This window comes from Pleuronectes platessa, chromosome 4 (assembly GCF_947347685.1).
Source record: "Pleuronectes platessa chromosome 4, fPlePla1.1, whole genome shotgun sequence".
NCBI classification, from domain to species: Eukaryota; Metazoa; Chordata; class Actinopteri; order Pleuronectiformes; family Pleuronectidae; genus Pleuronectes; species Pleuronectes platessa.
In genome coordinates, this window is record NC_070629.1 from 21,204,455 (window position 1) to 21,270,241 (window position 65,787).

The 65,787-nt window shown below is 42.4% G+C and overlaps 4 protein-coding genes across 8 annotated transcripts in view; 1 reads left to right on the plus strand and 3 right to left on the minus strand.

Moving 5' to 3' along the window:
- Positions 1 to 31,792: 31,792 nt before the first annotated feature.
- On the minus strand, positions 31,793 to 37,170 carry plk2b (polo-like kinase 2b (Drosophila)). Of its 2 annotated transcripts, none has more exons than XM_053420433.1 (14): positions 36,944 to 37,170; positions 36,736 to 36,843; positions 36,503 to 36,619; positions 36,118 to 36,247; positions 35,722 to 35,905; positions 35,357 to 35,555; positions 35,072 to 35,219; positions 34,838 to 34,932; positions 34,437 to 34,569; positions 34,174 to 34,254; positions 33,665 to 33,821; positions 33,253 to 33,382; positions 32,973 to 33,083; positions 31,793 to 32,820 (listed from the first exon to the last, which is right to left on the minus strand). In XM_053420433.1, exons 1-14 carry the CDS (start codon positions 37,127 to 37,129, stop codon positions 32,629 to 32,631), a joined length of 1,971 nt encoding a protein of 656 aa, XP_053276408.1. In that variant the 5' UTR covers positions 37,130 to 37,170; the 3' UTR covers positions 31,793 to 32,628. The 2 variants fall into 2 exon arrangements, with proteins under 2 accessions (XP_053276408.1, XP_053276407.1); XM_053420432.1 differs by having other exon boundaries at positions 33,665 to 33,824.
- A 1,673-nt stretch (positions 37,171 to 38,843) lies between these two features.
- Positions 38,844 to 40,600, minus strand: si:dkey-190g11.3 (uncharacterized protein LOC567059 homolog). The gene is given in 7 exon segments (XM_053421070.1): positions 38,844 to 39,029; positions 39,156 to 39,206; positions 39,289 to 39,330; positions 39,332 to 39,449; positions 39,519 to 39,604; positions 40,438 to 40,458; positions 40,460 to 40,600. Coding segments are annotated over 7 exon segments (645 nt in total).
- A 1,750-nt stretch (positions 40,601 to 42,350) lies between these two features.
- rab3c (RAB3C, member RAS oncogene family) lies at positions 42,351 to 58,193 on the plus strand. 2 transcript variants are annotated; one of them, XM_053420255.1, is made up of 5 exons: positions 42,351 to 42,516; positions 44,491 to 44,715; positions 50,441 to 50,559; positions 54,882 to 55,006; positions 55,445 to 58,193. In XM_053420255.1, exons 1-5 carry the CDS (start codon positions 42,499 to 42,501, stop codon positions 55,633 to 55,635), a joined length of 678 nt encoding a protein of 225 aa, XP_053276230.1. In that variant the 5' UTR covers positions 42,351 to 42,498; the 3' UTR covers positions 55,636 to 58,193. The 2 variants fall into 2 exon arrangements, with proteins under 2 accessions (XP_053276230.1, XP_053276231.1); XM_053420256.1 differs by lacking the exon at positions 42,351 to 42,516 and adding an exon at positions 42,849 to 43,002.
- A 3,487-nt stretch (positions 58,194 to 61,680) lies between these two features.
- The window catches only part of pde4d (phosphodiesterase 4D, cAMP-specific), a 96,577-nt gene continuing 92,470 nt past the window's right edge, over positions 61,681 to 65,787 (minus strand). For all 3 annotated transcript variants that reach the window (XM_053420257.1, XM_053420258.1, XM_053420259.1), the window contains exons 12-15: positions 65,399 to 65,553; positions 65,116 to 65,238; positions 64,177 to 64,359; positions 61,681 to 64,087 (exon numbers count right to left, since the gene is read on the minus strand). In XM_053420257.1, coding sequence (XP_053276232.1) covers positions 63,554 to 64,087; positions 64,177 to 64,359; positions 65,116 to 65,238; positions 65,399 to 65,553 — 995 coding nt within the window. In that variant the 3' untranslated portion in view covers positions 61,681 to 63,553. The remainder of the gene's footprint in view (positions 64,088 to 64,176; positions 64,360 to 65,115; positions 65,239 to 65,398; positions 65,554 to 65,787) is intronic.

Consider the following 65,787-nt stretch of genomic DNA (forward strand, 5'->3'; position numbering starts at 1 on the left):
GTTACGTACACTAAGTCCTAATCACATTGCAGCAGAAAGGGGTTTATATAAACCCTATGGGTGTGCGCCAATGTGCAGTTTTCTGTGTGCGTGGATGCTGTAATGATTTCTGTGTGTGAAAGGCCGTGGGAAGAGAACCGGAACCTCAGAATTATTAAAAGCAAATTACCTCTGAGACAAAGCAGTGTCTCTGTATTGTTCCCGACTAATGTTATGCAACGCAGCCTGAATTTTATGCTGTTTCACCATAGAGCAGGGACCAGGAGATATAATCTGTACATGGGTGCAATTTCATACACCCATGCAAAGATTAAATCTCTTGTTTGTTGACAGACACAAGAACATACAAACTTATGGTATTGCAGACAATCCACGTTAAACATATTTCAGTTTCCATGAGGAGAGTGTGGGGGTTCTTTCCTGGATGAGCCTTGTAGATGCAATAACAGCAGTTGAGCACGGGGGGCACCATCCACCCACACAGGCCAGCTAAATCTGTGGACTGGATTGTGACTCACTGAGAAAAGAAGCAATGGCTCTCTGACTCAGGGGGGGAAGAGGAGGTGGAGTGTGAAATCTTGTTTGGCTCAGGCAGAGAGAGGAGAAGTTGCTCGAGAGCGAGCAAGCTCAGTGAATCATTATTGGAATTCCTTGAACCCACAGGGTGGTGAAGCCTCCCCCTTACCAGGTCCAGAGGAAGCCTATCCGGCAAAGTGAACAGGTTAGAAGCCAGGAGAACTTCCTGCAGCACGGGAACATTCACCCGTACAGAGGGACATTGGGAAATCCGGATTTCAGAAAAGGTGTGCACCAAAATGGGGCAACTCTCGTCAAGCAGGACCACAATCCGTAATAAATTGCCCTAAGGTGAAACAAATTTGAATTTGGTTGAAGAACATCAGTGGCCTTCAAAAAAACATGGTAGCTTTCACAAGAAAAAAATTCTACAAACCCACATTTTCACAATTTTTTAGCAGCTATGACAACATTTCTGGCATATTTGAGATGTTACCTCAGATTCTCTACAGGCTTACGTTAATTCTTCACACTTGTGTGGGAATGTCCCTGTGAATGTGTCTTGGCTTGCACAGCCTTCATATGTGTGAACACATAGTTCTCACATACCTTTATATGTTAGTGTCGCAAGCCAGAATTTGTAAAAAAAAAAAAAGAAGGTTTTATATCATTGCCAGCTTCCGCTAAACATGACAGCAGCGGATGTCGGAAGAGGAGTGAAGAAGTCTGTTAATGGCAAGGACTGTGTGAATGGATTATTCAACAGGGACATGCAGCAGGAAGTAGCAGCACACACGTAAAAGGAGTAGAATTAACCTAATGGTCGTAAGAAAGAAGAATGAAATCATCAGTATTGGCGAATAGGGCCGTATGAACTGCTTCTTGTTTGTGACGAAAGCACCTACCCACTTCTAATTTTTGAATGAGTGTCAGGTGTTACAGGTGTACCAGTGGCCAGTATTGCATTGCATTGCAGAAATGGAGGGAGAGTTCCCTTTGTGTTCAATGAAGATTGTGTCACTCTATTGGCGCGGACACAGTGACATTCTTAAGGCTGCAGAATGTTGAGCCGCCTGTTTGGTCTGAACAGGTGGTGCAGCCTCCTCTGATTCACAAGTTCGTCCGAGGTAGCTGCCCTGCTGGTGCGGTAAATACAAAATAAAATAAAATTGAATTGTATTTTCCACAGAATGTACATTATAAAACCACAAGATTTTCATCTTCGAATAACCTACAAAATGAAAATGCGAGTCAAGCACAGCTTTTGTTGAAGCTTATGCTAGAATAGAACTTTAAATGTATATTTGATATTGTCATTGCTAGGACACTGTTCTCAATCCCAACCATAGACTGTACATGGAGATGAACAGCTCCCAAAAATGAGAATTCCCATATGCCAATCATAATTCCCATGTCCTCCATGATGGTGGATGAGACATGGGCCACACTAAAGATCCAATTCAAAATAGATTTCTCTCAATGGTGGTTTGAAGTAGTTTTTGTCACATTGATGTTTGTCCAAGTGCAAATTTTCTGGTCAGTTGACGAAATAAAAAATGGGCTGAAATGTCGTGATTGACAGCTCAGACAGACTAGCGAAAGGTCTAGCACGTGTATTGGTGGGATCATGCTACCAGGCCTCCATCCCCTGGTTGCTAAACCATTAATCAAGATACACTCGCTCAAGGAATATGATGGATATTTTTGCGACATTTCTGGATAATGAGAGCAAATGGAAACGCGTCACCCACCTTCATATACAGACTACGATTCCAGCATCGGCTGATGACTTAATGTCTGATCCGTATCTATGTTATTGTTCATTTATATTTCCTCTGCATGACATGGTTACCATTCAGGAGGAATCCTGTAGAAGGGATATAAAAAATATGAGTAACACTGATCAACCAGCTACAGTGTTTTCTGTTGTGTAAGGGAATTTGCTATTCCGGGCATCAAACACACAATCCAAACACAAAAAAGATAAGATATCAGTATAATCTTGGAGCACAGAGGCCGGGTCAGGATGTTGTTAGCCCAATCTAAAATCAACAGCTAGCCAGTGTTAACGTGAAAAATCCCCCTAAAGCTCCACAGCTGTTATTTGCAGGCAGTATCTTGTACATTAACAAGCAGTGGTAGAAAATAACACACTCTTGTTGAAGGAACATTTAGTCTTTTGCATAACGCTGCATATCATGACCAAGAGCAGTAAAGACCAATGACTGCCACATGTCTCTGGGTTTATTTCCACATAGCGAGCCTGTCAGGTTTGTAAAACCCAACTATGAACCTCACCCTTTACTTCAGAAAGTCCCTATAACTCCTGGATGACATGTTAGATCAGAGAAACTGAAAATATAGTCTTGTTATGTTTTTTTCAAAACAGAAACCAAAGAGGCTGACAGTCTCTAAAGGCGGGCAAAAGAACAAAGGAGGACTAAAACCCAAACAAGAAGCAAGCCAACTGAACAGAGTACAGGTGAATCCAGTAAATGGAACAAACTGACACAGAGGACTGGGAATTCAGAGACTTAAAGGGATAGTTCATACTGTATATAGGGATGGAAGAGATACACAGGTGAAACACAGGTACAGCAAATAATATAGGAGACACTTCACAATTCACAATTTCAAAATAAAGCCTGCGAAGGAGGACTAAAAGTCCCAACACAAAGAAACTGCAAGTCCAAGACACAAATCAAAAATGTCCAGCTAACAGAGGGCGCAAATCTCACATTTAAATGATTTATATTCAGAGTTTAAGGGCCTGAGCCTTTGCCAGCAAACATTAGATGGAGGACTAGCCTGCATCGTGGATAGTTTGAGAATCAAAGGGCATTTAATTTTTCCTGTATACATCTCTTACCACACATTAAGATGGTGACCCACATTTATTTCTCTTGATTTTCTTCATGCAGCAATTCCCTCAGTTCTGATAAATGCTTTGAATTTATGTGCATGCATCATTCACGGTTTTCCTCACCACCCAAAAGTGTCCAGAGGTGAAGTGGTAACAAAACAAACGTGTTGATGGTGTACGTCACTATTCAGTTCTAAGTTTTCTGTCAACCAACACAGTGGGTTTTCTCTCCTGCTTACAAGCCACAGTCTGAGGTAGACGTCATCTAGTGTGTCATTGTTTAACGGTGTTGTAGCGTTAAGCCTGGAAAACAATGGATGAGGTAAGGATTAGAGGCTGAAATCGCCTTTCTTCCATGGATGTTTTGACACAGAGGAAGGGGGCTGGTACCAGACAAAAAAGAGTATAGATGGAGGAAAGGAAGAGGAGGAAGGGGCGGACCTTTCAGACCCTGGTTCCCACTGACTGTGTGCAGCTGGAGGAGCTAAACAATAATGTGAAACAAACAGTGAAAGGAATAAACAGGACCACACCCCAAGGAAAGTCCCCTGAGATACCTGTAGGGTAATATGACAGCCTGTGTTTAAGCACAACTATCACTTGAGCCTGTCATGACATCATAAATCATAAACTTCAAAGTGTGTTATTATTAAAGAGCTGAGTTCACAGTGCAGCCTGGAGACCATTTTTAGTAACGAAAGAGGAAAGATGTGCATTTTTAGCCATGAGGCACAGATCTGGGTCATGTCAGTCATTCAGTTGATCTTATACTAACACGCTCCGGAGAGAAATAACTATCCAAATAAGCCATCAAAATAAGAATAGTAAAAATGCATAATCATCCTTCCAGTCATGCATTTCAGTGTCTGAAATATATTGCCGATGAAAAACACAGGCATGTTTCGGGTCCTCTGCGTGTCACTCAAGCAGCAGATCTACTTCGCATTACTTTGGCACATGTGGATTTTTTTGTGAGCGCTACAAAGAAAGAGAGAGAGGACCCACCAGTGACTTGTCCTTGTCGGCTGGCGCACGGCGGCAGGTGAGCTCATTCACTGTAGCCAGATTTGAAGGATGTGGATATAAGAGGCTTTTTCAACCCCAAAAAATAGTTAAGGTAATCAGTGGAAGCGAGGCTGCTGCTGTAGCACTAAATGAGTCAGGACGTGAGAATAAGCTCAGGGTGATGAAAATGTTAGGAGCACCTGGCCAGTGTAGCTCTCAAACATCAAACATACCTGTATAGGAAAACAAGTATGGCTCATCTTTACATATAACCATCATAAATAAATAAGTAACAAATTCAAAGTAACACCAGTGTATGCTAGAAGAAACCAGCGATGTTGACTGACACAATGGATAGAGAAGGGGGGACTTGAGGTCATCCGCTAATGGGACAGTTGCTGGTTCGATCCCCTGCACCTCCAGAATTTCAAAAGTGTCGTTGGGCAAGATACTGAACCCCAAAACACTCCTGACCGCTGTGCTGATGGTGATTGAACGATGTCAATTTGAGAGTTTGATTAGTCTGAAAAACATGATATAAATACAATCCACTAACCATCTACTTGACAGAGCAACAAGGAAGTGATGATGCTATAAAATGTTATGGAAGACAGATGTTATCAGAACACATAATCCCCTGATTACATTGTAGCGGTGGGGAAATATCTAGCTGCATCTGCGTATCGGCCTGTAGCTGGTGCAGTAGTGTTGCTATGTTGTGGGACTTTCAGCTCATTTAGAATAATGAGCACTTGATAATTATAAAGATAGAAATTTTGTATAATAGTCAATTAGCTGATAAAGTCTACATCTATCTAATTGTTCTATAAATCTTTGTCTGACTCTCTATGTGGCTGAAGAACTGTTCATCTTATCGGCTTCTCTCTAAGCTTGTATATAGGTAAGAGCCCAAGGAGCTGCATTGTTGAATTTGGTGATTTGGATTTCAATATTGATAAAAAATTTGATTTAATTACATTTGGTTGGACATTATAGCAATCCTTTCATGTGAGGAGCGAGGACAAGAGAACAGCAATAGAGAGCAGAGGCGATGAGACAGAGAGATGAAAGAGCGACTGTAGAGGTGAAGAAGAGGAGGGGTAGACATTCGTCACTGTTCAAAAGGAGCCCTTTGTCACAAAATAGATGCAGGAACCATTAAAACTGCAGAGACAGTCAATTTTCTAAATTGAGCGAGGCCTCTGGTAACATACAATCTAGCAAATGACAGTTTCATCAGCATGGGGGCTGTTTGTGTTTCTCAGTTTTCTCCACTGAAAACAATAATAACGTTGAATGGGAGCTCAGATCGCGCTCATTCTGTCTATTTTGGTTTCATGTAGTGAAAGCCGGCCTACACACCTGACTGGAACCTTTTTGGCAGAGCGCAGTGTCTCGACTCATATAATAATAAACTTTCTCTGAAAGATGAGACTGGGCTGAAGCCCTGGTCTGAAAGAAAAAACACCTTGGCTTGTCAGAAATCCAGGCAGCTGGAGTGGCGCTTATTAATAGCAATTGTTCTCGTTATTATCTGTCAATATCCAGCGGAGCTTCCGGTGTGCTGTGAGTCATCAGGCATAACGGTCGTGGAGCGGGAGAGAGAGAGAGAGAGAAAGAGAGGGAGAGAGAGAGAGAGAGAGAGAGGGGAGGGGGGAGGTGTTATTATTTTAATGATATCACAACCTGCTTCTATTCTACATAGACTATAATACAAATTAATAAGCCAGTTTAAAGGCAATTGACCTCTTTCCAATTGTCAGTGAAGGAGTTTGTCTTTCTGCTTCTTTCTTCAGTGAGTCATGTTCAACGTCACAGACATGAAGGAAGCTAAAGAGCTTTGTTCACATTTGGTCTTGTCTGTGTTGCATTTTGCACGATAAGACGAAAAGAATCACTGTTACACATTGTTCCCAAAACGATAAGCACACAAACATTCATGGTTATTTAAGTGCCAACCCCCAATATTTCAATGCATCTCATAACATCAAAAAGTACAGCAGCAGCATCTAGACTGCCATAGTAAAGAAGAGGCGTCCCTTTTCCATCACTGCCGATCGGAGCTGGAGCCGATAGAAACTGCAGCATCTACTACAGAGTCATTTGGCCCATTGTAGAAAAAAGCCAGATGTTGGTGGATTGTCTGACCAGGGAAAAAGGGGCTTAATTTGCATATTGAAACCATCAACATCTGCTGATATAATACAAAATATTGTCAGACATCTCCACAACCATACACAGAACCTCTGGCAAGAGGTTTGGATGTCATCTCTGTTTGTTACGCAAAATCGACAGGACCACAAAACGTGGTTGTTTGGGTCAGGAAAGAACCCATTACATTTTGGTGCAGATCCAGATCAGGGGGCAGATCCTTGATTGTTTATGAACATCTGTAAAAAATGCTTGATAGGGTGTTTTTCAACATTTCTGTGGATTTTTAAGATAATGTTCAGTTAATCTTGATGAAAACATTCAGACATAGTTGTGCGGATGGTATCGACAATTCTTTGCAATTTTTTAATATGAAGCTGAGGAAATAATAATACGATCTTAGCTATAAGGATTGTTTCAATATAAGCAAAGACTGTTGTGCTTAGGCAGAGGTATGCTCTCTTCTATTAATTCTACTTCTAACCGTGCTATTGCATTCTCTTTGATAAATGACAGAGTCAATATTTGAGTAAATATTTGTCCCTAGCAGTGCCTGGTGTAGCCTTCATTATCCAGACCTGCTCCCCACAGCGTGTTTACCCACGCACTAGAAAGAAAGAGCCGCCTCTGTTCCTTTAACCCATCATCTGGCTCGCACCTCTGTTTACTGAACTACATGTGTCCTCATTAAAACGTGAAGTGCAGCTGGCGAGTCAACACACAGGGGCTTGTTGTCCTGAACCCTGTGGTTAGTGGAGGAAAGTTCATCCCGTCAGAAAGCCCCTGGTTCAGTCAAGGACCGCTGATGGATAACCAGCCAGCAGTTTGATAGTGAAAAGCACATGAAGTACTTCATGTAGGAAGTTAAAGGTTCAGTGTGTAGATGGGTGAAGTTGCTGCAGCTGGATACCCCTCACCTCAGCCTCCCCTTCCAGACATGAAAGAGAACCTGTGGCAGCCTTCAGTTGTCATAAAAACTCAAAAGGTTTAGTTTGTCCTGGTTGAGCTACTGTAAAAAACATGGAGGTATTTAAATATAATAAATGGGCCTTTGTAGGGTAAAGAAAACAACAATGTGCACATTTGAGATGAAACATACTGGTGAAAACATTACAAGGATTATTTTATATTAAATTTCTGCATCATACTAAATCGTACACATTAAAAACTGGGTAACTCTATCTTTATCGTTGCGGCAGATCCTGCGTAAAGTCAGTTTGGTTGTTTTGTTATGAAAGAAAAGATCATTTGATTCTACGAATGAAAACAGATGCATCGTCAAACGGCCTCTGTCCGTCTGCTGTTACTATGCAGGATGTGTGCTCGACAGACAGGTGTGGCGAGGACAGAAGCAACAAAGACGGAGGAGAGAGAGAGCGAGAGAAGACAGGAAGACGGAGTGTGTGACCTTCCGTAGACAAACTACGGTTGGAAAGAGCAGCACAATCTTTTCAGGCTCTCTTTAGTCGGAGAGGATTCTGGGAAGCGTAACTGGTTGTAATTACATGTTATTTGATCTGGATGAGAGCACAGTGCCGTGAGCAAGGGCACAGGGTGAGGGGAGGGGGGGACTGGCACTGCTGTGTTTGCACGTATGCAAATGTTGAAAAACACAAACAAATTCTGCAGTAAAATTCTGGCTGAAACCCTAATCTCCTCTGGGATTAGAGAAAAGTTGCTATTGAATCTATGCATCAATCAGTCAATTATGATTTAAAATATGATTGTATTCTCTATAAACGTCCTAAAAGATGAATGTAGTGTCAGATATGCAGTACATGTCCTCCTGAAACGTAGTGGAGTGAAAGTGCCATACAGTACCTGAAGCCTGTGTGGAAATACAGCACTTGAGTAAATGCACTCTCCACCTCGGTTTGTGAGTGTATATTTCTGTGTGTAGGCGCAAGAGAAAAAAAAAGAACGGGAGAAGGACACACTGTGAATGTGTGTGAGCGCATGTTCACACATGAGTACGTGTGTTTGCGTGTGTCAACTGGATGTGTTAAGTATCGACCACATGGGACAAAGGCGTCTGGTGTTGCTTGGTGGCTGGACATGATGAATCTGGACAAAATGTCTATGTCCGTTGGTGTGTTTTGTGTGTGCTTCTGAGTTTGTTTGTGTGCAGCTGTGGGGACAGAGTGGGGGCGACAGTGGGAGCAGACAATAACTGCTGAACTTTACCCCCCCGGGCACCAGTCGACATATTTGCTCCAACATGTTAACACTGGCAACCACAAAGTGTTCATTTCTCTGTGCCAGTTAAAGGAACTGGGTCGCTTTTCCACCTAAACAAATTGGCATGTTACCACTTGTATTTGTTTTTTATATTTCTCCCATAATAAATACATGAATATCCAACGACTGGCAGGCAGCAGCTTATGATAATGAAATAAATAGTCATATCTTCATCTTTATAATGTTGATGATGATCATTCTCTAGACATTTCCATGTTACCATTAGATAGATAGATAGATAGATTACTTTATTCATCCCCGAAGGGAAATTAAGTCGTCATAGCAGCAGGTATATTTGAATACAATAAAATACAATACAATACAATAGAATAAAATAAAAAATATTGAGGTAGAAAGAATAAAAAAACAGGAACACAAGATAAATAGGTAGATAAGGTGCAGTGGCAAGATGATGGTAATAGTACTGATGATATGATGGTAATGTTATTGTTAGACAGTATATACAAATAGTACAGTATATATAGTATATAACATAACATAATAATAAACTACATTAAATAATTGTCATCACGATAATCAGTCACCACGATAATCAATCATTATAATCATCATTGTCTTCTCCGTTCCATTAGCAGAATATAACTTGATGTCAAGAATGTATTTCATTTCATTTCATTTTTCATGTTAGAATGTTGCAGCACCAGCAGCCTTGACTTTAATAGCATGCGAAGCTGGAGTTGACAGAGGTGACGACAAGAATAAAGGGATCCTCGATACGTCATCGGTCGGTGTGTGTCACCATGGCTACAGCGACAGGAAGCCAAGTCACTTCAGAGTCTCGGAGATCTGTAAACACGCTGAAGCCTTCTCTTTGCTTCTAATTGATTTGATTAAAACGCTGCAGTAGAAGAGCAAATGTTGACCTTGTATTGGGAACATTTGTTCTTTTCTTCCTGATGTATTTCTCTCTTTACTTTGAAATCTGGGGACTGTGTTGCTGCGCAGAAATCTTTAAAGTGCTACTTCAGGCCCTCAGAGTCCAACAGCAGGAATTTACAGCAGCCGCACCAGAAGAGATGCATTACAGAGATTCCAGTTTCTCCACTGATGATAGCCATAAATAACCAAAAGCCATAAGCCCTCTCTTAGCACGGATTACTGAACAGGACGACCAGACACAGGTCCGGCGGTCTACAAACAGAAGTCATGGGGCCCCACAACCAGACTTCTGTTTGAAGTGACGGTTATTAATACTCCTTGTTCGCATTTTTCGCTTCCTTAAAATGTTGTGGACTATAAGCTGATATGATGCACAATCTGATTTTTGTTGTCATATTTATCGTTCTTTGATCTTTACAGCTACAGTGACCATTGTGTCCCATTGTATCCTCTGATGCTCATGTTCACCAAACAGTCATTTTGCTTGATTTGTCGTCGTGCATTGCGTTGTTTTATCACGATTTAAAAGCGAACAGCGATACAACAGGGACGTCAGCCTAAAACAGTGATGAATAACTAAGAGATGAAACCCTGGTGGTTCAAGGGGATCACTGGTTACTGTCCATTTGAATTTCAAAGCTTAGCCCAGACTCTGGGAAAGACAGCAACAAACGGATCAAGAGGAAGAGCGAATCTTTGCGGTTGCGTAACGTCGGCCGCAGGCAACGTGACCCGGGGCCCACTGATCTTCACAAGAGGTGCAACACGACTCAGACAGGGGCCAGAATACAGGGATGAGCGGAGGACAAATCACAGATACTTTAATGGAAAGTGAAGGACAGTGTTTTGTAATAGGGCATAAAATGTCAGGGCAGCCAGAGAGTGAAACTCAAAAAACATACAGCATACATATTCCTGTGAAAACTCTCTGCATGGGAATGGAAGCACTGTTTAAAAAACCTTGAGCCACAGAAAGTACCTGCTTTGGTATTCGGGCAATGCAGCTCAACTACTTCATTCTTTGTCCTGAGAATGAATGGCATGCTAATGGTCCACAAGTACCATGTGGTGTGAGCAGTGAGCATGATGTCATCTCTGCTCCTTTATATGCAACCATCCTCACTACTTGGACTATTTGAAATGACCTCAACAATCCACTACTTTGTTTAGATATTAAATTCTGAACTTGAATTGTGTTCAGCGGTTGTTCAAAGGGAGACGGAAAATATTCAGCATACTGCACTTATCTCTTTTCTCTGTCTCTTCTTGGACTTTTATCGAATTGTGTATTTTTTGTATATTTTTCTTCTTGTATATCGAATAACAATATCTTTTCATGTGGCGTGGCGGCCTTCACAGAATTACATATATCTTGTCCAGATATTTTAAAGTTGGTATTTCTTATCAAATAAAGATGTTGAAGTTCAAACTAACCTCGTTTTCCCACCTGAAAGTATGGATGGCTCATGTCTATGTCACATTGTTTCCCTTTTTCCCAGTTAGTTTCAGTTCCACACTTAAAACTTTTGTATGGTCGTCATCCCCTACCTGGCTAGTGTCTACTTGATTTGTTCAATTAGCTAAATTTATTTGGATAAGGTGCCCAGAGAAAAAGTAGTCTGTATGTTTGAATGAAGAAAACGAATGGTTCCTTTAGTTAATTTAATTGCCACTGTAATATCGTTACGACCGTTTTTACGACCAGCAAAATGAAAATCCAGTCATCAAAACATTATATCGCCAGAGGTGAAGTTAACAAGAAACGCTGTGCTACGCAAATTCTGCACCAGCCAAGAAAATGCTCTCAAACTGCAAACGCAGCAAACCACAGTTCAACCAACAGTTGATTCGGACTGAGAACATCTTTTCAGGTCGGACCTAATTCTCATCCGTTATTTTCGTTTCGAACTAAACAGAAAGGTCTGAAGGTCTGGACCAAAGGACAAAGTTGGACCAACTAAACCAGAACAATTTGACAAGACCCACAGAGAGACATAAATGTTCCATTAACTCTGATTCTAACCTGTACACACAAGATTTAGTCTGATGCAGATTCTTGCTAAAAACAGAAAACTGAAGTTATTTTAGTGAGCTGTAATATTGGTGTTTGTCACGATGTTTTTAAGACAGACGTAGCCTCTGTGAGCAGATCTCACATTGAGTCAAATCGCTGCAGGATTCTCTGATAATCTCTTTACTTACTCATCTGTGGTATTTTATCTCTACCGTGAGTCATGCTTCACCTTCACGACCCCATCACTTCACCATTTCATTTTATTTTCTCTTCTAAGGATTTCTTATCACACCTTCAGTCTTCAATACCCCTCTCTGTGTTTTTCCTCTCCTACTCTACTGGCTTCCTCTTCCTCCTCCCCTTCCTGCTCCCTTCATCTCCTCAATTGCTCACTCTCTCTGACTCCTGTTCACATTAGTATTCTGTTCAGTCCCAGTCCATCTAAGCAGGGAGTCTGTGGCTGTCTGCTCCTCTGGTTTGAAGCCACTGGAGTGAGGCACCCCAGCAGCACAGCAGAGTACTTTATACATCAGTGTATAATTACTCAAACAGACGTACACACACACCCACACACACAGGCACAGAGTCTCTGCTAAATCTCTCTCCATCTCTGTATCTGCACCGTGCCCTCTGATATCCCAGCCTCTCTTTCCCCTCTCCAGTGCAACGGTAAATACTGCAGCGGCACTGCGAGCCGAGCTGCTGCCCCTGAGTGCATTCGGCGCTGACAGATTTCATTAGAGCCGTAACGCAGCCTGTCTCGGCGTCTGCCTCGATAAGTCCTTCAGGGTTACACCGACCTGAGACTAAACGGCACTCAACAGCACAACACGGCACGGCATGACACAGCAAGAAACCAGAAAACACGTCAACATGGCAACATCTTCATGCTGAATGTGTGCCATGCAAGTACTCCAATATACCAGAGGATTGAGATGCACTGTTTTCAATTGAAAAGCTGCTGTATCTTAGTAACCCAGATGGCATGTGCAAAGACATTCAAATATCCAGTGGAGCAGAATATGCAGATTTTCACTTCAGTTCCAACCAAAGCAAATCAGGATGCTCCAGCTCCTGCTTGGGACGCATGTCAACTTCACTGCCGCTGCAGGAGTCGGCCTCTTATGGTTTTCACTCTCTTGTATTCATGACATTAACAGCCTCCAAGGATGGAGATCTGACCCTCAGGCCTTTTCCTTGAAGGGTATCAAAGCTTTGATGTTATCACCGAGATCTGTCCTGACAGTGTGTGGACTTGCTCTACAAACATGGCACACTCACCACTTTGTTCAGGGTTCTTGTCGTCGAAGTGCACCGCTTTGCAATTGTTCAGACGTCACATTTGTCACCACACAAACTGTGTGAACTCGGCCTGCTACGCAACACTTTCGCCACAGTTGTCAAATGTAATTTGCCAGTCGCCTGCTGCTCAGAGATAGATTTTCAGTTGAGTCATTTTGATCGGTTGTAGTCCTGAAATTCAAGGAAATGAAAGAAGTAATTCTGAAAGGTTTTTAACATTAAAGTAGCAGCAGTTATGTTCTATGTTACCAATACAGTGAATTTGTTGAACATTCCACTAGTTGTGGTTGGTCTGTTTTTTGTTTTATTTCAAATACACTGGATAACATTTAGTTGTACTTATGATTGAGTGTTTCCTGGCCAATTTCACTGAACTCTAATGAATGGAGAGTGGAGTTATGGATTAAGGGCGGCCAATGATGGAGAATTATCATGGCCCAAGATGCAACATCCATAGTCTTCTAGTTGTGGCATGTAGTGTCTCTCTTCTGCAGAGCCCTTGGAGTGTGAAGTTTCTGTGCAGTGTGTCCATCACTTCCATGGACTGAACACTTCGGGGCCCAGGGACCAATTTTGGGTTTAACCTTCCACCTCTGGTCTACTTGTCCTTCCAGCTCCTGGTACATCTCGATTTCCTCCTTCTTAATGATGCTACTGTCGGCTGGGATTGCCACCACTGACCTCCTCTGCTCCTTGTCTGGTTCTGCCAGCTACATGTTTTAAGATTAATGCAACTACTCAGCTAGGCCGATCGTTCACAGATGTTGTTAAGGTCATCAGGGGTCTCTTCTAATGGCAGGAGGGGGTATGGTCGAGCCTTCTCTACTCCACTGATGTGTTCCCATTGTGTTGGAGACTCTCAATATTCAGCTTCAGCTCCATGGACAAGCTTCCTTCCATTCATCCAGTAGTGTGGTTTGAGTTATAGTTAGTTGCTCATCTGTAGTTACTCCATGTATGTAGGTATATATATATATTTATATTATATTGATGTATAAAATCTTTCGTTTTACACTTTACTGCGCCCCAGTGTGAGAAATTGTTGGTGTGTGACCAACTCATGGTAGCTGCATGTCCGCACACACTGTGCACACAGCGAGCACGCCGGCCGCGCATGTCCAAAGCAAACAGGGTCACACACTGTTTTTTCTAACCTTTCTCATGTTGCTCAACAAATTATGGCAAAGAAAGTTTGTTTCTGCCAGTTGTTACTCACAGACTCAGAGATGTGTTTCTGTTCACTTCCTGCAGGGCTGTGGGTAATCCAACACCGGTGAGAATCCAAAACACATTTTGATTCAACTAGCAATTTATGGATCATATCTTAACAAGAATATTAACAATTATAACTTGACGATATCTTTGGCTTAAGTTTTTAATTTGTTTAGTCTCTCTTTTATGCTTTCTGCTCATGCAACACTGTTATCAGACCAAACTCATCAATTATCTCTGACTCTTTGAACGTCCCTCTCTGCAGATGAATCAGGGATGAACCGGGGAAACTTTCTTGCTTATCTAGACAGCAAAGTTGCTGCTTTCCTGCAACCGTTATCTGTCATGATGTTCAAGTGTTTGTCTGTCGAGTGTTTCTGCGACTGTATGTGCATGTTGTTCATATCTCTTTACCTTTCTTTTAAAAACCTCCATCTGCTTATCTGCTAGAGAACAAAGACATCAAGCCACCTCCTCAGATAAAGACTCCCTGTCACATTCTTACCCGTGTGAGAGTCATGGTGTTCTCACTAAGACATTCTGTGGTCCCGTGAGAGCGCAGGCAGTGACGGTGTAGGACGAATCATCCAGATAGTCCTCTGCATGAAAGCAACACTTTACATTACCAAATAAAAAGTGCATTTGACAGTTTGTGCTCTTGGTTACAGAAACACACATTTTACCTCTGTACTAAAAGTTGGTGCAGCCTCACCTTAATTCTCATTTATCTGTCGGGCATTAACAAGGGTGGTATTTTTGGTATGCCATTGAGCAGCTGGTGACTGGTATGAACAAGCTAAAAGCATTTAAGACAGTAATGAGGATACAGGAAACACAATGCAATGCTTGTGTGGGAATGTAACTGCACTCTCATGCTTCACAAAGACATCTGCATCATGTCTCGAAATCTGCTTTCTGACTTAATTGAAATGCAACCAATAAATTAAAGGCCTTTTAAATGGAGCGACGCCTGCGAGCTAGTTCAGGCAGCCAACTCGAGCTGCGCTGCTCCAATCATGTGACAAACATCATGTGACATACCTCACTCTCCACAACCATCTACCATACACACCCACCTTATCAGGTGGTCTATTTAAGCAGAGAAAAATGTCCCATCATCTCCATTGCTCGCACTGCTGCTGCAGTATTTCTACCAGTTGCTTCAGCCCCTCCACTACCACAGCATCCACCTGTAGGCTCCGACGGGGGGTTACAAGTATTTGCACATCACTCCCGTCATTCCTGTGTAATCATATGTGGGAGTGATTAAGTTGGAGCCTAGAGCTCAAACACTAAACCTGTTCTAATGCTGGAATAAATGTTTGAACGTGAGTTGTATGACTGAACCTAAATAATTGCTTGCTGAGTTTGGAAATAATTATCTGTATATTGCAATTTTTATAAATTTCATATTTTCAGTTTGAACCTGCAGCATAGTTAGACTCTGACTGAATAAAGTGGATGTCGTCAACAGGATAATAAACACAACTTCTGTGCTGCCTAATAATTAGTTGAGGAATGCATTTTTGATTTTACTGCTGGATATTCTCTTGTACTCGCAGGGCAATTCAGACGTGCCCAGACATTCTCTGTAGCTGCAGATCAAAATGAAGCCTCAGCCGTTAACCGAAACCTGCTACAACACAAGAACAAACACGAAGATTACACTTGTAACTATTACATCTCAAACATCAGCGTTCCAACTCCTGATGTGTTGGAACAGCACTTACAGGAACAGACATTTCAACCTCTCACTTTTTTTCTGTCAAATACACAATCTAGCTTGATTGCGATCTGATTTAACACCATTACATTTTACTGATGTTTAGGTATAATTCATGTTTAACTCAACAGTCACTGAAGGCACAGTAAAGGGAGCCCAGTCAAAATAGAATGTGAATATGTGAAACACTGCAGGCTTTTGAAAGGTGATGGATCAATACAAAAATACCACACAAACACTTCTATATACTATATTATATATTCTTGAGAGGGCCACATATGCATTTCATTTATTGATGGCTATCAGGACGTGAAGAGGATTTCAACAAGTAAGATGAAAAGTGTTTCATAACGACCAACTCTACCTTTATTTTTTTTTGTGCATAAAATGTTCACGGTTTGCACTTGAGGTGAATTTCTGATTACGACTGTTTTCCTGTTTCCTGTCAGCTCTGAGAAAACATACTCTGATCATCAAATCACATTTTATCTTTATTTAAAAATGCACAGCGATATGTGAGGGGGGCAGAATTTCATGAAGATCAATGCAATCTTTTCAAGGTAGCAAGGAGAACAGCAGCAGTCAGTGTTGACAGCGCTGTTTCATGTTGCTTTGCCAAGAGATCTGTTCTGAAACTGTAATGATGGTTTTGTACACAAAGTCAAACCCGTCCACACCAAAATAGTCTTTTTAAAAACAAACAGAAAATCAACTGCACTATGTTTGTTATCCTGCTAGAAAGGCTCATGTGCACCTGTTGAGGAAAGCAGAGACAATGGGGCAAAAGAGTTCATCCATCAACTCCTCTGAGCCCTTCCCATCTCTCTTCCCCTGCTCTCTGCTTCCTGTTGTGCAGGAAGCGGAGCTAAATCTGCTCCACCCACTGGTCGCAGAGTAAACACTGCATGAAATGGTGACACGAGATAGAGAGTGGGGATGAGAGAGTGAATAATAAATAAACCAAGGCTCATGATAACCAAGGGGAGCTGAGTGAACAAGTAAACTATAGTCAAAAGCAAAAATGTAACACCGGTGGATCAAAGCTTACATTAACGTTACACGAAGTCTCTGCAGCTGCACAGTTGAATTGTGAGGGGCCTGCAATGGCTCATTACCACAGGAAGCAGTGTGACAGGAAAAGAACAATCCACCGGGTTAATTTGGGCTGCAGGAAGCCGTGTGCTTAGACAGTCACACTCTTTCCTGCTGGAAGGAAAGGTGTGATTGCTTACGCACTCACTGATCTGCAGCTGCAGCCTCTCTATGCACCACCAACAGTCCTGTTACACCAATGAGTGGAAGTGGAGTAACAAACTTCAGACCGTATTTTATGTATCACTTGGTATCATGCATATGTTCATAAATGTTAGAATTATCTTAGTAAATATTGTTGTTGTATGAACGCAACAAATGTTTCCAAGCTGAGCCAAGTAAGAGCAGGGCTGAGATAGTTCATAGTATCTTACATTGGTGGCATACGGTTCCTGCTATTATGTTACTGATGCACTTAAAAAGCATATCACTGGAAGATACCAATTAAAACCAGTTTAAAGTGTATATCAAATTGCACAAACATACTGCCCAAAAGCTATGGCACCACTCTAGTTTATGGTCTGTCCATTGCTTTTTTCACTGGCAGATGGCACAAAATGGGATATTGATCGTGTTCCGCTGCACTCCAACGAAGGGGTTTGATTTAGGTCCGGCTTTCATGTGCAACAGCTGCCTGCAAGTAGTGATTCTTTTCCATTATAACCTAACAGCAAAATCTATCCTTTTATATGGTTTCTTGCCTGAGAAAAGTTATATCAATAAATAAAACATAAAGTGGTATGCTCTTAAGTGACACATAACAATGGCATAACAAAACCTGGCAGAGGCATATGTTAGTTCCTGGCATGGTGTCGACAGCTATACACAACTTTGTCACACCGCTTGAAATGAAATTTAGGACTATACTTGTTCTAGAAATACACACAAAAAGTGAAAAAATGTTTGTCGCAATGATAGACATTAGTATTCATCCCCATTGTCCCCACACTTGAGACTTGACGTTGAATTTGGCCTCCACAAATACTAAGAATTCTCAATCCACTTATGAATAAACATGTATTTCTTCATGTTTATAAACTATCTAGCATGGATGTCAGTATAACGCATTAACTCTACCAGAAACAGAAACGCAGCATAAAGGAACTAATAATTCATCTGCGGTCTGGCAGAGAACATAAATTGTCACGGTGATAAAAAATGGAAGACCCATCCAATCTGAAGCCGCCCTGCAGTAGATCAGCAGCACATCAATAGTCAAAGGTGGTATCTGACAAGAAATGGCATGTACAGAAGTATGCTGGTGCAATGATACCAGAGAAACATGGCTTGCATGCTGCATTTCATTTGTTACTTGTACAGAGCAGCAGCCTCCCACAGTCACCAATAACACATGGCACAGAACCACTTGAACCAACAGCGGCAAACTATTCAACAATTTTCAATTCAAGAGTCACTACCAGTGATTTTTTGGAAATATACTTAGCTTTTCCTCTTTGTCTTGCTCCACCAGCTGGGTGTACCGTTTAGTTCAGTTTGGACATGGAAATCAGGACACAGGCACGGAGGCAATAAGCTGTAATAAGGCTAGTAAACGGTTCTATTACAGCTTGAGTTGAAAGTAATTAGAGCAGTGGCAGGCTAAGAGATGGGAGCGAGGAACAAGCATGTCTCAGACACATGAGCACAAGGGGGGTGCTTGGTCTTTGTAAAGCACCAAAAAATATATTCTTTTTGTTATTGATTCTGCCAAAGAGATGTTTCCCCATAATTACCACATGACTACCCAAAAGTTATTTGACCAAATAAAGAAGTTTGAATATGTTTATTTGGACTTTCCCCCCCCTCCATACTCAAATGGTTCTTTCTTCACGCGCTTGAGAATGTGCCGCAGAAAATGTCCTTATCAGTTAACTGTTTATTCAGTCCCCACCCGATTCCTGTGCAGTCAAAATGATTCAGCATAAACATGAAAAACAGCCATTGTTGACGTTGTGAAGAAGAGTTGAACAGCGGTCCAACAGCTGAATAATGAGCTGTCACTTCTGCTGACGTCTTTCAGAGCCTCGCACAGGCTGTTCGGAGCTGCACCTCTTCTGAACCTGTACTTCCCATCCTCCCCTCTGATTAAAATCTTCGTTATGTAATGGGGCCCCACTTTAGCGGAAATTTAACACATGCAAGTGGCAGCTCTCTGGTCATTTGGCTATGCTATCAGCAGTGGGTATCTTAATCTGCCATCAATGAGATCAAGAGCAGTGTGGCGTTTCTTAGGAATCAGTAAACTATTAAAACCTCCTCTAAGTAATTTCCCTTTCTGCAAATGTCACATAAAATCGATTTACATCCTGAACACTGAGAATTGTGGAAGCAGCTTGTTTCTTATCACAGGCAGAAACTTTGATATCCATGCATACGCACTCACAAACACTTTGCAGTGTTTATAAACGCATAGCTTGCAGTTTCCCCCATTGCTCTGACAGTTGATTGCTAACAGCCTGAAATCACAGTTGCTGCTGTGAGGCTCTTGCGTCAACTCGTCGTCACTCCGGTCCCCTGTCGAGTCTCGGCAAATCCCCATCCCCCGACCTAAGCCCCATTCTTTTCATCTTCTAATTCCACCTGCAGTCTGACATTTTCTTCATTGCTAAAACAACACTATAATGAACTTAGCCCCCCCCCCCCCCCCCCCCCTCCTGTTCTATTTTTCTCTCTTGCTGTGACTGTGACTGTGACTCAGAAGCTAATCAAAGAAAATCGTGGCCACCTTGCTCTGTCAATGAGCTGAAGTCATAGCTCAGGCATTCAGTATGAATATGAAGCAGGTCATTCAAGTATTTCTTTCAAATGTCTCAGAGAGATGAGATTACACAGTTTGCCAAATGTTGCAGTTGCTTCAAAAAGAGGACAGATGTAAATATTATAACCCCTACATTGTTATTGATTATTCACATCACCCCTATTCTTCTTTTCCTATAGGTAGTTTTAAACTTAACATTTCTCCAATGTGAACGGTGTGGTTTATGTAAGTAAAGCACATTTTCCTCTACACCACCGAACAAAATCACAAATCTCAAGGTAAAATGGAGCAGAGCACAAAATCACTGCAATACTTGATTTGGATCAAAACTAAAATGTGTTTTAACTGATGTTGTGACTGGATCGTACTTTTTAATTTAACATATTACTTGTTTATCTCCTTGCTTAACTATTTTTCTGATATCCTCTGGCACTATTTGAAGTCAACTTTGGAACACAATACATTTCATGTATGTTTCACAACATTTGGACTACAACAGAAGACCAAAGTAAATCTAACGAAAAACTGCAGCTCAGTCTCTGGGGGTGAGCTTCCACCTCCACGTGCTCCACGTGTTTTCTGAATATTACAATCCCCACTGTGAGTGAACCCAAGCAGACATATAATCAATAACACACACTCACAGTAAATGCACGCAGGAAGTGAACTGTCCATCTCACTGTCTTTCAGAGCAGCTTAAATGATGCTGGTGTTGTTTTACATCTCGTGGACTCCAGCAACACAGTACAATACACTTACTAAATGCAGCTTGCTTCCTCTGTTTTACATAATCTGTGAGCAGTAAAAGCCATTTGTATTTTTTAAGACATCCATCCCCCGAGGACCTGAGCAGAAACATGTCTCTGGTCGAGCCTGTGACACAAACACTGATGCTGAAGTCAGTCTAGTCGTATAACGGCATCAAGCCGGTGCGTCAGAGGGGAGACTTCATGTATTTTGTGTGTCAAAGGGGGAGGAGACAGAAACACATTAGAGACAAACCGTCATATGCCTACAATTACAAGTCTGACTTTTACTGCCGGCTGAAAAATAAGAACAAGACATGTGTGCGACTGACTTAATGATCAAATGAGTGATGTCATTTTGTCTGCCCCCCCTCGGAGGGCACATGTAAACATGTCACTTCATCTTGTGTGTGTCTTATGGCTGACAAGCAATGACATCATCTTCATGCAGGAGATGAGGAGGACGAGAGCGACTGTTCTTCCACCTCTATCCTGCCATCAGACTTTCCGAGATAAGGGCCTGAGGGCTGACGCTTAAAAAAAAAAAGCTTAAAAAGGCAGAGAACGCTAAAATTACCTGACAGCATCTTTCAGTGAACTGAATGAGAATTTGCTCCGTGACAGAGATAACATCCCTGAGAATCCTCTTTATCCTCTATTCTGACAGACACGGAAATAAAACAATAATCACTTTGCTCATTCAGTTTTTGTATGGAGCTGATGCTAGGTGGTGACGTTTGGAAAGGTGCACGTTTGTCTCTAGGTGCATATACTTATACATTTCTCACGGTGTATGTATATTGTTTGCATGTTGAAACAAATGAATCAAATGTTAAAGATCTAATCCCTCATGTCTCTAGATTGCTGGTGCCCACCTCATGACTTCAGATACAAACACACAGGCTGCACGTCCACATGGAATCTGGGTTTCATTAACTCCCTGTGGTTTTGGACAATGGATCCTCACATTAAGAAACATGGAGAACAATGAACAACAGCTTCTTCTGCTGAGAGACGGCAAAGCAGATTTCGGATAAAAACCCTGTCATTGCCCAACGACATCAAGTATCTTCCTCATTCTTGATATGGGAGGTTCGCTTGTTGACTGAGGCGTGTCCGGACTTGTTCTTACTGCAATTGTTTCTTCAAGGTGCTCTGGGTTGGATCCCACAAAACCACGGGCTGGTAATGGACACAAATTCCTTCTCCTTTTTACTACAGTTGCTCATTGGGATAATGGGTGGTCGAGCTCTGCATGTGCGTGTATAGTGAAGGAAGACAGAGAGGTGAGCTGTTGTTTCGAAACTGTCTCTCATCACGCCCAGTTCACCAGAAACTCCCACCCTCTGTCAGTACAGTCATTCCTGTGTGGATACACAATCAATCATTATACTCAGCGGTGGATCTAGTATTCACACTCTATACTTAGTTAAAAGTAAAAGTACCACACTCTAAATATACAGTACAATATAAACAGTCCTGCTCTCAACATGTTTCTATGCAGAGCTATATTTCAAGCTTAGTAGAGGTGCAGAAGCAATATCAATGGTACAATGAGAAATGGTCTGTATTTATATAGCACTTTTATGGAATTAAGTCCAAAGCACTGTGCAGTGCAGTTTGTAGTATATTTTAGCATTCACCCATTCCCACACATTCATACAGTGCATATATGTGCAGCTTTTTGTCTGTCACACATCACCTCGCACAGTTGTCAGAGGCAATTTGGGGTTTAGCATCGTATCAATAGCAAAATGCACTCAAGTAAATTATTATCATTTCACATAGATATGCAGTATTTACTGCTGTTGCTGGAGATAATGTATATAATTTATGTTACGGTTGAGCTTAATCTACAATGATAGGTTAAATTCAAATCGCTCAATTTATGCTTTATCCATTCATCCATTCATCCATCCATCCATCCTCCCTCCCTCCCTCCCTCCCTCCCTCCCTCCCTCCCTCCCTCCCTCCCTCCTTCCTTCCTTCCTTCCTTCCTTCCTTCCTTCCTTCCTTCCTTCCTTCCTTCCTTCCTTCCTTCCTTCCATCCATCCATCCATCCATCCATCCATCCACTAATTCATCCATCAACTATACTGTTTATCCTCTAAGGGTCATTGGGAGGCGGGGGTCAACCTTATATTTTATACTATGGAGAGTATAAAGATCTTTAGACATGTTGTTGGTGGGTGGAAATATAAAAGAGCAGGAAATGTAAATATTCAAATCCAAACCCTGCAAGTTTGCACTGGAAAATTATACTTTGTTATTCTTCAAAACTCAAGAATCATGCTTAAGAATTAATTCTCACTCACATCTGTAGTCTGAGTCTTTTGTTCACATTGGCTGCAGACCAAAGCTTTTGGGGGAACTCCACTTTGACGAGGCTGCAGTTGTTATCCACTGAGCCACAGTGACACTGTAAACATGTAGAAGGTGTTAGTCAGGCCTGGATGTGGGTCTGCAGGTGGGCTGTTAGCTGACACACGCACAGATGTACAGAAACACTTTTACGATCACAGGCCGTCATCACTTGACTTTGAACTGAAGGTGAGTAAAGCTGTTTTGTCTGTGTTGCTGCCCCGAGCCGGGGGGAGTCACACAGGTGAAAGCAGAAGAGCCTCACAGAGCGCGATGACACCTGCTCTTCAGCACCGAAACCAAACTCATCTGGAACAGCAGACAGTCAGTCCTTATATGGAGATAAACACAGACTCTAAAAAACCAGAACACAGGCTTCTGCTTCTCTTTTATTCCCCTTAAACATCTGCATACATATAAACTGTATTCAGGAAAGTTATTTTTACAGACTGTTCCAGAGATCAGGTTAAGAACTAAAGGGGAGAGAGCCTTGGCAGGGCCGGCCCCGAAGCTCTGAAACAACCTGCTGTTTATAGAAACCGTTTTCTGATTTAATCTTGAGTTGTTTATTTTAATTATTTTAATCAAAGTGCTTCTGATAGGATAACCTCAAGACATTCTTCTAGCAGAGAGCCTTTCTTTGTTTTATCTGCCACTGTTTGTTATTTTCATCATCTGTCCATTTTATTGACTTGTTGTCTTGATTCTTATAAATTACTTTGTAACTGTGTTTTGAAATGTGCTGTATATATATATTTGTTATTGTTATTTTTTTTTTATTATTATTATTATAAGTGTCTTTTATATGTATTTTATGTATCTGAGGGATCTCAGTCTTGTGACAAGCTTGTATTAATTGTTTTCAGTATTGAGGTGACCTTTCATTTAACATTTAAAGCATCTTTTTTTGGAAAAGGCTGATGTGTGGTTTTATAATGTTAATATATCTTATGACCAGTACCTGAAGAGGTGAAATGTTCCAAATTAATACAAGAAAAAAGCAAAGCATTATCTAAACAGCTTTAATGTCAAATGTCAGAGAGGAAAATCTTCATAATGTAGTTGTTTTTTTAAATGATTTGTGATGAACTAGTTACCAGGACTGCAAAAAAATTTCCCCTGGGGACAATAAAGATAAAAAAAAATTGATTTTCTTCTCTTCTCAAATTAATTATTATGAGACCCCTTGAGGGTTCCACTGTTTTACACCGTGACATCAGACATGACATCAGCTGTATAACATCACCAATGCCACCTAATAAAATAAATATATATAATGTATGACATGATAAATGTTGTTTTATCTTCTATTTGTTCATTTCAATTTCACAATGTGTAGCTTTTCAGCCTGTCTTTTATTTCAAACCCTTGTAATATGACACTTATTAGGAGACCAGGCTTCTTCTGGAGATAGTTGTCCACATCCTCCTGCTCCTTTCAAACCTAAATACATTAAGCTTATTGTTTCCATCTCATGCCCTGAGCCGAACAGAAGATATCCAGAAGGATGTGTTCCTGTCCACTTCCCTTGAGGGGAAAACAAACAGGGACAGAATCTTTTGACCTGTCAAACTGGTAAACATTTTTTTTTTTACATTTCATTTAGCTGATGCTTTTATCCAAAGCGACTCACGATAAGTGCATTTAACAATGTGGGTACAAACCCAAAATAACAAGAATCAAGAAAGTACAATTTCTTCAAGAAGGCCAAACTACAAAGTGCTATAAGTAAGTGCCATTTAAGAACTACTAAATTGTGAGTTTAAACTTTTATTCAAGGTATAGTCGGAAGAGTTTTTTTTTTTAGTTTGCGTAGGAAGATGTGTAGACTCTCTGCTGTCCTGATGTCATTGGGGAGCTCATTCCACCATTTAGGAGCCAGGACAGCAAACAGTCTTGATTTTGAGTGTTTAGCTCGCAGTGGAGGAGCAACAAGCCGATTGGCAGATGCAGAGCGGAGTGAACGGGCTGGGGTGTAACGTTTGACCATGTCCTGGATATAGACTGGACCCGATCCGCAGCAAGTACTTATGTGTTGAAAGGGATGAGGGCAGCCAGTAACCAGTGAAGGGAGCGGAGTAGTGTGAGTCAATTTAGGAAGGTTAAAGACAAGTCGAGCTGCTGCATTCTGGATGAGCTGCAGAGGTCGGACGGCACTAGCAGGTAGACCTGCCAGGAGAGAGTTACAATAGGCTAGGCGTGAGATGACCCGAGCCTGGACCAGAACCTGCGCCGCCTTCTGAGTGAGAAGGGGGCGTATTCTCCTGATGTTGTGCAGCATGAATCTACAGGAACTTGATTGTCACACCCAGGTTCCTAGAAGTCTGGGTGGGAGCTAACACGGAGTTGTCAAAGGTAATAGTCAGGTCGTGGGTGGGAGAGCCTTTCGCTGGAAAGAAAAGTAGTTCAGTCTTGTCAAGGTTCATTTTTTCAGGTGGTGTGCAGACATCGACTGTTTGCTGTCACTCAGACAAGCAGAGATTCATGCTGCTACCTGTGTTTCAGATTGGGGAAAAGAGAGGATTAGTTGGGTGTCATCAGCTATGGTAGGAAAAGCCATGTGAGTGAATGACAGAGCCGAGAGAGTTGGTGTAGAGAGAGAATAGGAGGGAACCCAGGACGGAACCTTGAGGGACCCCAGTAGTGAGAGGACAAGGTTCAGACACAGATCCTCTCCAAGTTACCCGGTATGTGCGGCCATTGAGGTAGGATGAGAGCAGGGAGACAACAGAGCCTGAGACACCCAGGTCCTGAAGGGAGGAGAGAAGGATCTGGTGGTTTTAACAGCTATTGTGTCACACTGGAACGGTTGAAGGTTTAGTCCTAAATGCACGGACCGTGGAGGCTGTCACTGTTTGTCCCGCGTCATTTTCAATAATTTATTCATTAGTGCCCTCAACTAGTTTCAACCAGTTTCTATTACTTTTTATAACTTATAACCTATAACTTAACTCTCTCATTTGTAAAGATTATGAATTATTGTATTGTCCTGCTAAAAATAATAAAATTTCACGCAAATAATGCTGTTTGCAAGATTTGTCACTAAATGCAGTGTAATTTTGGCTACTCTTAAAATGCTGGATGATTGTTGTTGCGTGAGCTTCTATCAAAAAGTCAAAGTAAACTCTCCAGCAACATGTTTTTGCAAAGGTTTTATCTGGGTGGATACTTCCTGGAGGTATCAGGGGAATAACAATAAAGACAGAGGGAGAGAGGGAGACAGGGAGAGAGAAGGAGAAAGAAAGAGAGCAAAAAACATTGTTTTGCAATATGCAAAAATGCAAAGAGTTCATCTTAAAGTGGGAAATAATTCAAAACCCCAAACGTTTCTAAAGCACTAGAAATGCATTAAAAAAGGAGCAGTTATGAGCACAAAGTTGAAATATAACTTTACTATCTTCTCAAATCAGATTATAGACAAACATCACAGCTACAAACAAGGCTGTGAAGGATTTAAAGTGTAAAGTGCGAGACAAATTTTTATGAAAATGTTATATTATGAAATAATATGGTGAAAACATGTTTGGAGTGTGCACGTGAACCAGGATGACTAACAGGCAGCAGCCACATGAATTGCAGCTGGATGTTTACGTGCGGGCGAGGTTGAGAACACCAGTTGCCATAGAAACAGCAGTGTGTCTCCCACTCAGCTCAATGGCAGAGCAAGTGGAGACTGGCGATCTATTATCAGAGATGATGCGTTGATTGGCTCATTGATGGGCCTCGGAAACGCACCATTGACCGCGTTAACCTTATGCTCCCGTTGCCTCTCCGTCCTGTCATTTAACTTTTTCTTTTCAACAGATGTGAGCAGCCAGGCGCTCAGAGTGCAAGAATATGTTAAACCAAAAACTGGTGCTGCTGTCTGCGTTGATCCTAAAGCACTTTTCAGTCAGTCTTGAAGCATTTTCAGCTGCGCAATGACAGGAGGTGAATGGATCCTCTGCACGGCCAGATGGTTACATCATAGAGGAGGCAGATGTGATCGTTAATCTGCCGAAGAAAACTTTCAGCTGAACATAAATTGTTCTCTAACAAAAAAAAAGAACTCAAAAGGAAGATCTTTTATGTCTGTGTCCTGAAAAGCTCAGAGCGTTATCTGAATTTCAAGAGTCGGCCCTACGGGAGATTCATCTTCCTCCGGCCGACATCATAAAGCCAATCCACCTCCTCCTCCATGCAGCGCCACAGTCCATTCGTCCGCCCCTGCATCTGTCCAGTGCGTGCCGGGAGAGCAGCAATTTGGATAACGTGGCATTTACCCGAGGAGGCCTTCTTAGCGTGGGCTCAGTGAAATGCCAAAGGTGCACAGGTCGTGTCATTGACCTTTCAGCTCGAATCTCAGAACAAACTTTATCACTGACTCAGTTTTGTCCAAACTTCTAGAACTCTACGAGGGTGCAGATTAAATAAGGGATGACACCAAATCCGACAACAGCAAAAGGACAAGAGCATCTGCAGAGTATAATATTACACATACTAACTTTTTTGATGCAGCACAGTGTCACAGCGGCAATCGCTCACAGCAGGAAGCCCATTGGTTCAAATTCCAGTTGGGATTGGGCTGGGATTGGGCTGGGATTTTCATGTCTCAGGCTTTTGTGCAGGGTTCAATTAAAGACTTTAGATTGACTGTAGGTGTTAATGTGAGCGGGAATGGTAGTTTGTCTCTGGATGTTGGCTCTGAGTCGCTGATGACATGTCCAGGGTGTAACACGCCTCTCTCCCAAGATTAGCTGGGATGGACTCCCGCCCTCGTCTAAACCCTCAAAAGTGGAAAACTACAGATAATGAAGGGATGGATCTTGTTTCATTAGCACGACATGTGGGCAACTAGCTGTGCAGCACCGAATCAAAGCAGTAACACTGTATTTTGCATATCACAGCAATGAGTTTGGTATGAAAATAAATTGTTTATATATTGTATGATCATTACATTTGAACATATCCACTGGTGACTAGTTATTAAAGCTCCAGCATTAACCCAGAAAGAAACATTCATTTCCTAACTTGCTGAACAACTCAGCTCCAATAAAATCAAAAGGGAGATGTTGTGCGCCTGTGTGTGTGTGTGTGTGTGTGTGTGTGTGTGTGTGTGTGTGTGTGTGTGTGTGTGTGTGTGTGTGTGTGTGTGTGTGCGTGTATGTGTGCTTGTTGCGTAGGATTTGCTTTGTCTTTCTGGCTGTGCTCTGAGTCACAGGATTGATATGCTGCTTTGAAGCCTCTGGAGTTTCCTCCCTCCATGAGGCAGAGCTGTATTTAAACACTTGCCACACTTCACAGATCCTTGCTAAACGCCTTTGCTTTCCACATGTAGTGACACCGACAACTGCTCTGCCTTAACCGCCTCTGAACCACGGTGGGCGTAGTGGTGTCAAGAGGATCAAGCATTAAATTGCACATCAAGTTTACTTATTGTTTGATACAGTCAAAATGTATGACGTTCACTGCTCGGATGCTGAAGAAACATGTAGCAAAGCATTATTGAGCAAAAACTCCTGAAGATATGTCTGGGGCATAGCTTTACAGCTTTAGGTGATGTAATAAAATGTGAGCTAAAGCATCAAACTCCCAGACTGGTTGAAACCCTGCAGAGGGGAATTTCAGAATACAACACACCCTCTCGTTTGCTGGTATGGACGGAATGCTGCTTCCACTTTGTTGCAGCTACTTTTTGCTGAACGACCTTTGAGCAAGATTTATTTCCTACAAAAACTACATGTGGAAAAAAAATTAAATAATACATGTTATTAAATTTAAATTACCATTGGTCCCATATCGCTGGATTGCCTGAGAAAACTTTGTAAAAAAGGGCAAAGGTTTTTTTTGTGGAAACCTTCATTCATCCCTCTTTCTCTCCGTTTCAGTTTTATCTTTGCTCTTTGTCTGAAGGCTGCCCACACAAAGCCATGTGATGTCTTTATCAAAGGAGTCAGGAGGCTGTCACAGGCCCATTCCCAGGAAGTCACATTTTCTACTGACATCATGGAGGAGGAGGGTGGTGATGTTGGTGGAGCAGTCAGATAAGAGACGACGCACGGTCAGTTATTATGGAAACTGAAGAATAAAAGTAATGATTGTCCTGTGACGCTCATCCAACTTCTGCAACAATCCAACGACAACGTGACGCAGGCCGTCTGCAACGGTTCAGCTCAGTTCACTCCAACCGAGTTAATCTGACACATATGATTAAGGTCTGATTAAAGACATCCACGAAAACACAGAGTCCAGACACAGAGGTATTGATTGGAGGTTTGTGCAGTAAGGATACTTAAAATTCTAATCATTAGAGCAATAATATGCATTTAAGTTTTTATGTAATGGCTCGACCCTTAAAGAATAATCAATAATGGATGGATGGATGATTAAGTGATAGGTAGATGGATGGATGGATGATTGAGTGATAGGTAGATGGATGGATGGATGATTGAGTGATAGCTGGATGGATGATTAAGTGATAGGTAGATGGATGGATGGATGGATGGATAGACTCACAACCTTTCTGACATGGCAATAACCTTTAAAGGACATGAACACGTATTAAAATATAAAAAAATACTGCATATAGATACAGTAAACAGAGGTAGATAGAGGATGTGGAACTGCTGAGAAGATGCACTAGTGTAATTGCAGTGATAAACTGCTAGAGCCAGAATGAGCGTCAGATGTCGTGACACCGATATGCAACATGTAATTGAGCTGCCTATTTGAAGGACATTAGCCACCGACCTGCCGGCACACTTAGATCCACGAATACAAAAAAAAAGGCGACGATACCACAGGGTCCTACTTTCAGCCAGGAGAGGATAAAAAAGACCTTTTAGGGGAGTTGATTGTAGCAAATTACAGGATTCAGACGAGGGAGCACGAACGTCACAATACTGAGCGAGTAAGTGGCCACTGCATCTCACCGTGGTGACTCATTTGAAGTTTTATGTGTATTTAAACACCAGGAAGGAAACCAAGTCGTGCAGAGGCAAACACACACCTGCTTACACCCAGTCAAGAGAAACTTTTTTTTTTTGCAAGACGATTAAGTCTGACAGCTGTGCATTGCTCATCTCTCACATTACTGACACTGCAGAGAACAGCAGAAGCTACGCTCATCTCCGTCCTCAGTACATCTGTTCTCGTGCACACGGAGGAGGAGGAGCGCTGACATTTGATAAGCTAAGGCCTCCTAACCCCCTTAGTGCATCCCAGTGTGTGTGTGTACGCATATCAAAGCACGTTTTTATGTTTCTAGCAGAATGTGCCGACTATCACTTTGACTCACTCTTCTGCCCGCAGAGAACTTCACGGCAAAACCCGAAGTGTAATGATCCACCGTGTCACACCAGCTTAGACTCACTCCACAGCTAAGCCGGCGTGCATGCACAACACTTTCCCCACTGTGGACGTGACAGTAGCAGAGCCACAGCTTTGTCTGGGCCATCCAGGAAACCAGACATGTCAGAAGCAGTTCTCTTCTTTCTGCATGACAGTGAAATTAAGAGGATGAAGTGAACTTGCACTCAAACCGTTTTTTGAGTTTATCTTGACGTCACGCTCACGGACTTGTAGGAAGGTCGCGTGAGGCCAATAAAGCCGATCTGCTGACTCACAGAAGGGATCCTTGATTTCCACAAATCATTACAGGGGCTGAATCTATGTTGGACGAGGAGATGCATTCAAGTGGATATGACGCCTCTCACTCTTGCTATGATACTAGAAACGTGCTAAAAATGCTCTTGAAGGCCAGAGAACTTCACATCAACAACGGAACCTATTTCTGTCTCACTGAAGCATCCATTCCAGGGCCTATTACTGTCAAAGGCTCTGCACTCAGACCCGGAGGTGTCGTCATGAATAATTCCTGCTTCTTCCTCTCGTCGGCTACTTCCTGTTCGGCTTCTGTCTGTGTGGGTATGTTTATGCATGAGCCATTCATTATTGAACTCGCAGATATTCCGAGCGAAACATCTGAAGGGATGACTCAAACATCTTTGTTCAGCTTCCATTATGACACAAGCTGGGAAGGTGAAGAGGTGCCGGACAGGACCGATTAAACAACCGGGTGGAGAGCAATGAAAAACAACACAAGTTATAATTTTAGTAAGCGTGTCACGACATGAGCTCTCACTTTCAGCAAAGAGGAGCACGTGACGTCAGACGTCTCTATTCGCGGCCCCGGCTCGTTTCCGACTCGCACCAAATTGGGCAGTGGTTGCTAGTTTCCATGGTTACAGTCAGTAAATGTGAAAATATATCCAAGAATGACTGTAGTCACTTTGCCTCAAAAGCCCCTGACGCAATCAGGGACATATTGTGACTGAGTCTGTCTGTGTTTTCTTTCACCTGCATGTCACTGATTGGCTTTTTACTTCCATGTTTCCCAATCACCCAAACGGACCCTTCTTTTGATAAGCTGTCCGTGTGTTAGGGGATGTGTGTGTTTGTATGAGACAAGGTAGGTCAGACCCATTCCGCAGTCATCTTTGAAAACCTTGATTAGTTCACTCTGGGATAAAACCTCAGAAAAGTCCTTGAACCAGATTGTGTAAACACTCAACACTCATCATGCACCCATCTTGATCTGTGCACATTTCCTGTTGCAAACAAAGTTTAGAGATAAAACGCTAGCTTTCATTTGGACCGAGCGCAGAGATAGAAGGGTAATTAGGGTATATTTGACATTTTGAACTGCACCGTATTATGCAGGACATAAGCCAGGGAAGCTGTTTTACAAGGACACTAGAAGAGTGAGTTTTCCCATCAAATTCAATCCACCAGCACCAGATCTAACGCACTCATCTGTCTTCTGACCTGTAAACCTATCGGATTTCTTTTATCGAGATCCATGAATTATTCCCTGGTAAACAACTGAAAATGTTGACCTTGAAACTGTAACACAACATACTCAGGAGTACACTTTATTTTTTTAGAAAATGCTCTTTATTATTAAATAAATAAATACTGCACTTTTTAAAACACAATAATTTAGATTACATTTTCATCTCCCCCTCTCTGCCTCCCAGCTCAATGTGCTGAGTCCGTCTGTCAGTAGGGAGAACAAATCACAGTTTTAAAGTTGTGATATTACACCCATCCCACTTGCACTCGCACACGCACTCGCACACACACTCGCACACACACACACACACACACACACACACACACAGTTGAACTCTGGGGCATCCACACACACACACACACACACACACACACACACACACACACACAGTCAAATGGTTTCTTTGCACTGCTGAATTGGCTGTGACATACACTGTACAACATTTAAGATAGTCCACAGTCTTGCTCTGGTAACATTCAGAGCATCAGTTTACTGAGATTTCCTCTAACAAACAGCCTCAACTATTCAATACACGATGATGCTGGAGCCAGCCCAGCTTTTGTCTTTACTTCCCAAATATCCATCTTTTCCCCCCAAACATCGGGGGTTCACACTCGTACCGACATCCTCGGCCTTTCCTCTCCTACAACAATTGTCATACAAATCAGCCCTTTTCGATCAACAGACATTGTGCTACATTTCATTTCCTCAATCTCTTTCAGAATTGTCCGTGCTGTTTCTTCCACTTGCACCTCTGCTGAGTCACGTAGGTGCAGCGCTGTAGGAATGTTAATTAACTTTGCACATTTCCATCTTTGGTCCTCCGGTCTCAAATGAGATCCTCTCTGAATCATCCTTCCACTGCGGCAGCACTGGACTTGTTTCACACTGTCCAGGAACAGGTTGTCCCGGGTTTAGCTGCATCTCTGCAGGAGCATGTTGAGCGAGTACACCATGCGTTCGCGCAGGTCGGGGGGGCAGCCGGACGTGAGCAGGGAGCTGAGCTTGAATGTTTGGGAAACACGGTCCTCGTTGATGTAAGTGAGCATGTACTCGTCTTTCTGGCAGCACAGGATGATCTTGGTGTGGTCGTGGTAAAAGTTGACCTTTGGAGAAAGAAAGTTACCTGTTAGATAATTGCAAGTTGCTCCTTACTATTTGTTGATCTGAACACTGTGTTGTGCAAAGCACCATAATGACATTCTTCTAAGCGAACCCAGCAACCCCTATGTTTTTCCATGGTGGTTTGTGTGTTTACCTGAAAAGTGCCGTCATTAAAAAGCATCATGAGGGCGCGGTCGGACTTGAGCCACTGCAGCAGGTAGAGTCTGGGCATGTGTGCGTCTGTCATGCTACCCAGGTCCCCGCCCTGAGAAAGCAAAGGAGCAACACATCAGAATTTAGACAGGCTGCGACATGAAAGATGCCACTTCTAATGCTTCTGGGCGTGGAGAGACCAAAGGAACACAACAGCAAGAGGGATGGATACATTACAGGAATGCAAAAAAGGGAGCGGGGGAGCGGAGATATTTGCTTACATCCATGAGATTCTCCTCCATGTAGTGGGAGAAGTACTTGAGCACAGTGACTTGGCCAACAAAGTGTTCGGGAACCTCGCAGGTGGGGAAAACAGAGCACTGGCCCAACTCTGCATAGTAATGGATGGTCCTAAAAACATGGAGGGAAGGAGATAGGGTTATTAAACCGCTCACATGACAAAAACAAAACATTCAATTTATTGATTTCAGTGACATGGCAACCTAAAATCTAACCAGACAAACTAATCTACTCAAATTAAAGTCGTTAATTCTTTACTTAAACCACTGACAGCTACCTGAGAGAATTTGCACGCACTACAGCAAGCTTAAACAAGCCATCCCCATTATATGTGGTGACTAATAACTTTGAATGAGAAGGCGGAGTGTTGTGAAAGCGCAGGGCAGTGCATACTTTCTGTTAGGCAGGAGGCTCATGTGAGTGCCGTTGTTGAAGAGAACCCCGACGGTGTGGTCAGACAACTGGTAGCCGAAGCCGTACTTGTTGGAGTAGTCCACCCATTTAGTGACCCACTGGAGACTGCAGCTTGTTGAGCCCTGAGGAACGTTGTCTGCTGTAGGGGGGGGGGGGGGGGGGGGGGGGGACACAAAGGGGGAGAGGATTAGATGAAGCTGCAGGGACGATTTAAGAAAGATTGAAAAACCTTATCTGTGCAACCTCGTTCACTTTGTTAAAGCACTCAAGTGCTTTAACAAGTGTAACTAAAAAGTGTGCTAAAAAGTGTGCTGAGGCTTTAAGCATAAGTAATGGGCTGGGAGGAAATGTGTATATATATATATATATATATATATATATGTATATATTTGATTTACACATATATATATGAATTCCAGATAAAGAGCTGTATCTCTGCAATGAAACGTGCAGTACATGGGTCATGACCTTTCAATGACTCCACTCACCTTTGGGCATATTCTCCAAACATCCCCTCAACACACTTGCGACCGTCTCAGCCACACATCCGGTTGTGTTGTCTTCCAGACCTGCAGGAACAACAACAGCAGGTCATTTAGTTTGGTGTCACATCGAGGCAGCACGAGAAATCACTTTGCACTAAAGCCATTACAAATCTTTATAATTCAGTCATTTGCATCTACGTTGGTGTTACATAAGTCACACCATGCTGGCATCGCTGTGTGTGTGCGTGGGTGTGTGTGTGACTTACATTCACTGCTGCTGCTGCAGCTTCCCAGACTCCCCCTGACGATCAGACGGATGGTATCTTGCGTCGCTGGGGACTGGCTCTCTGTTGCTAAGGCGACGGGGCTCTCTGCAGATGGCGGAAGTGGACTTCCATTCTGAGGTGAGAACCGGTGACGACAGAATTCAGAATCTGCGATTTTGGAGCATTTCCTCCTGCTATGACTCAGCAGCTACCCACAGGTGTAAAGTGGTCGGCTTTGAGGATAAAAATAAGTGACTGCTATTTTTTCATATTATACCAGTGCAGCACTGGAGTGACTCATTCGGTTGTGAATATCTCTGTGTAATTGCTGTTTGAAAAAAGTAATCATCGCCTACACTCTTGTAAACATCTTGGCTGGAGTTGAATAAATTGTCTCTTACCTCGGAAATCTTTTTGCACTGTTGTTGGCTGATGACAGTTCTCTCCAGGTCGTGCTGCAGCTTGTAGATCTCCTCTTCCTCTTTGGTTAACTTGTCTGTTAAAGACAATAACCGCACATTAAAAATCTGAGCATGGCCTTTTTCCACCATCAGCCACATGAGATAACATGTGACACCGGGTTTACTAATACTTCTTAGTACTGAAAGTCAACAGTTGGTGGATCTGATACTCACTCAGAGTCTCGTAGTATTTGACCTTGTCTCTCTTCCCACCGAAGAGCGCAGCAGCAGCTTTCTTGAAGAAGCTCTTGGCTGGACTGGAGACGTGGAAATCTGGTGCCGAGTGGCAACAGCTCGCCGACAGACGCTCTGGACTGAAGCCCTGTGGGGAAGGGGAAAAGTGGGTCAGTGTGTGGCTGGTGGGAAGGGGGTCACTGCTCTACTCCCACATGGTGACATTTAGAGAAAGACTGACAGTGAGTGGAACAGACAGAGAGAGAGATGAGTGTAGTGTCCAACCTGTGTGAAGAAGTCGTGCCTCAGAATGTGGTCCAGGTTGGGCCTGTCCTCGGGGATCTTGGCGAGCAGGCTGGCGATTAACTGCTTGGCCTGTGGCGACAGGGACGAGGGCAGGGAGTACCTCGCCTCGCGGATACACCTGTAGGTCTCCTTCAGGTTGGTGGTTTCAAACGGTGGTCGGCCCAACAGCATGGTGTACCTGGAACAGAATGGAGGTCAAACGTGAGCCCGAGTCCATCATTAACCCAGAATAACAAGTTTGTTTGTGCTATTACACTGTTTTTAGCTTACGATTCATAATAACGACAAATAATATTTAATCTTTTCAAGTTCCCTAACGATGGATTGATCGTTATCGCACTCACATTACGCAGCCGAGGGCCCAGATGTCTGATTCACAGCCGTGGCCCTGCTTGTTGAGCACCTCAGGGGACAGGTAGTTGGGAGTCCCGCAGATCGTCTTCCTCCGGTTTCCTGCCGGCTCCAACTTGGCAGCCAGACCAAAGTCCCCGACCTTCAGCTCCATCGACTCGCTGACAAAGAAGTTACCTGCAGGGGGGGGAGGAAAGGGAGCGAGATGGTGAGCACCTGATATTCAACCCAGCATCAAAGAGCGTGTGTCCCCTTGATGAATTGATTTAAAAGACAAACTAGAGGACAAAGGTAAAGGCTGGAATAAAACAATGATATCCTCGCTGCACAGGAGGCGTCTTTACACTAGGGCACAAATTGTCTCAGCAGCAAAAAAAAGAAATTCTTACCAAGTTTCAGGTCTCTGTGCAGGATGTCTTGTTCGTGCAGATACTTCAGTCCAGAGACAATCTGCCTGAGATAGTAACGCACCTCTGGCTCAGTAAGCACCTTGCGAGCCTTGAGGATATGAGCTAACGACTGCAAAGACACAAGACATATAGGGAAGAGAATTATAAGAACTGCTTCCCACTGCATAAGAACTGTGATTTTTATTGTCACAAAACTGCAGTGAATGATTCATATGTGCAGACAGACAAAATGCATTTTTACATTAGAGGTATTGTATAGTGGGGGCAGACTCTGAATATGATATATGTGCTGACTCGTTGGTTTTGGGTGCAATGCAGGTGGGATCCACAGCATTAGTAAGGAGTTGTATAGACTTGCACTTACTTTTCTGCTGCAGTATTCCAACAGGATGTAGATGTTCTCCTTGTCCTCGAAATGATGATAGAAGTGCACTATGTGTTTGTGGTGCAGTACTCTGTGCAGCTCTATCTCTCTGTCAATCTGTCAGGGGGGAGAAAACAAAAAAGGTCAGAGAATGTAACTGGAAGTTTCTAGTTATTTTTTTAACACTTCCCCTGTGGAACCAGTGCGCACAGGCACCGGAGCCTCGCTCTTACCTTCTCCCGCTGGTGCGGTTTGGAGACGCGCGAATGTGGGATGATTTTGGCTGCGTAAACTTTGCTGGTGGAGAGGTCTGTCATCTCGTAGCATTTTGCGAACCCTCCCTGGAGAAGAAAAAAGGAAAACAGTGTTAACATACTTCGCCTTGCAGGTAAATCCCAATTTTCAAAAAAGTGTTTTAAAAAGACTAGAAGCTGGCGCTACCTTTCCCAAAACTTTCCCACGGCAGTAACACTTCCCCGTGGCCGAGTCGGTGATGATCCTCGCCATCTCCGAGGGCGCACTGCGCTCATCCGTCCTCTTCCTGCGCGGCTCGCAGGACCTCTGCGTCGCCTCACACATGCTGCTGCTGTTCGTCTGTTGGGGCCCGATATTCCTCTGTACCTCCATGAGCTGGGCTTTGACTCGTCTCTCACTCTGAATGCAGAGTCTCCGTCTGGGAGGATTTATAGTCTGGCAATCCTCCCCACCCCCTGTCTGCCGCCCTCCCTCTGACGTCACGGTGTGAAACGAGAGCATGAGGTCTGCCTGATATCGATTATCCATCCTGGTGGGGATGATGATGACGTTGATGATGGCAGCAATATGAAATCAAAGAGGATAAAGCAACGTGTGTTTTCTTTCTCATCTATGGTCATTTATGATGATTAATGATGATTTGCATCAGTTGCTTTAACAACAAAAACAGAAATGTTATCTTTGGCAGTTTTATTCATACAGGAACCCAGTAAGTTGAATGGAGCTTCTTAATTTGTTTTGCGGGCTGTTATTAAAGGATGTGTTGATCTGGTGCATTTAACTGATGGAATACCCACAATGCAGAGGATGCATGTTCTCTGAATTCTGCTCAGGTTCTTCTCATCCGGTGTCTGCGGACCAAGCTCAGTTTGGAACACTAGCACCCTCAGGTGGAGCGTTTGGATATCAGACCTGTTGTGCCCTTGACATTATGTTCACCAAAAAAAAAAACATTTGTATGGCATACAGGAGCCTGACATGTGAGGCTGTGAGCGGTGGTTTGAGGAGAAGGGTTGCACAGATGTCAGTTTGCAGAGACAGGCATTTGTAATAGAAGGTTTTTCAAAATCATGGCCAAATTAAGATTTAATGACATGCCTCGGATCTTGGCTGTGTAATAACTTTTAACTTGTATATATTATCATGTAAGTAAGAAGAACATTCATTGAGGACATAGTTAATAGATGAGCATAATGCATCTTAAAAAGAGTCATTTGCTACTAATATTTTCTGTGTTTATCACGTTTACACTGTTCGGGCTTCTATTCCTCGAGAGAATAGAGAAAAACCAGTTAACACTGTTGGGATTATTATACTTTAGGCGTGGCCTTTGAGCATTCAATAAATTTGCTGATAAATGCTTCACTTCCTGTGTCCGTCAAGCAGTACCTGACCACGCCCACTAATCATGCATTACGCCACTAATCATGCAGTAAACCAGGCCTTCAAGTGCAGACCACACGGTGAAACTTTTATGAAAATTGAATAAAATATGTAAAACTAGGCTTACTTCCTGTTGCCAGTAGGTGGCACTATCGCTATCACTACACACAGACTAATAGATCTGTAGAAAACGTCACAGAGGGGTTCACTTGTACCTATGATATCAGGCTGGATTGCATATCCTACTGAGTCGCACATTATGATTCCGCCATGCATCTAGATCCAAACCAAATAAAACTATTAACGAACAAACAACATCACAAAACTCAAAATCCTCCCTGTAGCAAGCCACCAAGAAGGCTTATCAGTGTTAATGTGGAAATTATTTTGGTAGAAGAATTCTTATGCAGCCACCAGAAATATGGTAGACTCCATCTTCTCTATAAGTGGCGAGGCTGAACAAACACTGTGGGGATAAGTGCTGCAGAAATCCCTTCTTCTTCTTCTTGTCTAATCAGAGTCCCTTTCATTCTTGTTATGTTCAGATGTCAGAAAATAATCAATGCTGATCAGTGTGCGCAACTACTTAAATCAGCAATTTTCCAAAAACTCACAGTGGTTCTCCTTTAAACATCACATTTTGTAATCTGGTAAAATGTGTCTGGAGGATGTGTTGCTTGTGAGACCCAGAGACTGTGACTAATCACACCGGTGTATCTGGTACGTTTCTCAGGTGTGAGCGCACTGTGCCCATGTCATAAGAAAAAGTCTCGTCGAGACCGGAGCCGACAGACGATCGATGAGGCCAGTTGGGGAAAGGAAAACGACAAGCGATGACACACCCGTCATCCGCAAGCTCTTTCAACAGCTTCTCCCTCAGATCCTCCATCTGTAAACAGAAAAGGCTGAATCAGTCACGCTTAGCAATACAAATGTTGGAAATACAGTTTGACTTATACATCATAAACAGGAAGGTTGAGAAATAATCATTCTTGTACTTAAACTTCAAGCTTACCACTCCTGGAGCAAGGAAAGCTGTCACATTGTTGTACAAAGACAAATCAGTCTGTAAAAGAGGAGAGACAGAAACGTGGTGATGTAACAACTCATATCAATAAGTACAGCAGTACTTTCTGTAAGTGTCTCACCTTCCAGAAGTCTTTGTTAACAAAGGTTGCTTGGCCGGGGGGGCGCTTCGGTCCAGCGGGCCTTGCTCCTGGCATACGCCATTAATATGGAGTTTATCTCAAAGCCTGTGCACTGGAAGCCGGCAGAAGAGGCTGCAAACACCTGGGAACCAAACAGCTTTGTGTAACCCGAGATCAACAGCAAGCATTAACAAAATCATATTTAAACTCCAGCATAATACAAATATTATTCAGGATCTGCAAAGCGACCCATTCGTCCCTCAAGCAGCTTCATAATATTCAGTGTCTAATCTTTGCTGGAGGGCAAATAAGGGACCTGGAGCACAGTGCAAACGCACAGTGAGCAGACACATGGGACAGGTGATGTGGTATTTTTATGAATACAAAACTTCTCGCTGGTAATCGGAGCTGGAACATGGCACAGTGTCTTATCTATCCCTCAATGATAGATGCCTCTATTAACCTCCACTAAAAAAGAGAATAACAGCCTAAAGATGTATTTTTCTTGTGAAAACAACTCTGGATATGCTTCATATTAAGCATATTAAATGATCCGTTCTCCTGAGTGCTGTGCCTGTAAACTCAGATCTGATCTCCCACTCTCTTTGTCTGAATGATAAATATAGCACTGTCTGGTGTATCTAAAGTAAACTGGGTATAATCTGTCATAATGTATACCTCCAGCTGTTTCCTATGATAAAGAAAGACAGATAGAATAAAAGAAAGACAAGGCATCATATAATATAAAGGAATCAGAGACATGTTATTCGTTAGTGCAAAGACAGTGCAGTTTGATCGATTTAAGTATTTGCATCAGCTATAAACAGCCTATATTGTTTTGCTGCATCTTTTCTGATTCATCTTAAACTGATGGTAAAAGAAATGGTGAATGAGCCTTTTCACATCAATGGATCTTGGCATGAAATGCACTTTAATAGAAGACGGTGCAGTTCATCATGAAATTAAATTAGTTATTAGACTTCGGTTTTCTGCTTTTCCCAAATTTTTTGCTAGCACGAAGCACTATCTAAATAAGAATTTTTTGTTAATGTGCAAGTTAGGTTCTGTCTCGTCCTCTATTGCTTGAAAGAAAGACGGCAAAGCAGGCAGATGAAAAGCTAAAAAAACAAGAAAGGTAATCTCAAGCACCTCGAGTCTCCGGGGGATTTGATGAAAAACCGAACAACGCAAAGAGATTCCAGACTCCATACAGGACGGTGAGCAGAGCACCTGTACAGGCCATGAGCACAATGCTGGTCCTCCATTGTGAACTGTCATCGACGTGGTTAGAAATACAGCAAATAAAAGACATTTCTCTAACACGACAGATGCTGTGATCAAGAGAAAATCTGATAAAAAAAAAATTATATTTTGTTTGGGTTTGTTTTTTTGAGAGACAACCAATCACAATTTAGTGGGTGGTAGAATGGAGATTTTAGCAATGTACAGAGCTAGCTAACAGGCTGTTGTTGTATAAGTACTTGTACTGTGCAATGACAATAAAGTTGAATCTAATCTTAAGTTATATATATAAACATGTCCTTAATAAACTTGAAAAATATTTACTTACCTGCTCCGGGCAACAACTGAGAATGACGCCATAAACTATAAACAACTGAGGTAAAGAAAAATAGAAATTCAGACTGATTATTTGGATAAATAATCTCACCAGTGCTGCCTGGTGGACAAACTGTGTAAATAAGACTGCTTTTCAAAATCAAACATAAAATGGGTCCTTCTGTAGTTTCTGATTGCCCACTGGACAACATGTAATACTGATCAATATATCAGAGCATCCATATTATTGGTCGGCCTCCTAAAATGGTAACGCTGTACATTAGATGAAGTGTTTTGGCCTGGATGCAAACCATCTACGAGTGAAGAATATATTTAGTTTTTAGGAAGAATAAAGTATTGCAAAGTTGAAGTCTTCAAACCATCCAGTCCATTTTAGAGGTTAATTAAAATGGAATATCTGGATACAAACTGAAACTTTTACTTCTTAAATGCCATAAACGAGTGAATCTCATTTGGAGGACATGTTGCATTTAAACATTTTAAGGTTGTTCAGGTTAAAAATAACACAGGTAACTTCAGCATCAGAAGGTCAGTGAGTGGAGTTATAAAGCAACACTTACTTTATTTCTACCAATATAGCTTTTGTTAAATATTACTCCATATCACCAGAGCACATTTTTCAACAGCAGGGGGTGCTATAGATGATGTACTAATGGAGACTTCTAGAAAGTTGTGTTTGTTTACCACGTTTTTTGGTTTATGTAGAGACACTATGTGACACAGCAGCTCTGTCAACATGAAGCACAGCAGAAGATTGGATCAGAGGAGCAACAAGGTCACGTTATTCCAAAGCAGAGTTGAGTCAGTCACCTTAAAAAGTGAATGAACAAAAACTTACTTAAACTTTCTGATGAGCAAGAAACACAAACATATACAAATATCTTTCAGTCCATTTGTGAGGTAGAGACACAAAACCTTGAAAATCTGCAGAGACAAACACAAACGTTTATGCAGCCTACTTGGCCCGCCCCCTCCAGCCTGCTACACACACACACGCACGCACACACACACACACGCACACACACGCACACACGTCAAAGGGCAGGTACCTTTATGCACACGCCATATCAAATGTCTGCCAGAGGCTTTACATCTACCTCACGATTATGTAACAGCCTCGATGTGATTGTGTCTGTGGACTGGTCTTTTGGTAGCAACCTTCAGGGGCAAGATAGGAAATTGGAATTATACTGCGTAAAAATGATAAGTTGCTGATCCTCATATTCTTATTGCAGTTTCCCCATTAAGGATGTTAGGGAAAATAAGGGTTGATGAGATTGCAGTTGCAAATATGTCATTTCCCCCCTACTTCCTCGTTCTGCTGCCATTCAAAGGCCCAAAATAATAACAACAATACTAACAACAACAACAATGAATAATAATAATAATTGGCACTCAGGCCTGTGTTTACTCAGCCTCCTGTGAAGCGGAGCTGACTGCAGCCTGCAGGGGGGGAGGAGGACGAGAGCAGGGCCGAGCGAGAGTGACGCACAAGGAGAGGAGGCCATTATATCTGCTTCCTGAAAAGAAGAGAACAAAAATTACAGTAGTTCATGCTGCTCAGCTGGGAGTTTAGTTCGTCTCTGGAGTGAATTACCAACACAAGCAGGGGCCCATATTGCTGAGGATTAAATGGATTTGTATGGGAAGGTAAGATTCATGTTTGTACTAGAAGGCTAGAGATGTAGGACCAGCAGAAGGAAGACTCAGATGTGCACGGACATTAAAACAGATTGTGCACAAGGATTTCTGCAAGAATATAAAAATAATTACAGCTGCGAACATCTGGGTTGCGCTGCATGCCGAGTAATGTAGTCGACTCTGCACTTCGGCTGTCGCCCTCCGCGACACCGAGCAAAAACTACAACCCCCATATTCTTGACCCCCCCCCATGATAACGTCAGAGACCCTCAACGTAACGCACTTTGCTCGTGCTCGTCATCTCACGCTAGCCAGCCAGCACGCGTGCCAGATCCGAGGCGGAGGGGACAGCTCCCAGGTGCTGAAACCGGTGTTCGCTCCAAACAGAGACACGGAGGGGGGAGCGTCAGCTGCATTAGACATCCAGATAATCAAAAAGACCGTGTTCTGCAAACCCGAGGCAGATACAGATCAGAGCCGAGGCCTTCAGATCAGGTTTGTCACCACACTGTCCTCAACGCGTTTCGGGTGTAGTTTAATGTCCAAGAATTTCCTCCATATATATATATATATATATAAAAAAAGATCTCTTGCTCAAATGTCCTCGTTTTATATTCTGCATGCATTCGGCTGCCTTTCTCCTCCATGTGCGAGTTTATATCAGATCGAACGGGTTTGATCGTGTTTTGTGTGGTGATGCCAGCAGTGCACTGATGTTTCGGCGGTGTCCTTGCAAACGATGCCTCAATGGGGATTTTTTTTCTTCTTCCGGAAAGCCAGCGCAGGATGTGCAGGATGGATGTCCGGCATCTTTTATAACCGCATAACCAGGCTACAGGGAGCGAGGGAAGGCTCGGCCGCACATGTTTGACATATAAGTGCAGTGCCTTTGTCAGAAAAATACAATCACCTTGGAGCTAAAGATGACTGTGCTCTTGTCATCCTGCAGATTATAGAGTACTTGTCCTCTTAGGGTCGTTGACTGCCGACAGCTTGCACGGAAATAATGCTCGGTGTGTGTGCATCGCTGGAGGTGAAAGATGCACTTATATTAGCATTTGTAGCCGTTTTAATGTAGATAAAGATTTCATGTTTGATACAAAAAAAATGAATGGTGGAGTTTTTGGACTGTCAAATAAAAACAGAAATGTCCATACAATATATCTGAATGGGAGAGAATAGTGAACCTTGACATGTTTTTCTCCAGTACAACATAGATCCACTTCTACAAGAACATGAAATACAAAATTTGACCTGTATTTATGAGCTTTATGTTGCTCTTCAGGTAATAACGGTAATAATAGTAAATTCTGTTAATGAAACCCTAGTGGGGAAAAAATAACAGTTTTAGAGAATACAAGCTCAGCTATTGTAAAAAATCAATACAACAGTGAGGTATAGCGGTTTCACCATGGACAACGATTTCATGTCTGGTCAAAATTGATGTTAAACTCTTTAGAATGTCAAATTAAAACATCACACACTCAGAAATGTCTAAATATTGTACAAATGTTGCACTACCTTTAAAAGAAGAGTTGAGGTTGACATGTTTTTCTCCAGCACATAAAGTACTAGCCGACGTATTAATTGCAGTAATTTTTGTAAATGGAATCGTGAAAAAACGAAAACGTTGGAGAAAACAAACTCAGCTTTTTAAAATCCTTGTAATCTTACACTCATCAATACCACAGCATGCTGTGCTGGTCATGCTGTGTTGCCTGACACAGCCTTCTGTCACCTCTGATCTGTGGCCTGTACAACAAGCTCTCACTGCTCTATACATCCAGCTCTTCCTCACCTTTACTCCCTAGCCTGTGTTCGTATAGACTAGAATGTTATCTTATTGAGTACTGAAAAAACGGAAGTCTCACATTCAGGTTAGTGTTTTTTCTTGTGCGTAGCAGTTTTGAAAAGCTTCCTATTAACTGTCAAGGTGACGCTCTTGATGTATTCTTTTCAGCGTCTTTTGTTTTGTTTTTGCAGATGGCTGCCACTCAGGATGTGAAAGGGAAGGGGGAGGGCGGGGACCAAAACTTTGACTACATGTTCAAGCTGCTGATCATCGGCAACAGCAGCGTGGGCAAAACGTCTTTCCTCTTCCGCTATGCCGACGACGCTTTCACCTCGGCCTTCGTCAGCACGGTGGGCATCGACTTCAAAGTGAAGACCGTGTACAAGAACGACAAGAGGATCAAACTGCAGATCTGGGTAAGTGATATACACATCCAAGCATTGAGGATTTAGAAGCGAGCCACAAAATGTTTTGATCCCCGAAACAAACAAGTAGAATACAGCATGAAAGATAAGTTAATTCTGCTAATCATGTATTCCTTAGGCGGTCAACACCAGATAATAACTTACTCTCCTCCTATAAATCCATCCATTTAGGACGCTAAACTCAGATTAGCATATGACCGAATGAAGGTATTTTTATGGAAGAAAGACAAAGCTGCAGCGTTACGTTTTCCTTTCACAGTTTTTTTGGCATTCCATTCATGCACAAATTTCCATCTAATCCATTTCAATCCTGGACATTTGCATGTTGAAACACAGTTCATGTCTGGGAGAGATCAGTTTTCTGTCGTCCTCCAAGGTCTCCTGGAGGACTTGCCATGCTCTATAAGGGGGAAGGGGCTCTTCAGAGACGCCCTGCCCCCTTGTTACTCCTGTTCCTTTCATCTCTGGTGCTCCCGCAGAGAGACTCCTGTCCATAAAGGGCTGTCAATCTTTTGCCCAGAGACCCACTTTCTCCTGACCTCTGCCCATGTCCTTCGATGTTGATCAATACAATTCAAGGACCGTGACAGGCTGCGACTGGATGGCGGTGTGCTCTGCTGTAGAAACAAGTCTTGCACACATGGGATCACCTATGGGTTAATTCAATTTGTAGGCAGTGGTTTGGCTCTTAGGTTGGACAATGCTTGCTTTGTATGCTTGGACACACTTGCCCTAGCATCTGTTGTTGCAGAAAAGATGTGATGGATACTTATGTCAAGGTATCTTTAGAGTCAAACCTACTTCTCTCAGTATATTAGCTGTGCAGGAATGGATAGAAACTAATAAGGGATGCTCATGTCATTAAAAGCAATCTTTAAAGATCATTTTAAACAAAAATGGGGATTCAACTCATTAAGTATGGATGCATAGGGATCCCTGGAATTATTTGATACACAAGTGTTTGAATCTCAATTAGCAGCTAAAATAAATTCAGTGATTTGTTCCTCAGTCTTTGAAAAGCATGTGGCACTTAGGCTTGCATGCCTAATTTATAGAAGAAAGCTCCGGGAAAGGCTCTATTGTGTTTTCGAGGTTTAACACTCGACGATGGAAGGACGGAGACAGATGGAAGTCTCAACATTACCGACAGGAGAATAGTAAGTGTTAGTTTGGCACGCGGTGAGGAGGAACAAAGAAGCAACACCTTCCTGCCAACGTGTGGGAAAGTGAAGAACGTCTAAGGCTGTTTAATTAGGAGTTCATCTGAGCTGTTGAGGCAGATTGCCTCATAATTCATCTGAGATACTGAGGAGGAGGATTTCTCTCTTTCCTTCTCCTCGTCAGTCTCCACTGTAATACACCAAATGCCATTTCTACTTAGAAGCTTTTGCTCACTTGTCATTGTAGTTGTCTCTTGCCTCAATGGGCCGTCCCCAGATATTTGGTTGTTTGCTAATCACACAAAAAAAGATAAAGAAGAAGGGCCAGCAGGATTTGAAGACTGAGTTTGAGCAGTCAAATGACTGGCTAATCGGGATAATGTGTTTTCATCATTAGCAAAGACAAGCATATTCAGAGGTAAGAAAGGATTGGCCTTGCCTTTAGTTAATTGGCCTGTCTTTTTTAATTGGGCTCAGGCAGAACTGGGTCTACACTAAGTGGTCTTTTAAGGTGACGGCTGTTGGTTCATGTCAGTGTGGCCGTCGCACCATTTATCTCCTGAGAGATGAAAGTGTCCTAATGCATCATAGACGTGTCCCTGTTGTCATATTAGGCCGAAGCAAGTGAGACACAGTGCAGCCAGCTCACTTTACTGAATGAAGAAGAATTCTGTCAAGTGTCAGCCCTCACTCACGGCCGCTGCCCTCGAGGTAGTCAGCTTCTTGCATCGATTTCTGCTCAGCTGCGGACTACAAGCGAAGCCTCAAGCAGCTCCAATTCTCGGGACTCAGCAGAATGTTTTTCTTTTCTGTCCTACTCTCTTTTTAATGGAGAACAAGCAAAGAGATTCACTAAAATAGCCTGGAAATGCAGAGGTCAGGGTCAAGCGCACAGCACAGGATCGATAGGCTACTAAAACCGCCAAGACTTAGAATTCAGACTGGAAGACAAGGCTCTGGAGCATAGGTTCCACTACGTCAGGCCGAGGTGCATCCACAGAATCGGGTGAAAGGCACAAAATATGCCATTTATAAAACACTCACCGGCTGCTGTCATAAAAAAATGCACACATTTGCTCGGTTTTGCGATATGTTGACATGTCAACAGACAGTTTCCAGCTAGTTACTACTTAGAAACCCCAGAGACATTCACACAGTGTCTTCTGTTTCTTTAAATAACGCTGGAAGCCAAGTAACACAATCAGATTCTTTCAGCTGTAGGATTGTGTAATATGGTCAAAAACTATATCTGAAGGTTACTTACCAGGTCCTTAGCTTCAGATGAAGCTGGAAATCTAACCCTAGCTACCGAACCTCATTTGAAGAGGGTGCTTGTTTCCATTTGCACTGTGATAGAGGCCTGTAGCGGCCTATATAGACACACACACACCATAATATTGTGTATCATATATTTTAGTCTGATAGTGAACTGACAACAGGTCAGAGCGAGCTGTGGTGTGTGACTGTGTGTGTGTGTGTGTGTGTGTGTGTGTGTGTGTGTGTGTGTGTGTGTGTGTGTGTGTGTGTGTGTGTGTGTGTGTGTGGAGGCTTGGCAGGCTATGAGCTCTGTGTGGAGTGAAGGTCAGAGCCGTCCTCTGGCTATAATGGGCACACTGTTGAAGCCATGTGCAGAATGACACAAAGCAGCAGAACCATTGCGGCAGATAACAATCCAGTGCTGCCTGTCGGGCTTGTGTTGAACAAGACTAAATCAGGGCTGTGAACAAAAAGCTTGGCCTAACATTAGAGCAGCATCCGTGGGCTAAATCCCTCTTGATCCATCGCTCAGCTGCATCTTTTGATTGTTTCTCTTAAACAAATGATTGAGCGGAGGCGGTACTCGTGGAGCTGTAGTGATTATTAGAGCAGTGACTAATGAACTACCACATTTAAAACAAGTAATCTGGGATTTTGTAACTCCTCACACTATAGGACAACTGAACTGAGTCATATTTTATTTGTAGAAACTAAAAGGAAGTGACTTTCCAACCAGAATGTCGAAGTAGAGCTCATACCTTCACCAAAGCCTAACAGTCCACGTAAATTCAAGAGCCACAATATCACACTCAGATATCACTCTTTTAAATGTAGGTAATTTCTTTCATTAAGATACAAGAATGACAAATAAGGGAAAATATAAAAAAAAACACAAAGCAAATGTATTGAAGTGCTGTGCTTAGAATAACATGATCAATCGGGAAGAATGTGACGTTTGTCTCAATTCTATCTTCAACCGACATAGATGATGCTGGAGTTTTTTTTAAAGTGAATATGCACTGATGGGTTTCATTTTTTCTAAAACCTTGAAAGTGGTTTTGAACTGGCAGAAGTGCAGGACTGTCCAGTCTATTCTAGGACCAGTTTGCTAAAAGCCTGTTCAAGCCAACAGCAAAAGTCACATGTGTGGGTAGAAAAAAACATCAAATCAAGCATTTTGTTTTCAGCTGTTAGATACTTGTGGTGTTTTCTGTCAGTGAACAGCGTGAGTCCTTCAATCATATCTGTCACTCTTACACGATTTAACCATATAAAAGTTATTGAGACTTTCTGTTCTGCTTTTGAAGGCCACTGCCGGCTGAGTTGTTGAGCCGATGGAATCATATTGATCTTGAACTTACAATAAATCTGTTGATACCAAACATGTTATGCTAGCTCACATAGAAAGAGACTCGTAATCGCTCCAAAGCTCCACACCTCAGTGCAAACTGTTTGCTTGCAGTAACGTTTCCTCAAAACTTCATGAATTCACCTTGATTCACGTCCTCTGCAACAATGAGGCAGCAGCTGTGAAACTGTCAGGGGCTGTTTCTGAAACTGAGGAGCAGGTGTTTCATGACGTTGGGCTTTGCCAGGAAATAGAGATAAATAGACCATATTGAAACTGTTAGTAATGCTCACCTCTCCTTTGAGAGACACCTGTTAAAGCTGTTCTCTCTCTTTCCTTTCCCATTTGTTTCCCCACCTCCTGTGGTATCTCTATGTGCTTGGAAAAGACAAGACAATGGCACAGGTGCTGCAGCCTCAGGCCCTGAGGCCTCACTCTGCTCATGAGCTGTGTTCAGCAGTGCTCAGGTGGACTAAACCATTGTCCATCTTTTGTAGGGGAGGTGAAAGGGAACACAGAGAGCCGCCATTTTGGAAAGGGTCGATTTCTCAACTGATTGACCCAGTTAGTTTTATTTCACATGTGATAGTTATTTTCTTAGATATCAGAATACTTGCAAACAAAACAATCTTTTAATATTTTAATTTTTAATTTTTAAAAGGTCCCATTGAGATATCAAGTACAAATAGAAATAAAAACAAATAAAACATTAAAACAAACATACAAAGCAAATAGACTCAGACAGAACAGACACAGGGACATACAGGAGTCAATGGCAAAAAATCAATTGTTAAGAATACGGGGCGGTGTGGCCAAGGGGGTAGAGCGGGCGTTCTCCAACATGAAGGTTGCCGGTTTAATCCCCATGCTTCCCCATCTGCATGCCAAAGTGTCCTTGGCAAGATACTAAACCCCTAAATGGCCCCTCATAAATGTTGAGTGTACTAAAAATGTAAGTCGCTTTGGACAAAAGCGTCAGCTAGATGACATGTAATTTATTGTAATACAAAGCAAATTTGAAAAGTGATGACATCGTTCTATAAAAACTGATATTAAAGATTTTAAAACATGCAAAAAGAAATAAAACAAGTCCCATTTGGTCCAGGTTTGTTAGGGGCCCTCCACCATTAGGGCCCCTCGGTAGTCAGTCCCACCTTCCTCCCACTATGATGCCCCCTGCAGACAAGTCTGGAGTTTACAAAGGCCTGAACCAAAAGCACAGTGAAAACACAGTACGAACAGAATGCATGTCAGTGGGATTTATTAATATGTGTCTTATCATAAAATTGCACTAATACACAACAATTACGGGAAGGTTTATAGAAAACCTGCAGGTAAGAGATCAAACAAACTGATGCATTGTCTCCTCAACATTAAAATGCACTCGCTATAGAAGAGCTTCATCTGTCTGTGCCGGGACCCATTAGCATTTCCATTGACATCTTGCAGCGCCGCAGTGGGCACTTGTTTCCAGGGTGATCTGCACGTGTTTGCAATGTACCACTCCTCCAGCGCTGTGTAATCACCCGCTTGTTTCGCCTTTCAGTGATTCGTTCAGCCTTATCATGAACAGGGAGCAGACTCCCAGTGTTTACACCATTTGACTTCTATTTTTAGACCTTCTCCTATAAGGCGCACGTCATAAAAGCTACTGATCTCTGTATGCTGCAGCCCAGAGCCGAGTGGAGGAGAGAATCTATCACATCAGCCAAAACTGAACTGCTGGTTTTGGCACCTTATCAAAGCGAAGCCAGAGAGGCAATTAGCATAATGATTATTTTCGCATCACGAACACAGTAAATGAAGCCACGAGGAAATGAAGAAATCCAAAATCAACCCTTATTCATTTACCGTTAAAGTGCAGAGTTGTGTTGATGCTGCTCAGCATGACAGTGCACATATCAGTCAGCTGGCCAACAGTAATGCTGTATCATGTTCTCTGTGTGTGCAGGACACAGCAGGCCAGGAGCGATACAGGACCATCACCACCGCCTACTACCGCGGGGCCATGGGCTTCATTCTCATGTACGACATCACCAATGAAGAGTCGTTCGGCTGCGTGCAGGACTGGTGAGTCATCTTGGTCTGTTTCTGACCGTTTTGCATGAAGGGTCCTGTTTGGGTTATCCTGTTATGAGCTCCAGATCCTGTCCAGAGAACTTCCTGTTTGTCTCCATTATGCTTCAGTCATTTGATGTCCTGCCCACTTGATGTTAAACATTTTGAACAGCTTCCCGTCCCAATTTCATCCCAACAGACACAGATTCTCTCTCTGTGTTTGAGTTTGTGACCAGGAACAGGTTTGCAGGAACTGTCGACATATACAAAGGGTATTTATTACCACCATAAGTGCAGAGATGTATAAACAAAAAAGATGTGTCATTAGGAAATAAGAAGATATGAAGTGCAAGTGCATAAACTATCTAAGGGGTAGGGGACTCCAGTGTCCAGGGCCAGGGAGTCCGGTAAGGGAGAGGGCTGAGGAGGGGGATATCCGGGGAGCAGGGTGGCTGATTGAGTTGGCTGAGGGAAGCAGGTATAAGCCGGTGATCCTGCGGCAAGAGGAGGAGAAGATTGAGTTGGTGAGGAGAAGGCAGGAATACAAAAATCACACCAAAATAAATTCTGAACAAGACTGGTAAAGTTCAGCGACAAGGTGAGAAGACCTTCTGGCAAGGAGGTGAAGATCAAGGCGTTATGTAGCAGGAGGCAGTGGCCTACTTAACCCATTGCTTCAGTAAAAGGACAAATAAATTGTCAAAAGACTTCTCAATTAAAAGCAGTAACTTATCCACTGGAGTGAAAGTAAGCTCTAACTTTGAAAAAAAGGCTAAAAGTATTCAAAGTAATCGCGCCTGCTGAGTGCAACCTGTTCCCTAATGCACCTACTTCAGTAACTGAACCTGCTGTCTGTTTTCTTGTAATCGCACAGACTCTATCACATTAAAAATCAATGCTGCAGATGATGCTACTGAAAACACATTGTTGTATTAATTAATGGCTGAGTCTGGAACTCCATCTCAGGTGTTGCTCAATGAGCTGCTGCAGGAGGCGGGGTCTAATCTTACCTGCCAGCTCTGATTGGATCAATGGACCATTTCCCCTCGTTATTGATTACTTTTAAAAATATATAAATAAAATAAAAAAATTCAAATCAACCTGAAAAGTAAATGAAAAAAAATCTACTTACAAATACTTAAAAGATGTACAGTAATGAAGTAAATGTACTTTGTGACATCCCACCAATGGAAATAGGTGAGTAGTTTGGTTTCCAGTGATTGGTGGGAGGAGCAGGAAGTGATGGTGAAGCCCGGACAGCAGCTGAGACTGAGGAGAGTTCAAACGGAGCAGGGACAAGCAAAAACATGGCACGTACCAACCGAGCATCAGTGGACCAGAACAACAAGCCCCGTGTCATAATCCCAACAGTCTGTCTCCAATGTCCGTTTGACAGACTGGTTACATAGTGTGTTTGTGTGTGAATCTTTTCCAGACATGTGGGGGGGTCTAGGTGGAACCTACAAAGGTCATAGCTGTGGTCCATTGAGTCACCCCAGCGTCTGTGAGCTGAACAGTGACCCCGATCCCGAGTCCAACTGTTCGGTGAATTACGATGATGCAGTCATGTCTAAACATGGCTCAGTAGGTGGCGCTCGATCAGCTACGAAAACCGGGTTCTGGGTTCGATTCCCCGCCGTGAGAAACAAGTATGCTCTCATCAGAGAGCCTAAGATCTTACTCCAGGACTCTGCTAAGGACTTGTGGTGAAAATCTGCCATTTCCCATTTCATTTACACCCTGCCACCACCCTGCAGTAATCCCCCCATCCCCTGCTGCAGATAAATTACCGAAGCACCAATGAGAGAGGGAAAGATTTCTGAATCATCATCTGCAAACTACAGGGAAATAATGCTATGACTCATCCAGGCTCAATGGAGGAAGTGGTATTTTTTCTCCACCTGCATGTCACTGAGTTCGCTTCCGATGGTCGGACAGTGGCAGAGGCGATTAAGGCCAGTGTCTGCTCAGCCTCCGTCACTTTGCTTAGCAGCATTTGACAGCTGCTGAAACAAGCCCCTGACACAGCCGGAGCTGCTTTTACCCACACTGAGCCCACACTTAAAGCCCTGTATTCTGAAATAAGGAATGCAATGTTTAACTCAATACCGGTACAGGGATCCTGCAAAAAAAGGTTTTGTGCAACAAAGCAGTGCATTGGACCAGGGAGCAGATACAGGGAAGATCATTTTCCATGATAGAGGACGAGCCACCGTTAAGACATTAAGGGTAAAAATAGTCATCGGTTAATATACATGAATTTTATTTTAGGCTCAGCTTAACATGAAACCAGTCGTGTTCCCATGTCTCAGTTTTGCATTTCGCTCATAATTAATCTTACCTAACACGTCTTCATGTGATGAAATCTTAATTATTTCATTAATCTAGTCTTTTGCCGTGAGACATTTTATCCAGGTTTGAATCTTTAAACACTGAATTTACTATCTGTTGTATTTTTTCAGGGGGATGAATTGTGTGGAAATCCTTGACATTAGCAGCCTTATTTGTAATGAAATAAATTTATAATTTATAAGTGAGAAAAACTGTGCTTTCTGTTGAAAAGAGGTCGCTGCCAGACAAAGCTAGTATATACACTTTAATGGAATACTGCCGTCTGTGAGGGGGATGCTAATTAATGGAGCCAAGTGTGTCACTGGCGGCAACAATCCAGGAGAGTTACCTGTGAGCATTTCAACACACACTCGTAAATCAGTGAGGAGTCTCGTCTTTTTACCCTTCATATAAACCTAAATCCTTCTTTTTGTGGGTTTTTTTGACACAGGCTTTAAATCCTCTTTCCCTTTCTCTTGTTCCTTGTGACAAGGTTGGAGCAAAAAAAAAAGGTTTCCATGGCAACGGCTCCTTCCTCGACTGTGGCTGGAAGAAGCTGGTGACGTGTGTGACGCGCTCATTTCCTGTGACAGAGTTGAGACGGGGAAATATGATAACGCTGGCATTTAAAGGGGGGGGGGGGGGGGGATCGATCAAATCATTTGCAAAAAGATTAATTTCGTTACGACAACAATATCAAGGGATCTGCATCTTTTTAATTCACCATCTGTCAATTTACCGCTGGTAGACACAGACACACTACACCCTGCATGTGGAGCATGTTGTGAGATGTGACACAAGAGGCTTTCTGTCAGTTTGTGTTATCTGAAGTGGGAGTCTAAAGGATCCACATCTGACCTGCTACAACAAGCCAGAACTGGACAGTCTCTCTCTGTCTCTCTCTCTCTCTCTCTCTCTCTCTCTCTCTCTCTCTCTCTCTCTGTGACATTGTTTCTTCCCCTCTGTCTTTCCTCCCGTTTTCAGCCCGTAGTATGTTCACTGCCCTACTTTCAAACTGCAACACCACAGGAGGAAAATGTGTTCCTTAAATTCCTTCCCATATTGTGTGTGCAGACGGCAAAGTAACGTGTGAAGTGCAAACCCTATGTGTATGTTTATCTGGCAAGAGATGATTGCCAGATGATCTAATAGTTTAATCTGGAATGCTTTCTGTTATTATTGTACCCACCTTGTTAGGAACCTACAACATATTTTTAATATATATGATAATGATAAATGTAATACTTTACAGGAGGCTGCCCATTATCTGTCGCCTCTGCCAAGGAGGTTATGTTTTCATCCATGTCCACCCAAGATAATGAAAAATGTACCGGATGAATCACCATGAAACATGGAGGATGTAGTATTGGTCAGAGAAGAACATGTTACAGTGTGTGTAGTGCATCCATCCAGTAGCTTTTGTGTAAAGCTGCTGAATAACAGACAACATATTGAGTTGCTTGATGTTAGTGCATCCTCTGTATCATCAGCTGTTATCAGGATTGTGTTGCCCATGTCTCACTAATGATGCCAATAAGCTGTTCAGCAACAATATCTAATAATATAAAGGCTAACAAGCTTTCGTACCTTGTACGGTTTAAAGAGGTCATAAAAACTAGTCTAGAAAATAGAGCCTTATAATTCTAGGGCTCTGGAGTGTGTGATAAATATCAGAGTCACATAATAGAAGTACCAACCTACATCGGAGCAGTGAATTCATATTTTCAGTACACAGAGACAGCTGACCCACTTTCCCACCGCTGCCATCAGTGACTCAAATATTACACAATGATGAAATGACTCTGGTCCAAATGGCCGACAAACTTTACATCATGTCCTCCCATCTGCCATCTCCCATGTCTGTGTCCAAAGGCTCCCGTCCAATTAGAGGTGGCAGGAAGTTTTGTGACACTTTCAATCAAACAGAGAAACAGTGTTAATTTGACAGTTTGTGTTGGTGTGTGTGTGTGTGTGTGCGTGTGTGTGTTTCTGATTCCCTGCAGGTCGACGCAGATAAAAACCTACTCATGGGATAATGCACAGGTGGTGCTGGCTGGGAATAAGTGTGACATGGAGGAGGAGAGAGTGGTCTCGGTCGATAATGGCAGACTGCTGGCAGAACAGCTGGGTAAGAGCAACATCCACCCCCTGTGTGGCTTTCATATGGGACATTTTGGGGGCCTAAGGCTTAAAGGGCTTTGGATCGCTTGGTGACGTTGTAACCTCGGTTCTCTGAGCGAAGAGACTATCTCTCATTCTTGTACATACAGAGCATGTAAAGGAGTCTTGATATGATAGAGAACACACAAAACAACGAAAGGGAATTAAAAGTCTCCAAGGTTTCTTGCAGAATAAGGTGATGAACAAAACTGACAGTTCAACAATGCAGATGAGCAACAGGCAAAAAACAGGATAAAAAATGTCCAAAGAAGGAAACAAAACTCACAATGCGACAATAACTATGACAATATCTTGTCTGAATCATATCTATCTTGTTATTATTGTTGTTTTTTGGCTGCTCCTGTCTCTCCAAATTCTCATGTCACTCGCTCTTCCTCCTCCCCAGGTTTTGAGTTCTTCGAGACGAGCGCTAAGGACAACGTCAACGTGAAGCAGACCTTCGAGCGTCTCGTCGACCTGATCTGCGACAAGATGTCCGAGAGCTTGGACACGGACCCGGCCAGCACCACGGGAGCGCCCACTGCCAAACTCACAGACACTGCTCCGCCCATGCAGCAGCCCGGATGCAACTGTTAGTAGCGTTCTCCGGATGCCGCTCAAACCCAGTTTAGTAGTAGAATAACAAAACACTGTCGTATTATCTCTCAACTTTATCACCTTATATCAAGAGAAAAATAACCAGACAAACACACAAGGCTGTTACAAAATGAGACACACTACAGGATATCTAGAATATAGAGACACCATTGTCATTCTTTGGCTAGTTAGTACGATTATAAGCCAAGTATGTTTGATAAGGCTAGATATAGTTCATAGTCCAACTGTACAGTTAATCCAGAAAACCTTTAAAAATCTTTAAGACTTAAAATAATTATAATATGAGGGATAACATCAATGAGTGCTTTAATAATGATTTCATTTTTATTTTTTGTACAGTATTTTCCTTTATCCTTTTTCTAGGTTCATTTTCTCCTAAAGCTGCCAAATCAGTGATTTAGTGCACGACAGGACGTAGCGGATTCATTTTGTGTAACGAGTGTGTGTTCCTGTGGGTGAGTGTGGGTTTGCATGAGTGTGTGTTATCGTGTCTGAGTCACAAATGAGTGGAACTTGGCCATCTTAAAAATCATCTACCTTGGAATTTTAAAAAGTGGCCTTTTAGCATCTCCAACACGGCCTCTGTAAGTCCCTCAGTTAGCCTCTTCTTTTTCGGAAATTAGTCCGGTATGTGTAACGTTGATGTAAGTACTACTCCATGTTCTGCTGTCCGTAGATGTGTGATATCTCTGGTAAGTAAAATGTGCTTAGCCTCCAAGACGACCCCTTTATAGTTTGATGCGATGAGCATGCCGCCAAAAAGTCACTCACACTGTCTGTGCTGTTTCCTCTGAAGATAAGCCTTACCCCGAATCGAACCATCCTCAACTCCACGTGATAGCGATGATCCAGCATTTAAATAAAAATAGATCTCACACTGCACAAGACAGTGCAGTGTTTGTTACATAAATCAGCTCTGGCATGGAATAAACAGCCATATATTTAAAAAGCATTATTTCAGTGTTCCGTCCGCATGCTAAAGTTTCTTGTTTGTGCTGTTAAAGTCCCTCATGAAAGTAAAATCTCACTAAGCTTCTTAGAAACAATGATTCAGTATTAAGGCCAATTAAAGGGGAAGAAATCGGAGATTTCTAGAATAAAGTCATTTTTGGCTTCGTGTCATGTTGGATGGGGAATTTGAGAAGATCCAAATGAGAAGGTGGAGCATCTTGTTAAGTTGTACTTTACATCTGTGGAATATTCAAAGAGTTTTTGTGTTTTCCCAAGAAACAATGAGACAAATCAACATTTTGGATCCAGAATGAGTGAAACTGTCCTTGCTGGTTATTTTCAAAAAGATATCTAATATTTATTTCTCTATTTTTGCTGTAATCTGAATTTTTTTCTCATAATATCTTTATTCGCCTAATATTACAAATTAATTTTTCTAAATCACAGGTTATTTCCCTATAATATGGCCTTAATACTCTGCTACAATAAAATAGCTCTGAAATACAGTAGTTTAAAATTGGAAGCTTCAATTGAGAAGATACTATTGAGATCTTAATAACTTAAGTCTGTATAGTAAAACTCTATAGTTTAATTTAAAATCCAGAATGTGTTTTTAGGTCTGCAATTGAAAAGAAAATAGTGCCAAATCATTACAGTTCCTTTAGCATCATTGGTTGTTTGTTGCATAGTTGAATAAAAGCTAAAAAAAAAATGCATGAAGTCAGTCCTGACTTATCTATGTAGATTTATATAATAATAATAATAAAAATAATAATAATAAGATAGTGTATATACATCACTCTATGTTACAGATCTTAGGAGCATTGTCACAGCAAACGCTGTGAGATGCTATGGGCCAATAAGTGCAATATTTTATGAATTAAAACCCTGTAAATAGTCTCTCCCGTCCGAGAGTACGACTCTGTGTGCAGGATGTGAGTGAGTGGCTCTGAACCTGATATACAATCTCTCTATGAATAAAGGAGTGTGTGCATCAGCCACTGAATGTGTGACTGTGTGTGTGTGTGTGTGTGTGTGTGTGTGTGTGTACCTGCCATATTGAAGAGACAATTACGTAATATATTGTATTGTTTTGTGTATACCTTTTGTACAAATGTATTCACGTACTAAATGCTGTTCCTGCTAACTGTTGTGTGTTGAGTGAAGTTGTATTATCATGTCAAAAAATGCAGTGTTGTTGTGAAAGATAACTTAGACAGGAGGAAAAACTTAGTCCATGCCATATGCCATACTGATGTAATAATAATAAAGAAAACAAAAAAAAACAAGGGGATGCACATTAACTAGTTCAGAGATCCTGCGCATATGTGTGTACACGTGCTCGGTACGTGTGTAAGTGTGTGTGTGTGTGTGTGATATTATCATTTTGTGAAAATAGCCATGAAATGAATTATCGTGTTGATCAAAAGTCAAGATTCATGTCATAAAGGAAGAGTTCACGTAGCTGTGCAGATAAAGTCACCAATGTCATGTTAGAAAACTAAGACTTCACATGTAACTGAGTATATTTGTTTCTTGGAGTGCAAGCAAGTATGTTTTTGAGATTATAGGAAATAAATCAGATTCTATCAGCGGCTCCCTGTCTGATCTCTGTCACCCTCTGCTGGCTGGAAACAGAAAGGAGCGATTCAGTGTCTCAGCGTCTCAATAGTCTTCGTTGTGTTTCTGCTGATGTAGCACAGGAGTCTTGTTCCACTTCTACAGGGATTTTGCGCCACCTAGTGTGTCATCGATGTGCCAACGACAACGTGATGTCACCGTGGCTGAAGAATGAACATTACAGTATTTTTACTTAAATATAAGTGAGGTGTATCCAGTGGTGTAATGTAACTAAGTACTGTAGTGAAATTTGAAGGTACTTTTTCCTTTTTCTATACTACACCACTAGTACAACTACTTCTAGTAAAATTTCTGCGAAAATATGATCCTTTCTATGCCACCACATTAATGTTACTTTGCATATGGACGTTTTAAATGTTAAAACTTGTCTATGTTAAAGACTTGATGCACTGTTTCAACAGTAATATTTAATGATATGACACCAACAAGTGTTTACTCAAGCACTGTATTCAACTACTTTCAGGTATTTTGTGTTAATTTACACTTCTATCACATTTCACAGGCAATATTTGTACTTTTTGAGTATTTATCTGAACGATATTTGTTCATGAAAGATTTAGAATTGACCTATAACACACTTGTTGAGTTTCTGATGCCCTGTGGAACATTAAAGGACCCATCGTATGCCCATTTGACCACAGTTGATATGTTTCCTTGGGGTCTTATTGAAATGTCTGTAACATATTTTGGTCAAAATACCACAAGGATCATTTAAAACAGCACCTTTTTACCCTGTCTAAAACAGCCCTCCTCAGATTGACCTGTTTCGAGTGCCCCGCCCCCCCTCTCACCCCCCTCTCCCCTTCACGAGATACAAGCGCGCAGATTTTTAGCTATCCATTACCTCTGTAGAAATATGGCTACTGGAGACGAAGATACAATCTTGCAACCATATAGTTTTGAACCAGAGTCAGGTGGGCTGAAACCTGGCTGCGAGAGCCCCAGCTCCCCAGCACAGCCCCGCAGTGGGAGCAGTGGGAGCAGTGGGAGCTGGAGCAGCAGCAGCATCCTTCCACAATGTTGAGTCAACGTTTAGAGGTGTCCCGGGGGTCTCCGCCTCGACGATCGGCATGTTTATGCGGCCACTTAGATGTCTGACGGGTAGCAGCAGCGAGCTAACGCGCTCCACCGTCTCCCCGGGGAGAGACGGTGGAGGCCCGGCTCCGTCGGCGCCGTATCCCCGGGGAGATGGTAGAGCGCGTTAGCTCGCGAGCTAATGGGAGCCAGGGAGACGGGCCGGCTCTCCCCAGAGCCGGTGAGATGATGGTGGGGGGTGGTCCAAGGCCATATAGCGAGACTCCCTACATGGGCATGGTTAGAAAATTACGTTTATTTCGGTCGTAATCCCATTCGACGCACTCTAGCGTATCGTTTCTGACATAGAAGAACCATAACAAATCGCGGGAGTATTTTTTTTATCCAGAGTTTTTGGGACTGTAGACATGCCAGATACCCAAACTAACGTGTAGAAGCACTACAAAAGTGGAATTTTCATAATATGTCCCCTTTAAACTAATCTTAAGTCGTAACAGGGGTTAGTTAATAGTCATCGTCAACAGCTACAATATGAAAATACTGTTTACAAGGTAAAGGCATCAGGAATAATTATCAGAAATATAATACTGAGAGGGCGTAATGCTCCTTTTTCTGCATTTTTACATTTTCTCCACTAACATAGCTGAACTTTTACTTCAGAAACAGTTTAAATGTATGATTTGGGTATTTTTGGGTCAAGCTTGTACTATGACTTTTGCTATCAAAAATAACAACTATTCTATAAATACACTAAAACACCTATTCTAATTTTCAATGTACCAAATTTATACTGTTGTTTATCAACCTGAATATTTACGCTACTATTCAGGAAGTAAATCATTATTTGTGGGGAAAACTATGATTAAAAGCTCTGTTGATATCCAGTTCTAGCTGAGATCCACAGATTTACAGCTCATGTCACTCAGCTGTTGCAGTAGCTTGATATTGATGCAGAAATTCATAAACAGTGTAGTTTTTCATGGACGTTACAGTTATTTGCAAATGAACCGAAGAAATAAGGCATAACATACACATACAGTACATGAATATGGTTTTGTCAAAGGAAAAACATTTCAAGCAGAAAAAGTACAAACCTCACACACTGAAATATTCTGTGTGGATCAATCAAAATGCCAAATATAGAAACTACAATCAGGATTCCTGAAAGTCTCCTCGTGGTGTCATCTCTTTAAGCAAGCTAGTCTCTGTATCAAAGACAACAAGAAGCCAGTGATTAGGCAGAATCAACCCATGCTTTTATTTAATCCATTGCATATAAAAAAATGTTTTTTTTCCTTTTTCATTTGTTTTTTACATAAAGTTGTATGATCTACAGTGCTATCCAATAGACTGCAATTAACAAGGAATCCATTAAAATAACATTTTAATTGTCCTGTGAAACTTCCAGACAAGTTGGCATTCTAAAGACATAACCCAAAAAATAATTGTCCTGAAGACCTTTTTAAGTTACAGTTTGTGTTTTCCTTTCATACCATAAAAAAATAGAACACATAATGAGAAAAAAACCCACTGTTTCCATTGGTCCAGGGCTGTTTAGAATCTACAGTATGTGTGTCAAAATAAGAGTCCCTCTCTTGTGGGACAATGATGTCACCCCCCCCCCCCCCCCCCCCCCCCCAATCCCACCCTCCAGAACCCCCCGTCCCCTTCACTACACAAATATACTAAACCCTTCTCCTTCTCCAGGCAGAAGGATGTCAGTGGTTTTGGATATTGCAAGTTATGCGAGTGGAAGTATGGGCCGAGCATAGATAAGCAACACACCGTCAGTGTTTCAGCCATAATTAATGCAGCAGTGGCTGAACATGCAGATGTGTCTCAAAGCCTCGGTGCTTCACGGTCCAACTGCACACTCCCATAGCACCCCATTCAGTGTTTGTAGCTGTGAAACAACCGGGGCGGATGTGGACAACCCTGCAGCAACTTTGCACACAATCGACGAAAGGGGCAAAGTTACTCCCACGTTGTCCACATCCAACCTGCTGAGTCAAGTCTTTGAGCGTATAGTGGCGGGGTGTAAAGGAGGCGTGAGTTGTTGCGACCAGGTCTACAGCAAACGGGACTCTTCCACATCCAGCTATCGGCCACACGTCACTCAAGTAGTAAATCTCTGACTTGCAGTTGACCTGGATCTCTGCACTGACGACGTATTTTTCCCACCCAGTGCCACACTTTTTGATGCAAAATTGTGTTTGGCTGCAAACACACACACACACACACACACACACAACAGGAGATCAGGCCAACCCAAGCCAGGAGATTCACTAATGCAGCAAAAAGAGAGAACTAGAAAATAAAAATAAATCAAAAGCTTAAGTAAATAACATGTGTTGAATTTAAGGCACAGCCCATGGGCCAAGGAACAGCTTCTTTAAAAAAAAAAACAATTTGGCTTTCCCCCTCTCTTCACTGAGCTAGTTCTCAGATGAGCAACATGTCGATGGATCTTTTCTTTTTTACGCTGAATCTCATGTGTAATAAACATTCTCTCAACAAGAGGTACGTAAATACAGCCACACCATCACCAAAAGGGATGATAAGAATCAACCATTTACAACAAACGGCATTATGATAGTAATAACATTAATAATTATATAGTATATACAGCACAATAAATATATGTTTGTAAACAGCGATAAAACCAGAAATCTTTTTTTTTATTACAGGTAAGGGCATCGGGTGAGGATGAAAAAAAAAAAGAGAGAAAAAAATCTTGGCACAAAATGAAAGTTTAAATAAAAAGTTTTGAAATGACACAAAATAAAAAGAAGCACTCATAATAAAAAAAAAGCAATGTGCAGATTTTCTAGTCTTTTTTTTTTCTTTTCGTTTTTTATCCTTTTGTTGATTTTCTATAATTTATGTACAAGTGAGAAAGAAACCTATATTTGGGTATTTTAACTGGTAAGCCTGTACTGGTTTATGCTACAGTGAGATATTTACTGTACCAACTTTATATTGCAAAAAAACAAACAATTCGACAAATAGAAAAATATAGCAATAAATAATAGTTACTTGCAGACACTTGGCCGAGTTGTAAGACAGCATTGCTCAAGAATGCATGAGTGAGTGTTTTGGCGTGTTTAAACGTATAAAAAGAATGAAAGTGGTGATATATGAATATATCAGTGCATTAGAGTATCTACGTAGAGGAGAATCTCGTGTGACGACCACGCAATGAGGCTGATTGTCTTTTCGAAAACAAAGACAGCCATTGAGTTTAATGTTGTGATGGAAAAATTAAATGTAAAATCAAAATCTAAATTAGGGAGATTAAAGAAAAAAAGAGGAGGCTGAAGACGAGCGGGTGTGAGGCTGTTGGTGACGCGCACGTCAAATAAAATGTGCGAGGAAAATTAAAGAAAGGAGAATAAAAGGCTTTGATAGCATTGGTATAAAATCACCCAGTAATTTTTTTTCTATTATTATGATACTATTTCTGTATACTCGGAGCACTAATCAAGCGTCTAAAAAGAAGGTGCTTTTTGTATTTCTCCCCGGAAATAAAGTTCCTCGCTAACAAAAGAAAAAACCAAGGACTTGCGAAAGTAAATTCTAGAAAATATCTGACTCTCACATACAGTACAATAAAAAAATGAAAGAGGTCTAGGACAGCGTCGATGGCTGTTTAGATTTGAGCTTTGTGTCAGTCAGGATTTCAAGGAAGACAACCACATCAGAGATGTGTCTTGAAAAGCTCCCCCAGTGTGCTGCAGCTTTCGTCTCCGCGGCGCCTTTCAGCAGGAACGCCAGGAGAGCGCCTCCTAACTTGTAGCGTGGAGGAAATGACCTAATGGAGAGGGAGATTCTCCTTGAACACACCGGTAACGTCCGTGTGGAGTATGGGCACTTGATAAAAAACACTGCAAAACTTTCAGGCAAGGCTGAGACGAAGCGGAGGGAAGGAAGATGTGATGTCATGTGTCTGAACTGTTCATCCGTGTGCTAAATGCAAAGATTGTAAAGGGGGGGGGGGGGATAGAATTGAAATACAGACACACCTCTTCAGTACGAATGGGAATGGAAAGGTGTTTTCCTGAGTGCAAAAAAACTTGAAGAAGTACCGGTGGGCGTGTCTGAACAAAGCTGACGGAGGAGTGGCCAAGGTGGAGAGCAGCGAACGCTTTGGAACCATAAACATAGATGTATAAAAAACACAGACAGACTTCACACAACCCAAAAAATATTCTATAAATAATCATCTGTAATTACTAAGAAGAACAGTTAATCAGGTGCTGTCTATAAACTGCTATGTGTCGGGGGATTTCTCCTTGTCCTCCTCATTCTCTTCCACCTCTGCTACCTTTTCCTCCGCCACGCACGATTGCGAGCAAGGTGTTTTCTCCCCTTCCGCCAACTCCTCCTCCTCCTCCTCCTCCCCCACCTGTTCATCCAATGGAATCTCAGTGGATTCAGAGTCCTGCGTGCAGAGTGTTTTAGAGTCAGTACAGCTGTTGTCATCCTCCTCCTCATCCTCTTCTTCTTCCTCCTCCTCTTCCTCTTCCTCCTCGTCCTCCTCCTCCTCTGGCTGGCTGCCACTGTCTTTCTCAGTGTCCGACTCCCCGTCCTCCTCCAGGGTGAGCTCAAACTGGAACTTGTCCCCTCCTGGGGGTCGACTGCCATCCTCAGGGTCGTCCAGTTGAGGAGACGGACTCTGGGGGATGGTGCTTTGGTACCACTCCCTGTTGTCTTCCAACGTGTCCAGGATGTCCTGGGCATCCGGGTGAACCAGGTCAGCCCACGTCTCCCACAAAGGGTGAACGATATAGTCTATGAAACCAACCTACAAGAAACAAAATAGATCATTCAGTGCTTGTCCTAGTGCAGATGGCATAAGCATGAACAGCATATCGTTGTGTCCGTGTTCACTACCTGGCTCTTTTCTACTGAGGCATTGTGTTTGTCACACATAGGGCTGATGTCCATGCCCCGCTCCCTCTCCCGATCACCCTGGCAGAAGAACTCCTCCATGATGCGGTCCGTCCACTGCCGGTACAGCTGCAGGGGCTTGGTGGGGTTGCTCAGGTCCGCACAGTGCACCATGTTCTGGAGAACCTGAGTAAGACAAGCAGCAAGGTGTCAAACACAGAACCAAGGGATGCCACATGTTCCGTTATGTAAGGTACGCTGAAGCACAAGGGCTCGCCCGAAGCATAATTAACATGAGAGGGTGGCCCTGGACGCAATTATCTGCTCGAACCCGACTGAGAGAAAAACTAACCAATGAGAACCCGACAGGTTTTCAGTTTTTACTCTCCAATCGAGAGACCAACATATTCAGTGATTACAGGATTTTGTGATGTAAAAAAGTCAAGTAGATGACCCGGCAGATGTGACCATTCCAAAATTGCAGTAATCGCTCAACGGGTCTCGACGGGCTCTGGTTGGGTCTTCACCCAAGTGGGCTGAAACTTGGCTGCAAGAGCCCCAGCTCCCCAGCTCCCCAGCACAGCCCCGCAGTGGGAGCAGTGGGAGCTGGAGCAGCAGCAGCATCCTTCCACAATGTTGAGTCAACGTTTAGAGGTGTCCCGGGGGTCTCCGCCTCGACGATCAGCATGTTTATGCGGCCACTTAGATGTCTGACGGGTAGCAGCAGCGACGGGCTTAAGTGACCCACCTCAAGTGAAAAATATCAAGCTAAACTTCTGCAAGAAGTGAGTGTCACTAGATACTTTCAGCACCATAAGGATTTTGCTGTAAGTTTCTGCAGATTACCAAGTGCAAACTTTTGTATACAAAAAAATGAAACAGAATCAAGAACACAGTGATATGGAACTGGGTGCAGATTTCTTCCAGCAGCTGTATTCTGACCTGTATCCTGTCAGAGTAGTTGTCCAGCAGCAAAACACCCGAGCTGGTCACCTTCTTAGTTTCCACCATCGTTTTCAGATCGGCCAGTAGATTCATGTGCTTCGACATGTCTGTTGCTAGAACCTTCGGACACCAAGAAATACGACATTAGCGTCACAAACACAAGATGTAAGACATATGGTATTTTAAAAAGCTTTAAATGTAGAGTCTTTAAAGTTCCACTCTACAGTATCACTAGTTCCCTTCCCTAGGAACCTCACAGAGGAGGCGTCGTTTAACTTACGATGTCAATGACCATCTTTCTCAGTGATTGTCTTTGTTTTTTGGTCAGGTTTTGGAAGATGTCACAGTTCTCATCTTGTAGGAGCTTGAAACCAACTGCTAGGTGGTGGTTCTCCAACACGGACGAGTCGTTGTACATCAGCGCTAGTTCCGAATCTGCAGGGAAAAAACGAGAGGGCTCCTTTTAGTTTGAGGAATAGTGTTTTTCTTTGGGGTTTTTTAAAAACTGATTTAAAAAAAAAAAAAGATATTGACAGTATTTGTGTATTTTCTGCCCATTTGCAAAAAGGGTTGACTCTTCAACAGAACCAGGAGCTAATTTTCTCTGCCAATAGCCCTGTCCTCATTTTCAACACGATGCATCCAGCCCTCGCAGGAGAAAGCCCCAGC

Bases quoted from the DNA above. Each gene is read 5' to 3' on its own strand.
- plk2b (XM_053420432.1), bottom strand. From the start codon at position 37,129: ATGGAGGTACAGAGGAATATCGGGCCCCAACAGACGAACAGCAGCAGC. The intron at 35,556-35,721 runs GTGAGTGCGATA...ATTCTGTTCCAG, and splicing joins TGGGCCCTCGGCTGCGTAAT to GTACACCATGCTGTTGGGCC. The intron at 33,825-34,173 runs GTGAGTGGAGTC...CCCCCCCTACAG, and splicing joins TTTGGAGAATATGCCCAAAG to CAGACAACGTTCCTCAGGGC.
- rab3c (XM_053420255.1), top strand. The intron at 50,560-54,881 runs GTGAGTCATCTT...GATTCCCTGCAG, and splicing joins TTCGGCTGCGTGCAGGACTG to GTCGACGCAGATAAAAACCT. The intron at 55,007-55,444 runs GTAAGAGCAACA...CCTCCTCCCCAG, and splicing joins ACTGCTGGCAGAACAGCTGG to GTTTTGAGTTCTTCGAGACG.